Source organism: Talpa europaea (genome assembly GCF_964194135.1).
Source record: "Talpa europaea genome assembly, chromosome: 7".
NCBI lineage: Eukaryota > Metazoa > Chordata > Mammalia > Eulipotyphla > Talpidae > Talpa > Talpa europaea.
The window spans coordinates 90,687,900-90,739,670 of record NC_140074.1 but is presented as its reverse complement, the minus strand read 5'-3'; the positions used below and the strand labels follow the sequence as shown (position 1 = coordinate 90,739,670).

At 41.7% G+C, this 51,771-nt stretch overlaps 3 protein-coding genes across 5 annotated transcripts; 1 reads left to right on the top strand and 2 right to left on the bottom strand.

Moving 5' to 3' along the window:
- Positions 1-598: 598 nt before the first annotated feature.
- On the bottom strand, positions 599-34,576 carry NUP88 (nucleoporin 88; the record flags this gene model as incomplete). Its single annotated transcript, XM_084237204.1, has 17 exons — positions 34,184-34,576; positions 30,994-31,163; positions 30,170-30,295; positions 27,090-27,176; positions 23,166-23,342; positions 18,541-18,727; positions 17,605-17,752; positions 14,355-14,453; positions 7,963-8,053; positions 4,788-4,889; positions 2,677-2,835; positions 2,280-2,405; positions 2,108-2,173; positions 1,899-1,979; positions 1,482-1,608; positions 1,083-1,201; positions 599-662 (listed from the first exon to the last, which is right to left on the bottom strand). Exons 1-17 carry the CDS (start codon positions 34,484-34,486, stop codon positions 599-601), a joined length of 2,232 nt encoding a protein of 743 aa, XP_084093330.1. The 5' UTR covers positions 34,487-34,576.
- A 487-nt stretch (positions 34,577-35,063) lies between these two features.
- On the top strand, positions 35,064-43,636 carry RPAIN (RPA interacting protein; the record flags this gene model as incomplete). Of its 3 annotated transcripts, none has more annotated exons than XM_084236829.1 (7): positions 35,064-35,144; positions 36,646-36,816; positions 38,045-38,105; positions 39,992-40,103; positions 40,250-40,313; positions 41,400-41,540; positions 43,607-43,636. In XM_084236829.1, the coding sequence occupies 7 exons, from the start codon at positions 35,064-35,066 to the stop codon at positions 43,634-43,636; spliced, it is 660 nt and encodes a 219-aa protein (XP_084092955.1). The 3 variants fall into 3 exon arrangements, with proteins under 3 accessions (XP_084092955.1, XP_084092954.1, XP_084092956.1); XM_084236828.1 differs by having other exon boundaries at positions 41,400-41,564; XM_084236830.1 differs by lacking the exon at positions 41,400-41,540.
- Positions 43,637-44,061: 425 nt separating this feature from the next.
- C1QBP (complement C1q binding protein) lies at positions 44,062-49,318 on the bottom strand (the record flags this gene model as incomplete). Its single annotated transcript, XM_084239061.1, has 6 exons — positions 48,759-49,318; positions 48,038-48,188; positions 46,544-46,637; positions 44,624-44,719; positions 44,335-44,457; positions 44,062-44,211 (listed from the first exon to the last, which is right to left on the bottom strand). The coding sequence occupies exons 1-6, from the start codon at positions 48,988-48,990 to the stop codon at positions 44,062-44,064; spliced, it is 846 nt and encodes a 281-aa protein (XP_084095187.1). The 5' UTR covers positions 48,991-49,318.
- Positions 49,319-51,771: the final 2,453 nt, after the last annotated feature.

Here is a 51,771-nt window from a genome sequence, read left to right as displayed (position 1 = left end):
CAGGTATTGGAACATAGAGCACAGCCAAACCCAGCTCTGAAAGGTAATACTGCCTGTCAAGGAAGTGAGCTAGCAGTGGGCTTGCGATTGTGGATCTTGAGTTCGGCTCTGAGCGGACTGCAGGTGTTAACTGTTTGTACTGAAGGCGTGTCCTTAAGAAGAAAGTGTTCAAATTAAAAAAGCTGCTGCCTAGTATACTGTGTGGTCTTTTCCTTGGAATCCCGGGGTTATGTCCCTCTTCAGACTCATGTTTGTGGTGCTGCTACTTTAAAATGCAGCTCTTATTCTTGTGCAAATACAGAGAAAGCTCAATAGGAATGATCTGGTGGTGGCTGCAGCTGAATGTCTCGGGCTTTTTTTGTTTTCAATCCTAGGTCACTGCTGAGTACAAGCAGATTCAAACTTACATAGAAAGCACATTCCACTGTTTAAATATAAGCATTTATTCAATAATTATAAAACAAGTATAAAAATGAACAACCACACTAAGTTCTTCCCAAAATGCCTCTTTATAAATTAGATAATGCCACCTGTTTTACAGTATGAGTTTAAGCCTTCACTTGTGTTAACTTCAGTTGTGAGTTTGTTCCTGGTGTTGTCAGAAGTTCACATGGTTTCGGATATCATTGATTTGCTTCACCATTTCTCTTATGTGTTCACCCCTGTAAAATTGTAAAGTCGTTTACCTTTGGGAATACCACAAATGAATAAGCCATTATAACTGCTTCTGAAGAATGTCCACTGGCAATGAATGATCTTAGAAGTGCTGTGCTAAACTACCAGCTTATGGTTTTGGGTGGATAGTAATGGTCTTGACTCTTCACTGCAGGTGGCAATCGGCGCAACTGCTGGAAATATGTTTGAACAGATCGTAACCACATCAAATTGTATTACAGGAAAGTTATCAGTTTGATCCTCTCACATACTCATCTTAAGTCCACAGCTATCCTAAAGCTCCTGTCTCAGTAATACTAGACATGCAAATACCAAGTAATCTTATCTGGGCGGAAAAAGGTTGATTTTTTAATACTGCAGTGGAAATAAAGACACTGTCTCTGCGAGCTGACGGTAGTGTTACTTACTCCTCTTTCAGGATGGACTGAATGCACTTTCTCTGGTAGGCGCTGAGCGTTATGGTGGGTTTTTGAGGACTCAGAACCTTTTCCATCTTTCGTTGCTGATACTCTTTTTTCATAGTAACCTTAAGTATGAGACAACAGATATTTTTGGCTATGAATCATATGTTGTATGTACAACTTTGTTTTGTAACTGAGGAAACATCAGTTGATAATCCTGTGTAGGTTTCAAGATAAGTTTCTCATGGCGCTCACCAATACCTAGTCCCCACCTACCAACAACCGATTGCTGTACATCTTGGTAATGTCAGTTTTAGTCTATTCTCTTTGCATTAAAAAAAATTATCTATAGAACAGACTCTTGAAAAAATGCTGGATCTAGCTCCTCTGTTCATCCCTTCTTACCTGTTTAATGGCATTGCCCAGGTGTCGGAGTTGATCAGGTATCAGCTGTAGTTCTTTCTTCATGTCTCGCTCACTATCAGAAAGCACTGGCAGCTGAGAGTGGAAACTGTGAAGTACTTTCTTCATCCTTTAGAAAAGGTAAGCCAACATCGTAGCTGGAGATAGGCTACCGAGGAGAAACCCAGTCCTAACTTAAGTTTACAGGGGAATTCACGCCCCTGTAAAGGAGGCCGCTACAGGGTGGTCGGGGAAGCACTACTGTCTTCCCTGACAGACCTCTGGGGAGGGCTGGGGGGGTGATCCTGTCAGCAGGTGAGCACTCTTCTGAGGTGCTCAAAAACACTATTAGCACCCAAGGACTTAAGTGACTCTGCTAAGTAGCTGAACAGGGAAGAGAATGTTACACATCTCACTGACCTGTTCATGATATCTTCTTGTTTTTCCTTGGCTTCCTCACATTTTTCAGCTAAACGCTCAGCCATTTCCCGTAGACTTTTCCTAATGGTGTAAAAAACAAGCTCTTGGAGTCCACCTTGAGGTTGATGCCACATGATGTGACTCAGCATCTTGTGAAATACAGTTCTATTCTACTTACTATTTGTTTTCTCCCTATTTGTGGCACTTACCTCTCCTCTCGACAATATTTGAGATCTTCTTGTTGCTTCTCTTTTTGGTCACATAATAACTTGACCCTTCAAGAGCAAAAAGAAGTGAAATTTAATCCAAAGCCAGGTCCAGGCCATTACAGCGTCAGCTACTAGTCAGGGCCTGATGGTGTATGAACAAAAACCATCTTACCTCCGCTGAATCTCCTCCTTTGCCAGGTCCTGTTTAAGAATATACTGTTCTCTGAACACCTGGGTGGCTCTGCTGATGAGCTGAAGACATTCTTCAGGAGGAGGGGGTGTATCTTTTTCAGATGATCTTTTAAAAAAAAAGTTTATTTCTGTAACTGAGTAAAATAACTAAAAATATTCAAGTTATAGCTGCTTTTCTCCTTTTTTATACTCTTCCTGTCTATCATTCTCAAATGCCTCTGCCCATGTCTATTTTCGCCCTCTTCATTAGCTGATTAAACATGCCCCATGTTTCTGACAACTGTAACATAGTAATAGTGAGGGCAGAGTTTGAACAGTAATGATAAAAACAGAAAAGACAACCAGCTCTTAAAACCTATATGCCCCAAAGCTCATACTTCAAAAATGCTGGATTTGCAGTAGTACGTTGCAAAATGCTTTTAATATGCTTTTCAAAGGAATCTGGTGTTTCAGCTAGAATCCGGAGGGGAGACTCTGCCACTTCGACATCTTCTCGGGTACAAAGCAGCGGGGGAGAGGCTGGATGGACTGTGCTTCTGCAAAATAAAGTTCACAGTGGAGTGATTTACAGTACACCTGAGAGGAAAGCATAGTCACATTTCCAGAGCTTTGAGAATAGAAGAAACTATAAGCATTACTTTTGTAAATGCATTTTCTGCTTTGAAGAGGTCGTCTTAGGAGTGTATCCCCTTATTCAGCCAGTGCTGCTATTTGTCAAAGCATTTTGGACTCTTCACTTTCGATTTTTTTTTGAAGATGGAGGCAGCACAAACACAGACACTCATGGACTCTTTTGGCAAAAGACTTGAGAACCAGTTTAGAAGCCAGAGTTAGGAACAAATCACTCATTCTCTAGGTATAGTTTGGAGCCGATCAAAACCAACATTCAGCCAGACAACTACTGGACATATAGTTGGTCTATTTAACTTGATTTCTAAGAATCACATCTACTTAGATTACTATAAAAATTTACAGGCAGCAATCCCTCTGTCCACCTGTGAATATGCAGATGCTTCTTTTCACCAACTCTCTCCCTCTGCAGGGCAGTAGCCTCCCTGCCTGCCCGTGACCTGTACCTGCCGGGACTTCACTGACCTCCCTCAGCAGAGGACGCACTCCTAAAGGCTGCCCGCCTGCAGCCATGCAGACCTCTCTTAGCAAACCTGTTCCTTTCAGGGCAGCTCTTCCTACCTGCTGGTGTCTATGCAAGTGTCTTACTCTTCTGTCCCTTTCCCTAATAATAATAAACCTGCTCTTTAAATATAAAAAAAAAAAATTATAAAGACAATTTCAGAAAGAGCTTGGAAGACTGCAAACTTTGACAGCAAGGTAAGTGAGTGACTTTGAAAGCAGCAATTCAAATCTGGGAGTCTGTTAAATAATAATATAGACAGTTTGGACTTCGGGCAGATGGCAGAAACATAAGCTCTGCAGGTATCTCTATATCTTATATTTAGAAGTTCCCCCTCCTCCCCACCTTTTCAGATTCAGATTTTCATCCTCAAGTAACTTAGTGTGACTAGGCCCTATTTTACAAAGGTTAAGATAGGTTTTTAAAATACACGCTGAGGTTAACAGGCAAAAAGGCCATGTTTTTTCAGTGATTTTATTACTTCTGTTTAGTCTTACTAGAGTTTAGTATAAAAACTTTTAGTATAAAAGTGATAATTTTTCTTTAAATTGTAAAACTTATCAATATTCAAAGAGCACGGGAACTCCTCTAAGGGCAGGACATTGTATTTACTGTCAGTACTTTGAACTTAGGTTGAATGTCTTGAAGTGCTTGCTTTGAACTGACAGACTGGGAAGGTGGGTGTCTAGTATTCAACACCTGATGGCTCATTAGAGGCTTGTATTCCTGCGTTTATGAATCTCTGCATGACCTTCCAGGACTGCTGAGAAAGCAAAATGGTTCAATATGAGTTCCTTAAGGGGAGTGAAGATTTGAGTTTAGCAACACACTTCCTCTCTCCCAGAGTTTACATTTTGTACATCACCCTCAAGCTGACAGGGAAGTGGAAATTAAGTATTGGTACAGACTTTGGAATCAGAAAGGCCTACATGTGCAGCCAGCGATGTGCGTCGCCTATAACTTCAGCCTTTACTTCACACTTCTAGTCCTGTTGCCTATAAAGCGGGGTAACAGCACTCTCCTTACAGGATTGCTCTGATTACATGAGGCACTGCAGGGAACTGGCTTCTGAGCCTGGCACATAGTTAGAACTTGCTGGTCATCACGTCTAAATCATAATAATGAATTGCCACACTTCAAAGCAAAGCTCACAGAGCTGAAGTAGATGCCAGAAATCAAAACTAAATAAAATCTATTAGAGATGGCAAGAGCAAGAGAAATAGACACCCTTCCAACTGCCAAATTAGAAGCCAAAGCATAAACCGTGTATTTTCAACTGGTTGCTTGAGAGCATTTTTCCACTTTAGATTGCAGAATGGAATGAGAGCTGTGCTAGGAAAATAAAAAGGGACATACAATAAAGGTCTTATGAGGCATTCGTAGGTACTGGTGATGCAGATCATTGTGGGGCCCAGAATGTCCGGGACAATCCAGAATCCTTGAATGGGAGCTGGCTGCCTAGAAAGACAAGACACAGTTGAGTTGTAAAGTAGCAAACGCAATGGGAACAAGCACAAGGACATACGTGAGGTTAGTGGCCTTCTCACGAGTGAACTGTTAGCCTGAGCTAACAGTTGCTGTGTGGACATAGAATAATTTCGAAGGTGATGACTTGGAAACCTATATAAAGCCGATCTGACTGAGCTGCCACTCCACAGTCTAGGGTTGGGGAGGAACCCACTGCCGCCTGTGTGCTCACGTAACCTTAACAGTTGCCACGATGCACTGTAGTTTCTTTTAATTGAGGTAACAAGCACATAGTGAGTTTCAGGTGTTCATTTTTGAAAATCAACGTGTGTGTACACATGACACAAATCACTGTGAAAATGCCAGTTTATTCTTCACCATACCACGGTCCTTTTTTCCTGACTTACCTATTTTCTCTGCCCCTTCAGTTCTGGTAACATTAATTGTTCTCATAGTCTAAGAGTTTATTTTTGGCACTAGGACAGGCATATGAAGATAGGGTTTATATGCGAGCGGGGAAGACATGCTTCTTTGCTCTACACATCACATACAGACTCAAATCATGGCATCTATCTCCAACCATAATTCCATCTAGGTCCATCCATGTTGTTGCCAATGGTGGAATTTTTCCTTTTTTTATATTTCACTGTGTACATATACCACATCTCTATTCATTTGTCAAATGATGTGCAAATTAGTTCTTGTGTCTTTCTCCCCAGTTTACAGGTAAACCTGCTACCTTCATATGCCTATCCTGTTGCCAGCCCAGATTAACTGCTCAGAAACTGTTGACTGAATAGAATGTTAAAGTCAATTTCACATTAAAAATACAATGCAATGCAGGCCAGAGTCTTTTGTCACCGTGCACTTCCCTTTCAACCTTCGTTCCTATGTCTCTGAAGAAACCAAAAACTGGGACCTCAGACAGGAACTTCCTGGCCAACAGGCTACTCCACCTGCCCCCGCGCACACCCTCCCCATGTGCCATAGTACATTTCTGCCCCTGGAATGAAGAGGCCACCTCTGCTGAGGCTAGCTCTACCCACTCTGTAGTTTCACTATCTCCTCATTGTCTATTTACCTTCCGCTAATAAACAAGTTTGTTCACAACTTTTCCACTGGAGGTCCCGGTAAGGAGGATTTCAAGCTCCTTAACCTATTGTTTCTCCCTTCCTTTTAGACCCAACCAGAAGTCCTTCAGCAGCGTCTACAATACTATTTTTCCTCCCACATCTCTCGTTTACCCCTCTTTTGGGGGAAGAGTTGTGAGATGGAGTCTGGGAGTTTAAATTTTTTAATGTTATATCTTTAGTGTGACATCTACATATAGGAGAATACACATATACACTCCGTAGCCACAATCTGGATCAAGAATAAAACACTGCAGTGGCCTAAGACCTCCTATTCCACTCCCCGGAGAAGCAGTCACTTTTTATTACCTACTTTCCCTATTCACATTTCAACCTGATACAGTTTTCCATCCTCTCCCATCCCCCAAAGTATTTTCCTTATGATCCTTGATGAACCTCTGTGGTGCCAAATCTAGACTCTTAACTGCCATGCTGTGCTTATTTGATGCTGTTGCCCTCTGCCTCCTCTTTGAAACCTCTTCCTCCTTGGAATCCTTGACAGCATTTCCTCTCTAGTTTCCTTCCTGGCCTGGACTTCCCTTCCTCCACTAACTGCTTGTAAGAGTGTTGCTCAGGACTTTTCTCAATTCTCCTGTGCTCATTCTAGGTCTTTTCCTGAGCTACCTCCACCAATGCTAACAATATCAAACTCCAGACCTACAGGCCTAGTGAGGATCTTCACTTGGATGTTCTATAACAACAGAAAACTTGAGGGAAGGGACTGACATAGATCAAAAAGAGTTAGAGCAAAAGTAGTATTCAGAGTTACTCATAATTTACTAAGTCTAACCCTTAGCAGTCATGTCAGTACGCATGACGGAAACCAACCCGCCTACCGTTAGAGATTGGTGACACTGAGGAGTCTGAGAGCATTGACAAGGACCTGGAGAACCTTAAGAGACAAAAGGAAGATATGGGCGTGGTAGGGACAGTGACGGGGAAGGAGCTTTTGGGCTCAATAGTGAGCCGAGGAGTAGGGAACAAGCAATTCATGAATGAACTGGTAATAAACCCCAAACCAGTAATCTAATAATCTTAATCATCATTCATCTCAACTCTGGAAGTTTTGAATTTTCGAGGTGGATTATCTTACATGCGAGAGCCCTGGAATGGAATAAAATGATGGCTCAGGTACAAACAAGATTTAAAGAATTGGATGGTTGCAGTCAAGCAGAATGTTTTACCTCCTTCAGAGAAACGCTTCTGCATGAGGTTACTGATGCTTAACTTTCACTCTAAGCTACAATCCAAACTCATTTGTTTCTGAAAAAACTGACTGTAAAACTTGTCTGATTTTTGTTGTTAAAAATATGTTTTTGAAAAAACAGAAAACCTGAATGCTACCATTAACTCCTCTTCTGTCTTTCCAAATCCACCTTTTCTCCTATATCTCTATGCCTGAAGGGTGCCTCACATACCCAGGTTTCCCAGAGGCAAACCTGGCACTAGACACTCTGTCAGACACCGGGTGTACACACCTGAGGGGACAGTACACAGTATGAGACAAACAGACATGACGAGGGCAGAGGACCTCATCAAGCATACATATTCCAGTAGTGATGACAAACACTAATATTAATTGTAACGTGTTATAAAAGAGAATAAAAAAAAAAATCCCAAGTTAGAATCACAGAACTCCTTCTGAAGCACTAACATTAAGATCAGAAAGAAGATTAAGAATTAGCAAGTTAAAATAGGGGATAAGAATGGAGAAATCTATTCGAGAGAGAGGACACAGAGTGTGAAGTGGCTTTGAAGCAGGTGTGAGGTTTTGATGAACATCTGATGAACTGATACTCTTAGAGGTGAAGTATCATGAGTGCAACTTACTTTTCAGTGATTCAAATTCGAGTCGTGTTCATGTGAATGTAATGTATATACTGGTATCGGAATTACTGAAAACTCTTATCTGAGTATACAAGGGAGACTCTTACCTGCATGGCAATGGCTTTGTACAAAGGATGTGTTCTACAAAGCATTTTTGTTCTGTAGCAAGTTCCTGTAAACTATCTTTATCTTCTTCATCTACAAAGGAACACATAAAATTTAACTGATGCTTAGAAAAGTCACATTAAAATGCTGACAATGTTAAATACATTTCAGTTCTTATCTCAGACCACAGCTTCTGACATAGTAACCTCCTTCCCTCAGGGATCTAGATTTCTGTCCCCAGAAGGAAAACAGATTTTCTTTAGTCCAATTTCTAAATTAAGAAATGTTTCACTGAGACCAATTCCAGAAATTATTCACTTCCCATTTTCCTTCCAACGATCCCAGAAATCATTCCTCACCCACACCAAATTTTTATAACAGCTTTTTTTTTTAAAAAAAGATTTATTTATTTATTTATTTATACAAGCACTGGGTACAGTAAGAAGCGCGGGAAAGTGAGAGAATTCACCAGAGCCAGAGCGGGGAACAGAACAGGCAGATTGATGAAGAAATACACTGCTGAGGGGAGCAGCGGGAGCGGCAGGAGAGGTCTGTCGCTCCATGTGGGACCCTCGCCTAGGGCGGGGGATTGAACCGGCACTGCAGAGGCTGCGGGCACCTTCGTAGCCCACTCTCAACCGCTGCGCCACCAGGGGAGGCCCTATAACAGCTTTTTGAAATGTAATTCACACTACATAAAACTCACCCGTGTGTGACTCAATGAGTTTTAGTATGTTAAGAGAACTGTACTTCATCACCACAAAAAGTTTAAAATACTTTCATTACCAAAAAGAAACCCCTATACCTGCTAACAATCACCTCCTAATTTCTTCCAATCACCCCAGACCTAGGCAACAAACACTAATCTACTTTGTAAATCACTTGATTTACAAAATGTCTATCCCGGACATTTTAGACAACTGGAATTATAAAACATGCAGTTGCTTGTGACTGGTTTTTTTCATTTAGTATACTACAACCAAGGTTCATCCATGTAACATGTACCACTACTCATTCCTTTCTACTGCTGAGTAATATTTAATTTATGGATATACATTTTATATAATCATCTGTTAACAGACACTTGGCTATTTGACTTCTATGAATAAGGCTATTAAAATTCATAAATTTTTGTGTGCACATGTTTTTATTTCACTTCTCGAGGTCTCAGGAGTAGAAAAGTTGGGTCACATGGTAGATCTATTGAATCACTTGAGGAACTGCCAGACTATTTTCCAAAGCAGTAGCATTATTTTACGTTTTTATAAGTAGTGAATGAGAATACTTGTTTTTATAAGTAGTGAATGAGAATACTTGTTTCTCTATAGCCTTACCAACATTTTATTGTTCTGTCATTTTTGATTTTAGCCATTTTAGTGGATGTGATGTGGTATCTCATTTCTACAATGACTAATGCTGTTGAACATGTTTTCATGTGCTTAATGGCTATTTGCATGTCAATGGAAAAAGTCTAATCAAATCCTTTGTTCATTTTTGAAATTAGCTATTTATCTTTAGAATTCTAAGAGTTCTTTATGTTTTAGATATAAGGCGATTAAAATATTTTCATTACCAAAAGAAACTCCCATATCTGGTAACAATCACTCCCTAATTTCTTCCATTCGCCCCAGACCTAGGCAATAAACACTAATCTACTTTCTTTCACTTGATTTACAAAATGTCTATTCTGGACATTTTATACAACTGGAATCATACAACATGCAGTTGTATATATTATTTGCAATCAGATATATTTGCAAATATTTACTCTAAGAAGAATTCTTACAGTGATTTCATCAGATCTGCACATCAATCTGGGGGGTATGTTTTCTGATCTATTTGCATGAAATGTTTTTCATTTATTCAGGCATCGTTTCCTTCAACAATGTTTTGTAGTTTTAAAATACATTGTGTACTTCTTTTGCTAAATTTGTTCCTAAGTATTTATTCATTATGATGCCATTACAAATGAAATTATTGGGGCTCCCTGGTGGCGCAGGGGTTAAATTCTCAAGGCTATCCAGCTATCGCCAGCCACTGTGGCATGAGTTTGATCCCCAGCAGGGAGCCAACCCACATGGTGAAGCAGACCTCTCTTGTCTTGCCAGCTGCTCCACTCAGCAGTGTATTTCAGTCAATCCACCTGTTTTGCTTCCCTCTCTCTGGTGAATACTCTCAACACACCCTCCCCCCATCACACCTCTGGCCTACACCCCAGTTCTTGTAAGTGTAACAAAAAAAAAGAAATCTTTAAAAAAAAGAAATGAAATTATGTTGTTAATTACCTTCTGGACTCTTCATTGCTGTGCAACAGAAGTGATGTTTGTATACTGGTCTTATTGCCTGCAACCTTAGTGAACTCACTAGTTTTAGTTTTTTAGTGTGTTCCCTCTTATTTACTATATCAGAGATCATATAATAAGAGAACAGGCATAATTTTACTTCTTTCCTTTCCAATCTAAATGTCTTTTATTTCTTTTTTTTAAAGATTTATTTATTTATACAAGAACTGGGGTACAGTCAGAGGCGCGGGAGGGTGAGAGAATTCACCAAAGACAGAGCGGGGAGCAGAACAGACAGACGGGCCAAAGACACGGATGAGTAGCGGGTGTGGCAGGAGAGGTCTGCTGCGCCATGTGGGATTCTCCCTGGCCGGCTGGGATCAAACCCATGCTGCAGAGGCTGTGGGCAGCTTCATAGCGCGGCGCTCAACAGGCTGCACCACCAGAGAGGCCCCTATTTCATTTTCTTAATTATTTCCCTAGTTTAGAACCTCCATTGATGTTGAACAGAAGTTGCAATAGCAGACATCTTGTTCCTGTTCTTAGGCGGAAAGTGTAGAAGGTAGAACTTGTAAGTGGACATTTAACTGAGGAGATTTCCAGGTAAAACATGGATGTGGCCTAGATTATTCTTGTTGATTATGGGTAGAATGTAAGGGAAAGTAGAATTGAAGGAAGAACTTGTAAACAAAAGGCACAATGCCTTGACGATTTGGGAAATTCTCAGACTATCTAGATGGCAAAAAATGCAAAAATTGAGATTTATTGTCAAGAAAGCGTATCTTAGAGAAAAAGTCACTGGTGTGGATATCTAGTCTTTTTCTAATACTTTTGAAAGAAGGTCAGACTATTTAGTCATATAACACAGTTCTTTGAAGAGATTTAGTGTGACTAAGAGCCTGTAACCATCTCAGCAAAAGCCAAAACTGAGATGAGATTACGTAGGAAAGATCTATGGATGAACCTCTTGTCTACTAGAGTGAATCCTCATGATATGCACAAGAGACTCAACAGGTTCTCGAGAATTTTATACCTACGCCAACACTGCTGGCTTGTACTGAAAAGGTCATAGAAAGGATTAAAAAAGGCTATTCTACCGCTAAAATTCTATAGGCAGGAAACCGGCTGATAGAACCACTCAACTATGGACAAATGTTACCTTTCCTGAAAAATGAAGGATTACACAGAGAGCAGAGCAGCAAGCCAAGAGGATTATCCTTAGAATTTGAAACCCAAAAGAATTGGGATTTTGAAATTGAGACCTGTGCTTTCTTTTTTCTTTCCATTTCCTTTTGAACTGGAATGTATATAACCAATACCTATACCTGTTCCACCACTATGTTCGGGGAGCAGGTAACTTGTTTTCTCATTTCTAAGCCTACTGATACTTTTTTTTTTTTTTTTAAATATAGAGGCATGTTTTTATTTATTTATTTATTTATTTATTTATTTATTTATTTTTATTTGTTTGTTTGTTTTGTTTATACATGCACTGGGTACAGTCAGAAGCACGGGAGGGTGAGAGAATTCACCAGAGCCAGAGTGGGGAGCAGAGCAGGCAGAAGGACCGAAGTACACTGCTGAGGGGAGCAGCGGGTGGCAGGAGAGGTCTGCGCACCATGTGGGATCCTCCTCCGGTGGCCGGGGAGCAGCCGGGGATCGAACCGGCGCCGCAAAGGCCGCGGGCAGCTTCGCAACCCAGTGCTCAACCGCTGCGCCACCGGGGAGGCCCCTACTGATACTTTTGCATTGGGTAGATTATACTCAAGATTCCTACCTGATTTGGATGATGTATATGATACTGGGGACTTTAGAACTCAAGAGAGTTAGATGAGGTTTTGAACCCTGTGTTGCCATAATCATGCTAGGGGTAATACATTTTGCACATATATCGTTGGGGGTCATGGGTGGACTACAATAGACAGAATAATGGACTTCCAGATAAGTTTGCATCTCAATCCCCAAAATCTGTGAATATTAGGGTACAGGCCATGGAGAATATTGGTTGCAGATGGAATAAAGCTGTCCATCAGACATCTTTGAGATAGGGAGAGTATCCTGGATTAGCTGGGTAAACACAATGTCATCACAAGTTTCCTTAAAAGAGAGGGGAACAGCAAAGAAGCTGGGTGATACAAAGGGAGGACTCTACTTGTCCCACCATTGCTGATTTTTAAGATGAAAGAAAAGTGCTGCAAGCAAAGGAAGGCAGTAGAAACTGGAAAAGGTGAGGACATGGATTCTCTCTTAGAGTTTCTGGAAAGGAACTCTGTTCTGCCCAGTGGAATCATTCTAGAATTTCTAACCCAAAGAACTTTAAGACAGTAACTTAAAAAAAAAAAATTATTTGCTTATTTATGCATACCAGAGCTGGGGTACAGGCCAGAGGTGCGAGGGGTGACATGATTCACGAGAGACAAAGTGGGAAGCAGAACAGGCAGATGTACTGAGATATACTACTGAGGGAAGCAGCAGGTGAGGCAGGTGAGGTCTGCTGTGCCATGTGCTCCCTGGCCGGGGATCGAATTCATGTTGCAGTGGCTGGCAATAGCTTAACAGCACCAAGACTTTAACCCCTGCACCACCAGGGAGGCCCTAAGATAATAACTTTTTTAAGCCACTAAATTCCAGTGCTTTATTACAGCAGCATTAGAAAGCTAATACAGAAAGCACTCATCTTCCATCATTAAGTAGAGTGTCAGCTGCAGGTTTTTCAGAGACTCCCTCTAACAAGTAGAGGAAGTTCCATTTTATTGCTAGTTCATTGAGTGTATGGGATTTTCTTAAATGCTTTTTCAGTGTTTAGTGAGATGATCATGTAGTTTTATCCTTTATTCTACTGATAAGGTATAATACTTTAAGTGAATTCTCAATAAATCAAGCTTGCATCCCTGAGATAAATCCCATTTGACATAATGTATAATCCTTTTTATATGTTGCTGAATTTGCTAGTGTGTTGTTCAGAATATTTTACATCTATTTTTGTAAGAGAGATATGCAGTTTTCTTTTCTTCAACGTCTTTCTCTGGTTTTGGTATCAGGTAATACTGGCTTTATAGAGTGAGTTGGGAAGCGCTTTGTTGTCTTCTTTTTTTCCGAAAGAGCTGTGAAGATTTGGCATTAATTCTTTAAATGTGAAGACATCATGCCCTGAGCTTTTCCTTTTGGGTAATTTTTTGATTACTGATACAATATTGTTACTTGTTACAGATCTATTCAAGTTTCCTATTTCTTTTTGAGTCATTTAAGTTATGTGAGTGGCATACAGCTGTTGACAGTATTCCCTTACAACCTTTTTTTTTGCAAGGTCAGTAGTACTAGTCCTCCTTTCATTCCTAGTTACAGTAATCTGAATCTTTTTTATTTCTTGGTTAATCTAAGTTTTGTCAATTTTGTTGTTCTTTTCAGAGAATCAACTTCTGGTTTCACTGAGTTCTCCACTATTTTTTTTTCTTTTTTTCCAAGAAAGACTTATTTTAATTAATTTACTTATTTATTTTAAAGATATATTTATTTATTTATACAAGCACTGGGTACAGTCAGAAGCACAGGAGCATGAGAGAATTCACCAGAATCAGAGCGGGGAGCAGAGCAGGCAGACGGACCAAGTACACTGCTGAGAGGAGCAGCGGGCGGCAGGAGAGGTCTGCGTGCCATGTGGGACCCTCACCCGGTGGCCGGGGATCAAATCGGCGCTACAGAGGCTGCGGGCAGCTTCGCAACCCAGCGCTCAACCACTGCGAGGCCCTCCACTATTTTTCTATTCAAGCTACTTTTTTTTTTATAAAGGATTTATTTATTTATGCATACAAGAGCTGGGGTACAGGCCAGAGATGTGGGGGGTGAGAGGATTCACCAGAGCTAGAGTGGGGAGCAGAACAGGCAGACTGACTGTGAAACACACTGCTGAGGGCAGCAGTGGGCAAGTCAGGAAAGGACTGCTTCACCATGTGGGTTTCTCTCTGGCTGGCCGGGGATGGAACTCATGCTGCGGAGGCTATGAATTGCTTCATAGTGCGGAGCTTAACTCCTTGGGCCACCAGGGAGGCCTTCAAGCTACTTTTGGTAGCATTTATGAAACAACAAAAAGCTCAGAAAGTTAATAAACTCACCTGATCCAAGAAATTTGTGAAGTTTATGAATCCATGTGAGCCCAACACTATGGACACCAGCTTCGTGAGTGCAGTGGTACCTTGAGGGACACTTGGGATCTGCGAATGCAATATAAAGGGATTAGGAAAATGAAAGAATTCACCCCAGTAGCCCACAAACACATTTGTTGACTGAGGTAATAGAGAGTCTATAGGACATTTATATTGTAATCTGAAGTATAATTAATAAAACACAATCCAAAGACGTTAAAGTCTCAATATTTCTACAACAGTGTTCACCAAAATAAACACTTGCTGACAGATAGCTCATTTATGCCTCTCTGTCTACTTGTGTGCACTTACAGTTCTTCAAAATAAAATGGAAATTCAGCAAATTTGTAGCTCTGTAGTGAACCTACTGCTTGCATACAATCACTTACAGGAAATTGCTGACACAAGCACACGCCTATAGCACAGGCACTAAAAAGACTTCACCACAACTGCTCAGTGAATAATTCTGTCATCGAAAAGTCAGCCAGGGATGAAATGTGAAGTTCTACTTATCCTGATAGTTTTGTTTGACAATCGTGTGTATTTATACTAAGAAACAGGAGCAGTGTAACAATTTTAATGACAATTTCTGTACTTCCTTCCAAGATGAGTTTTTGAATACTTATTACTTATTTTATGACTCAGGATTTTTAAATCATTAAACAACTAAAATAGGAATAAACATTAAACAACTAAAACAATGTATAGGAGCAATGAAAACTGATTTAAGATGGCATCTGTCATCCATAAACTCCTAAATTAAAATTTTCTCTAATAGTCTCACTTTTTTATTGTTGACTATATAGTATATATAGTAAGTAAATGTTGTAAAGTGGATATTAGGTTTTTGCATTGGGGGTTTGCATAATGCATCCCTCTGAATAAACACTGAAAAACTTCATTTTTTTTTTAAAGGATTTTTTTTTTTTTTAAAAGATTTATTTATTTATACAAGCACTGGGTACAGTTAGAAGCACGGGCGGGTGAGAGAATTCACCAGAGCCAGAGCGGGGAGCAGAGCAGGCAGAAGGACCGAAGTACACTGCTGAGGGGAGCAGCGGGCGGCATGAGAGGTCTGTGGGCCTTGTGGGACCCTCCTGTGGTGGCAGGGGAGCAGCCGGGGATCGAACCGGCACTGCAAAGGCTGCAGGCAGCTTCGCAACACAGCGCTCAACCACTGCGCCACCGGGGAGGCCCTGAAAAACTTCATTTTTGATACTTGATAATTCAAGGCTCAAATCATGGTCTACTATAATTTAAAATGATCTTTCAAAATGTGTCTGTGGTGCTGAAGTCAACAGAAAAATACTAGCATTAGGATATAACAGAAATCTATCAAGAATGAGCCAATATAAGTAACTGAAGTAGGAAATTTGCTAGACCTCCCTCCCACCTCCATATCCATAAGGTAGCCATTTCACTTATGTCATTAAAAATATGGGTATGGTGGGCCTCTCTGGTGGTGCAGCGGGTTGCAAAGTACTGAGAAGCTGTCCGCAGCCTCTGCAGCGTGGGTTCCATTCCCAGCTGGCCAGGAGATATCTACATGGCGCGGCAGACCTCTCCTGTCTCACCTGCTGCTCCTCTCAGCAGTGTATTTCAGCCAACCTGCCTGTTCTGTGCCCCGCTCACTCTCACCCACCGCATCTCTGGCTTGTACCCCAGTTCTTGTATAAATAAAAATAAATCTTTAAAAAAAATATGCGTATGGAGCCTCCCTGGTGGCCCAAGGGGTTAAGTCTCAGCATTATCAAGCGATCAGCAGCCACTGCAGCATGAGTTTGATCCCTGGCCAGGGAGCTGACCCACATGGCACAGTGGGTCTTGCTCACTGCTCCCCTCAGCAGTGTATCTCAGTAGATCTGCCTATTCTGCTCCTCACTCTGTCTCTGGTGAATCCTTTCACCACACACACCTCTGGCCTACACCCTAGCTCTTGTATGCATAAATAAATAAATCTTTTAAAAAAATGGTTTGTTTCAGGGATTGTAATATATCTTATGTACAAATATGATTAAGTCAAACATTTTTTAGTTTCACATTGGAAAATATTAAATCTCATGAGAAGGCCCAATGTAAAAATGCCTATAATTAAGATTTCCCAAAGACAAATGTATCTTTATAGGAAATCAAATCATACCACTGAGATCATTTGGTCTCAATTTTCTCATCTATAAAGCAAAGTGCTGATACTTAATATCCAGATTATATCTCTTCAAACATTGTTTAGACATGACCAAATGGTTCTCCCTGTCAGTTTATTATGTAAGGACCACTATCTCTCTAAGTGTTCTGACTAGAGTATAGTAATAGAGTTGAAGCCATTGTTACCAGACCTACATAAACATGCAAATAAAAATGCAAGATTAGGTCAAGCTGCTACAAGGTCGAACTCTGTAGTGGATAGAGGAAAACTACTGAAGGTCCATCCAATTATTCCAGACTGAGTAAGCTTTTATTGCACATTCTTTACAGGGAAGAAGACAAGATCCTAGAGGAGACTTACAAAGGGTAGAGGGATTTTATAGGATTTCTGTGTTAGAAGGAATCTGAGAGAGTATCTAATGTTATCCCTCTTGTTTTCCGATGAGAAAATGGAAGACTAGGGAGGCTGAGAAAATGCCCATTACTACAGAGTAATAATAAAAGCTAGCACACTCCAGATTCCTAGTCACAAATTCCTTCCACTCATCTACTCTGGGTCTGGACAATGCATTCTTTCTTCTAGAAGCTTATCCAGAAGCTCTCTAGATGAGTAGAGATGAAAGATCTTCTACCAACCCAGATAAGACAAAATATAAAAAGGATGACATTCAAATTGGATGTGGGTACAACAACATAAGTGTGTACTCAAAAATAAAGAATTTTATACTTAATATGAATATAATTTGATTTTTAGTTATTTTAAAAGTTTATTAAAGCTTGTATCCATTTAAATATTTGAATCATAAATATTCGTTTGATAGGGCCAGAAAAAAATCACTATTATTAATCTGGATAATGTGGCTAATAGTCAAAGCCACTATTTTAAAACTTGAGATATTTGCTCAGTCTTTTCTGAACTTAAAATATAAATATAGTGACTAAAAGGCCAAAAGAACTGTTTAATGGCTGGAACTACAGAACAAATAACAAATAAATTATAAGGGATCAGTCTCTAAATCTATAATAGCATCAAGTATAAATGTGATGAAAAAACTAAATTTAATGAATACTTTACCTCTGTGAAGTTTGATTGGACAAGAAAAGTCAGAATCAAAGGGATCATCCTCTCTGCATGTCAACTTCAGGGCAAGCTCTAGCTCAACACACTCAAACACATACAGAGAAGGAATGAGGTCCACCCTTGAATCCCACGACTTTTCTGACTGTTAAAAAAAAAAAAAAAAAAAAAGCATTGTAATGTTGGCTTTTCATGTTCACTTGAAAATATACACAATTAAAGACAAAAGCAAAAAGCTGAATCAAAGAGTGCTTTCATATTCTTAATTCCACCCCTATTCTAACAATGCCTTGTTATGCTTAAAAGAGAAAAAAAGGTCTCCTTTTAGGAAGATGTGAATACACAAGAATAGAGAAGAGTCAATTCAGTGATTCAAAGGTTCTATCACCCAAGACTTCAATTTAGATTTTATTTTTTTTTTTTTTTTAATAGAGGCATGTTTTTATTTATTTGTTTGTTTGTTTGTTTTGTTTATACATGCACTGGGTACAGTCAGAAGCACAGGAGGGTGAGAGAATTCACCAGAGCCAGAGCGGGGAGCAGAGCAGGCAGAAGGACTGAAGTACACTGCTGAGGGGAGCAGCGGGCGGCAGGAGAGGTCTGCGCGCCATGTGGGATCCTCCTCCGGTGGCCGGGGAGCAGCCGGGGATCGAGCCGGCGCCGCAGAGGCCGTGGGCAGCTTTGCAACCCAGTGCTCAACCGCTGCGCCACCGGGGAGGCCCTCAATTTAGATTTTAAAAGGAAACAGGTAGTTGGTGGACTAAAGTAGCTGGGTACCTTCTAACTTCTTTCCATTTAAAGTGTTTCAATTAAATGTATAATTCCAAAATATACAGAAGTGTCAGAGATAAACTAAAATTCCTCATATACTAAGCATTCATGCTGGTCCAGGAACTACATTAGGTGTGGAGACATACACAGTACACTACTTACTGTTTGGTCATCTTCTTCTTCCCCTTCCAACACAACACAGTGATACAGCATTCCAGATTCAGTAGCAATTACTAAGATGTTGGGGACGCAGGGTAAGCAGAGTATGGCACAGGCATCATAACCATAGTTATCTTCAGCTGCAGGGTGCATAGGCAATGGACCTAACAGCTTTCCAATACTGCCAGAGCTAAAGAAAGAATCAAAACATATTTCGGAAATGTTGATAGGAAATAATTAAGCCCTTCACTTTAAACCCTTTTTTAAACTTCTTTCTCCTATCAAACCCTAATTAAAAATGCAATATATTCCCATGTCTCCACTTTTTCACTTTCCCACTCAATTTCCACTGCTTAGGGGTCTTTCAACAGGAGATAATTTGCCACTGAGAGGATAATGGCAATGCATAAAGCCATTTTTGGCTGTTACAACTCGGGGGTGGGGAGGTTATTGGCAGCTGGTGGATAGAAACCAGTGACACTGCTAAACATGTCCCCATAGGACAGTCCCTACAAAAATAACTATTCAGCTCAAATATCAATAATGCAGCAGTTGAAAAAAAAATCCCCTACAAATTCATTGTTTTTCATCACTCCACTGAAGTTACTCTCTGGCAAAGTCACCAAGATTGTAATTGCTATATGAAAAAGCCAATTAACTTGATCTTCTGCACCATTTATCACTGGTTAACATGATTGCCTCAACCCCCTTAACATCTGTTGTTATTTCTTGTAATTTCTCCTTCCTCCCTCTTTGAGGACACCTCACCAATGTCCTTTTCTGTTTTCTGACTTAAATATTGGCGCTCTCCAGGATTCTGATGTAAGCTCTCTCCTCTCACATGAGAGCATAATATGTTATGCCTGGGGGCCTCCCTGGTGGCGCAAGGGGTTAAGTCTCAGCACTATGAAGCTATCAACAGCCATTGCAGCATGAGTTCGATCCCTGGCCAGGGAGCTGACCCACATGGCACAGCAGACTTCTCCTGTCTTGCTCACTGCTCCCCTCAGCAGTGTATCTCAGTAGATCTGCCTGTTCTGCTCCCCAGTCTGTCTCTGGTGAATCTTCTCACCCCCTAAACCTCTGGCCTGCACCCCAGCTCTTGTATACATAAATAAATAAAATAAAGAAAAATTATGTTTGGCTTTTTGTAGTAATTATGTAATTACTACTATCAATATATTCTAATGACTCCCAAACCTTTCTTCTGAAATGTAGCTTATTTTCAGGGCTTAAACCCACATATTTAATTAGACAAAGAAGAACTGATGGATTAGTTGGGGGAGACATTTAGCTAGCATTAGTATACTGTGCAGTAAGTATAGCAAAAGAATAATTTGCCGGGTTCAAAAGAAAGCAGAAAGGTAGATATAAATTGAGGTAATAAAAGCACCAGAAGTAAATAAGATTAATGAATAAAGAATATAGTCTGGGAGGAATTATGAGTAGACAATGCAAGTTAGGGAGCAGCATATACAAAGTCCTAGAGACATGAAAGAAAAGCAAGGAGCAGGAAGGAAGATTTGCTTAGTATGATGGAAGTAAAGTTACAAAATCAAAACCAACAGAAAAGTAGCTACTCAAAGTGGCTCATGAAAAGTGTTATATGCTATGTTAAATGCTCGGAATCAATTTGCAAGGTGACTGTGTCACCAGAGGTTTAAATTGAGTTAAACTGAGTTACTAAGTTTCACTTTACTAATACTGATCTGAGGAAGATGACATGGAAGAAGTCAAAATGGGATTCAGGGAAATATATGAGAACAATCTAGGCAGAGGAGGATGAGGAGCTGACGTAAGGACAAGGGAATGGAGAGAAGAGAGTGGTATATATAAGAGACTTTCAAGGTTAAAAAAAAAAAATCAACAGAATTTTGGAAGTGTTTTGCATGTAAGATACAGAAGATGACTTTCATGTTGTGGATTAAGGTTACTAGGTGGATCACGGTGTGGACAAATGAAGGCCATGTGGTAGAGAGAGAAGGTATGTTACCAGAATAGCTACCCAAGGAAGATCATGTGTGAGAGGCAGAGAACCGTCTGGCAAGAAGAACACAATTGACAGTAATCCTTACGTTCTACAATCTGTCAAGACCTTTCATCTTTCTCATTGTGCATACCCTTTTTTTCCCTTTCCTGGAACCACCTCTGTTTTTGTTTCTGCCTACTGAATCCTTTTGGGCCAAGCTTTTTTACTATGGTCTTCTCAGTCTTTGAAGCCCAGGAGGCTGAAACATTTACTCTGTCCCACTCCCACAGTGCCCTATGATGCCTGTGCAAATCACACTGTGCTAGTTATTGGGTTTTTTGTTTGACTTTTCAGTATTCAAGGAATACCACATTGCAGATCCTGAATAAACATCAGTTATTTTATAAATCAATAAAGAACAGGGTCTCCCTGGCGGCACCAGGGGTTAAGTCTCAGCACTATGAAGCAATCCACAGCCACTGCAGCAAGAGTTCGATCCTGGCCAGGGAGCTACCCATATGGTGCAGATCTCTCCTGTCTCACCCGCTGCTCCCCTCAGCAGTGTATTTCAGTGGATCCGCCTGTTCTGCTCTCCATTCTGTCTCTGGTGAATCCTCTCACCCCCACCCCATACCGCTGGCCTATACCCCAGCCTTGCATGCATGCATAAATAAATAAATAAATAAAATCTTTAAAAAAAATCAATGAAGTATAATGTTCAGCTTTTGGCCTTATGCCTCTCTAGTTACAAACTAATTCGTCACTGACTCTTAACTCTCACTGTGACAAATGAATCTTTTTTCATTATTTTTATCTCCTCCATCTTCTCTCTAGTCCTGTATGTCCAACTATCTATGGATTATTTCCACTCCGTTGGTCCACTATTGTGTCAAATTCACCATTTGTAAAAACAAGTCATTGCTCCAAACTAGCTGCCCTTCGTAGCCTCAACTTTTTTTTTTTTTTTAAGATTTATCTATTTATACATACCAGAACTGGGGTACAGGCCAGAGATGTGGAGGGTGAGAGGATTCACCAGAGACAGAGTGGGGAACAGAACAGGTAGATTGACTGAAATACACTGCTGAAGGGAGCAGTGGGCGAGACAGGAGAGGTCTGCTTTGCCATGTGGGTCACCTCCCTGGCTGGCAGGGAATCGAACTCGCTACAGTGGCTAGCTGCAGCTTGATAGCGCTGTCTTTAACCCTTGAGCCACCAGGGAGGCCCCTCTCAATATTTTTGTTAATGGCTCATTCCTTTATCCAAACAACAACTCTTACTGATTCTTCCTTTGAAATATTATGTTCATTTCTTTTCCTGTATAACAATCACCGTAGTTTAAATTCTTGTAGGCCTCCTAATAAATTTCTTTATTTTTTTTTATTATTTTTTTAAAGATTTATTTATGTAAACATTGGGTACAGTCAGAAGCATGGGAGGGTGAAAGAATTCACCAGAGCCAGAGCGGGTAGCAGAATAGGCAGACTGACAAAGTACACTGCTGAGGGGAGCAGCGGGTGGCAGGAGAGGTCTGCGCGCCATGTGGGACCCTCGCTGGCGGCCGGGGATCGAACCGGCGCTGCAGAGGCTGCAGGCAGCTTCACAACCCAGCGCTCAACCACTGCATCACAGGGGAGTCCCAATAAATTTCTTTTTTTTTTTTTTTTTTTTCAGTGGTTAATTCTTTTTTTTTTTTTTTCAGATTTAATGATTTATACAAGAACCATGGTACAGACCAGATGCACAGAAGGATGAGAGGATTTACCAGAGACAGAGTGGGGAGCAGAACAGGCAGACTACCAAAACACACTGCTGAGGGGAGCAGCGGGTTAGACAGGAGAGGTCTGCTTCGCCATGTGAGATTCTCCCCGTCTGCCCCAGTCCCTTCCCTACCTACCTATTTTATCGTTTTCTTGCTTAGAAAACCATCATTGGCTCCCTATTACCTTATTCCTACAGAAAACATTCCACATTCCTTAACCATGTGCTTAACTGTACCAAATTATCCCCGAGGAGAAACTTTAAGCTTTATCATTCAATGTCTCCTACACGTATGCCCTGCTCTAGCCTCAAACAACTAATCATTGAGCCTTGTATGACACTTGTATTTCTTTCCACATTCTACTTCAAGCTGCCCTTGTGACTAAGTAGTCTTTTCCTCCCTTGATGTGTCATTTACTCCTGCATTAAACCTGTTAAGTCTCACATGATATCAGTCCTTCTCTATGAAAATTTCCTTTATTTCTTCAGTCAGAATGCTCTCTCCTTCCTCTGGTTCTTACTGACCGTAGCACTAATATGGTAGGGTTAGGTATCTTTTCATGCATATGTGAAAGATACCAGATTACCATGTCTAACTATCCTCATGGAACCTCGCTCATATATGACGAACAATACTTTCATAGTTGACTAGACTTTATGAAATTAAATGTAGTCTTATCTTCAGTGATTACCCAAGAATTCTAAAGAATTTCCCAACTCATATGAGGAAATGAAAGGTCAAATGATCTATACCAACTCTTTCTTCAAAATATTTAAGCTAAGCACTGAAAGGCTGCCTTGCTGTTGCAAACTCAAAAACATGGATCCCAACTCTAACTATGACAATCTAAAGTAGAAGTTGGGTTCTCATTTGAGGTGGGTTACCTCTTCAACTTACCTGTGTAATAGACTAACATATGTAAGGAAAGTCTCCCCATTCTCATATAAGATGTACAGTGGGTATGCGACTACTTCATCTTTGCCTTTTTGTCCAAATATATTCTTCGGGACTGCTGTCAGTGGTCCAAAGTCAAATGCAACTGCTGTTTCTCCCAGAGATGCAGTATATGCCCTCCTGGAAACAGATTTAAAAAACAATTTGTTGAAAACAAATACACAATGTCCAATTATAGGATGTAGGGATGAAATCTGTATTCAATGGAATGAGAAAAAAATTCAAGACAAAAAATGATTACGAAGAATGTTAAAACAAGAAAGTCTCATAGAATTAAGGGAAAGGTCATAAAATCATACAGCGCTACTTTAATTTTAAAATATACAAATCAGAAATGGTAATAATATACACATATAAACATAACCACACAAAAAAAAAGAACAGGAAGAAAATACATGAAAACATCAGCAGTTATCTCTGAGCAGTAGGATGCATTCATTCCACAAGTAGTTACTAAGGACCTACTCCAAGCCAGGCACTGTTAAAGGTTCTACAAATGTATCAATGAATTAAAGGGCAGCTAGTGAAAGAGACATGCATTAGAGAAAAAATAAACACGTAACATAAAGTCAGAAAATTGGGTCATAAAGAAAAATAAAGCAGGTAAGATGGCATTGGTACAGATGCTGTTTTAACTAGGTGGTCTGGGAAGGGCTCTGACAGGTGATATTTGAGCAAAGATCTGAAGGAAATAAGGGAGCAAGTAAATGGCTGTCTGGGAAGGAGCAGGCAAAGCAGAGGAAAGGACACATGAAAAGCTTTACAGTGGGAACACAGAAGCTGCTGCTTGAGGAATGCCACCAAGGCTGAAGCTCAGAGAGCCAGGGCACAGTGGGAAGAGAGAAGCTGGGGAGGGCGTCAGAGGACAGACCTATAAGTCCTTGCAAGCCACAGTAAAGACAAGGGGAAATCAATGGGGTGTGGCAAGCAGGAAGGCAGAACGATGCAGATTTATTTATTTTTAAATATTTATTTATTTTTATGCATACAAGAGCTGGGATGTAGGTCAGAGGTGTGGGGGGTGAGAGGATTCACCAGAGACAAGAGTGGGGAACAGAACCGGCAGACTGACCAAAGTACACCGCTGTGGGGAGCAGCAGGCGAGTCAGGAGAGGTCTGCTGCGCCATATGGGTTACTCCCTGGCCCGCTGGGGGATTGAACTCTTGCTGCATGCAGAAGCTGCGGACAGCCTCATAGGTTGTGTTCCAACCCCTTGCACCACCAGGGAGGCCCAGAACCATGCTGATTTATATCAAAAGTGTATCTCTGGCTGCCATATTGAGGACTGACGATAGGCGATTACAAAATATTTCATTTTCTTAATAATTTCCTATAATATACATTCCTTTTACAAATTGGAAAATAAATGATAGAACATATTGTTTTTATATTTTAAAATTTTGTATAACTGGTTATCCATTTTAAAATTCCATTTTAATACAAGTTTAATTAATATGGCTAAAATAAAATCGCAAATTCATATAGATGAGTCAACATTAAACAGGAGGAATCTCAAAGTCTGGAAAAGGGCCTCCCCGGTGGTGCAAAGGTTAAAACGCAACCTATGAAGCAATCTGCAGCCACTGCAGCACGAGTTCGATTCCCAGCCAGCCAGGGAGCAACCCACATGGCGCAGCAAACCTCTCCTGACTCGCTCGCTGCTCCCCTCAGCAGTGTACTTTGGTCAATCTGCCTGTTCCGTTTCCCACTCTGTCTCTGGTGAGTCCTCTCACTCCCCACACCTCTGGCCTGTACCCCAGCTCTTGTATGCATAAATAAATCTTTAAAAAAAAGTTTGGAAAAAAAGATCTGAGTTAAACTAAAAAAAAAAAAAAAATCCGGGGCCTCCCTGGTGGTGCAAGGGGTTAAGATGCAACCTATGAAGCTATCTATAGCCACTGCAGAACGAGTTTGATACCCGCACAGAGAGCTACCCACATGGCGCAGTAGACCTCTCCTGACTTGCCTGCTGCTTCCCTCAGCAGTATATTTCAGTCAGTCTGCCTGTTCTGTTCCACACTCTGTCTTTGGTGAATCCTCTCACTCACACCGCTGGCCTGGACCCCAGTTTTGTATGCATAAATAAGTAAATCTTTTAAAAAATCAATAAAATGAATGGGAATAAAACAATGCAGAAGTTAAGACACTTAAATGACTCCCAACCATCGAAATTTAACTTGAAAGTAATAAATATAGTAGTATTTCTAATAAATGAGTAGTTATCAATAATGATTATGCTGTGCCAAGATTTATACCAAATACTTCTTACGCATGATTTCATTTATTCTGTACAATAAACCTAATGAGCACTATTATTTTTTATAGCCATGGAATAGTCATGGAAACGAAGCTTAATGTAATCAAATAACAAGATGCCACACTGACAAGTGGCTGAGATTAGGACTTGATGTGTTGGTACCACAGACAAAAAGCTCTCATCTAGACAATGTGCCTATCAAAGAAGGTGGTAAATTACAGAAACACACTGAAGGGGAGAAAGTACCCTGATTCAAACACAGGGTCTATCAACTCCTAAAGACAGATATTTTCCCTTTGTTAAAATCACTTACTGAAACTTTCAGTCCTAAGATTATCACAAAAATCAAAGTGGTGGTCCCAGGTTGGTGGCAACCTCTGACTCCTAGCAGAAGCAAATGAAAATCCTCTCTGGAGGAACACCCTCATGCCTAACTTCCCATTCAGGCACTCAAAATTCCCAAACACTAAAAATTGAAATCAAGTAAACATAAGTTCATAATTAGAGACTGGCATTCACAGGAAGAAACCACCATGACTGGTAGATCAGTAGAGAGAATACAGATTTGACCTTTCTCCTTCCCATACCAAGAATTTCAGATATTAAAACTATTAAACACAGGGCCTCCCAGGTGGCACAAAAGTTAAGATGCAACCTATGAAGCTATCCACAACCTCTGCAGCATGAATTTGATCTACAGCCAGGGAGCTACCCACATGGCGCAGCAAACCTCTCCTGTCTCGCCCGCTGCTCCCCTCAGCAGTGTATTTCAGTCAATCTGCCTGTTCTGTTTGCCACTCTGTCTCTGGTGAATCCTCTCACCCCCCACACCTCTGGCCTATACCCCAGTTCTTGTATGCATACATAAATAAACCTTTAAAAAAAAAACTATTAAACACAGAATAGCTATATATAAAACATTCAAAGGAATAAAGATCAGAAAAACAAAGAAGCAAGACTAGAGACGACAAACCATGGAGACATGTAAAAAAACTAAATAAACTTCTGGAAATACTACTACTAAAAGCTTCACTCTATATGCACACACTAGGGGTCATCGATCATATGTGGTAATCACCAGAAAGACTGATCAGGAGGCCAGAGGGATGGGGGTTGTGAGTTCAAAGGGTGATTCTGTTCTGTTAGTGGTCAAAGTAGCCAGGAACTTGCCCCTGTAGTGGGTAAGAAAACATAAAAGAAGCCAGGGTCAAGGAGAATCAGAAGGGTTATCTAGAATTCACTCCAGGCTCTGGGACACTAGATGCTGGTCTGGGAGTTCATTAAACTCAATGAATAGCTGGTAGTCTCCAGCCCAATACTCTCACCTTCTCTATATTTTTGCAACATAACTGATTATCTTATTCAAGACACAACAGGGAATCAATTTCAGTAATTCACATTTTAGAGCATTCTTGAAAAAAGATCCTGCTAGCCATACGGTGACATTCAGATTTGTAATTTCTTGTTACACATTCACATTGCCTACTTCTGATAACTTCTCAAGTTACCAAAAGAATGCGAGTCACCTCTAGAAAACTTTTCCTCTGTTGAAATTGCATGTATAATCCCCATAAACTAAAAGAAAATCATTACACAAATAAAAACTTACCCTTTATTGAGTATTAGACTTTCCTCTTCTGCTTCTGAAAGTAAAATGATCTTAGTGGGTGTCTGGGGCTCACGTAGAGAGTAAATTCTAGCAATCAAGAGAAGAAAACCAGCAATTAAAATTCTTTCTCAGTTCCCCAATGCTCTTTTCTTGCCAGTTAATCAGTTCTTAGGAATTTTCCTACCAATTATCAAAACTTTTTTTTACCAAAGATCTTCCTGTTACTGACAAAGTAGCCTACTTCAATTGTTCTCTTAAGAACAAGGAAGGTTTTTTTTGAGGCCTAAAGAAATGTTTTCTATACTTACCAAATCCTTAATCAACCTATTCCATGACATTGTACCTGTTTCTTTTATCCTAAGTCCTTAGCCACACTCATCTCATCTAGTTGTGTCACTGTTTCTAAGTTTGCCAGCTTTCCTCCAATTACACCCATTTGCCTCTCTATTACATACAAAGCTCATTAGAGAAGAAAATTTATCTTACTCTTCTTTATATAGCAACCAGCAGGCAGAGCAAGGGGCATTTAGCTTGAAATCTATACATGTTTTGGTTATGTGATGACTTAATAGCATGTCATCCTATTTTTCAAGGGGAAATATGAAACTAAAAAACATTTTTTTAACCAAAATAATTTACATTTTTAAAATAACTTAAATTGGGCCTCCCTGGTGGCGCAGCAGTTGAACACTGGGTTACGAAGCTGCCCGCAGCCTCTGTAGCGCCGGTTCGATCCCCAGCTGCTCCTCGGCCACCGGAGGAGGGTCCTGCATGGCGCGCAGACCTCTCCTGCCGCCCGCTGCTCCCCTCAGCAGTGTACTTCGGTCCTTCTGCCAGCTCTGCTCCCTGCTCTGGCTCTGGCGAATTCTCTCACCCTCCCGCGCTTCTGACTGTACCCAGTGCTTGTATAAATAAATAAATAAACAAACAAAAAACCGAAAGAGTTCTCCTTTAAAAAAAAAATCCTTTAAAATAACTTAAATTTTCACAACATGAATGGCTACTGTTAAAAGGAAAATTCCCAAAAGGACAGTAATGCCATTATTAGAAATCCAATGTGCTTTATACAAAGTCTTTATCAAACTGATCACTTACGTGGTCTGATCCCATTAAGAATTTTTAAACTTAGTGTGTTCCATTATCAACAATATGCCAATATGGTATTCCTGGCTGCCTACAAGCATTACTGGATTCAAAATACATATGAGTACTATATAGTATACTGTAACAGGGAATTGTAAAAGAAAAAGTAAATGCAACATGGCACCGAGTGGCAATTTCTTTGTTGTCCCGAAATTGTCAACAGGGTCCAAAGTTCAGGAAGAAAAACAAATGTTAAATTACCCCATATTTCAAAAAGACCTTTCAGTAACTGAGGCCAGATACCTCCAAGAGGGTTTAATGGGAGGAAGACCTAGACCTACACTACTCCTCACCATCTCCAATGTACCTAAAAGGAAAACTAGGAGAACACATCAAGAGCCCTTAGGAATACAGTACCATGTTTGTAATGGGAGGGTATTTGCTTACTCTTTCTTTGTCCCAAACTCCAAAACTATTGGTGGGCAGAGAAGGCTCTCAGAGAAATTACTCAGTCAGATTTAGGGGTACTTGAGTAAAGGGAGATGGACATCTTCATTTCCTAGTAGAGTATCAGAAGTGTTGCAAAAAATCTGTATGTGACCAAGATGAGGGAATTCTTGGGTGAACATAACATGTCATGTATAGCATGCTGTCACTTAATGGCATGTTTCTTTTTTGAAGGAGGCAGGCTGGAGCACAGTAAGAAGGGACTGGTATAATACACATTCTCTGTGGTCTTTGAGGGTAGGGAAGGGAAAACTCTACCTTTATGGTAGAGACCATGGCTCCTTAAGAGAATGCAGGAGATATAAGTTTGGGGATAGTCTATCTTAAGAGAGGATTGGGGAAATGGACAGCTGACAGAGCCCATGGGAAACACACCTACTCAGTGATGGAGAGACTTGGAGGTTAAACACTCACCACCAAAAAACACACATACCAACTGTGCAGAGACTACCACATCATCAGAGGCCACTGACAGCAGAGGGAACTAAATTAAATCAGAATTAGGGATACATATCCACATCCATCTATTGCTGACAGCTAGTTATATGCCTCACCTATACCATTCTCCTAAGCCACTATCAAAGAGTTAGACCAAGAGGGAGGAGGAAGCAGTCACCAGCTCCCACCCCCCTTATTCTTACACTTATCCCCTACCTCAAGGTGGTAGGATAGAAAGAAGAGTCAAGAAGCAGACAAAGTCCTCCCCACTCATTTCAGATCCCTCAAGTCACATATCTGATCTGTGACAGGGCCAGGATATGGTTTTGAAATGAATTTGAGGTCAGAGTTTTAAAGTAGACAGACTAAGTTTTAATAACTAAAAGTAACCAGAGATCCATATAAAATGCCATTAAGGGAGCAATCATTTGGCATGGAGGAAAGATTTGATAGAGCAGTTAAAAGAAGTGGCTAGATGAAAAAACAAACTGAATATTTGCACCTCCACTAGTAGAGTCCCTCAATAAACTTTGTAATATAAGGTAGATCCATCTGGAAAGTTAGCTGATAACAGAAATGCTATAGGATTAGGACATTTAATCATAGAATATACAACATGGAAGGGGCTTTAGTATTTATCAAATCAAACCTGCAAATTTTACAAATAAGAAACTGAGGCTGCCCTAAACAGAACTTTGAGATCACAAAACAGCTGTGATATCAGGATAAGAATTCAAATTTATCAGTTCTCACTTATATTTTCTTTTCCCTAAGCTACATTACATCCCAAAGGGTGACATAATGAAAATGGTCTTGGAAAGATTATTCTAACAGTACTTGACTAGTATAGGAGAAATTGGAAGCAGGAAGGCCAGGGTATAGCAGCAATTAAGGGGTGTAAGTGAGGACAATGAGGCCATTCTTAGATGAGTACAAGAGCCATTAGACAAACCATTCCAACATCAACGACTCTTTTTGTGGTACCCTGAGCTGTTAACTGGCAAACAGAAGTAGAGTCACACAAAGTTACAAGAGATAAAAATAAAACTCACCTTATTACATTGTCTGATGTTAACAGTACGATGTGGGGATCCAGCATTTCACTTGGATACCAGGCAGCATGCTTTAGAGTCAGAGAGGTAGAACTGGTGAAAAATCTCTCAGCAATTGGAGTGGTACTAAAATAAAGACAACAATTTTCCAAAACATATTGTGTAGAACTTGGATGAAAAACCTTCTAAAGGAAAATCTATTTTAAAACACTGTTCTCCTTTCCTTCAAATCTCTTTCTCCTAAATCTTTCTAAGAGAGCATTCAAAGAATCTAGTCAGTGAACATCAAAAAGTAAAATAAAAATATTTTTTAAATTACAAAGTATTTTATACTAAACTTTATATGATTTTAATATCATATCTTATTTGATCCTGTCATAACCTAGCAAGGAAACTACAACAGCAGATACTATCATTATGATTGTGTACATGAGGAGATAGATATTTAGAAAGGAGATATTTTAAGGGGATCAAACCTGTAAGTAGTGGAGCTAATGATGGGTGTATATATATATATATATATCTTTTCAGACTAACTTTTCTATACTTGTTAAAAAAGAAAACAAAGCAAAAATAAAACAAGTTTTGGATCATAAATAACAGCTTTTAAAAAATCTTATTTCTACTTCTTGACAAAATGGCATGACTTGCAATGTGATCACTCACACAGGATACTGTCAGTATTAATATCACAAGACCATCTGGAGAACGCTAATGTTCAAACAGAAGCATAGTAAACATACCTTAAGAGCCAGAGATCTGGAATAATATTCTGCATGTATTACAAATTAAACAGATAAACACCAGATGGGAACATAACTTACCTACAATTCACTACTGATTTTCCACCTTCAAATTCAGAATTCTTCCCCCATCTTTTAGGTAATTCTAATACTGATAGTCCTTTTATTCCTATAAGTGCTATATGATGTTGTGTTGGACTTAATAAGACTTGATAGATTTCAAACAGAGGTGGATTTATGCAGAGCAATCTCTGGAAATGAAAGCAAACTGATCAAAATGGTTCATTTTAATAAAAATATATGGCAGTTGCTTAAAAAGCACAGTACGATTTTAGTTTTCTATAGTTACAATAGCTGATGAAATACTTTTAACCATTTAAATTGGAATGTTATGTAAAATACAAAAGCTTTTCCAACCTTGATAACTAAATGGTATATATAATTTCCCTTTTTTCTAAAAAAAAAAAAAAAAAAAAAGATTATTTATTTATGCATACAAGAACTGGGGTATAGACCAGAGGTGCAGGTTGTGAGAGAATTCACCAGAGAGAGTAGGAAGCAGAACAGGCAGATCTACAGAAACACACTGCTGTGCCATGTGGGTTGCTCCCTAGCTGGCCACACAGGGGATCAAACTCCTGCTGCACTGACAGGAGGTCGCTTGATAGCGCGGTCTTTAACCCCTGCGCCACCAGGGAGGCCCTATATAATTTCCCTTTTTATGATTAAGCTCCAGCTTACCATTTTAGTCTCAATTCACCATTTTCCACTTGTAATTTATACTCAGATTAATTTGTACTTCTGGGAAATAATTATGCTTTGTTATGCCTCTCTCTTTACACAACTGTTCCTCTTCCTACAATGTCCTCATTTTCCTTTTTCCCTTTGTTAACATATTCTTGGAGATTCACCGTCTACTTTCCTCCAGAGAAACTAACTCTGATTTTTTGGCCAGGAATAAGTTCATCTTTTCTGTATTCCTATAACACACTTGGATAATGCTATTATAGCTCTAATCACTTTGTATTCTATCCTCTTACTTGCTCATCTCACTCAAGTAATTATGAACTACTTGAAATCTGTGCTTTTCATCTCTGTATCCTTAGCAGAGTATATGGCTCTTAATATGCGAATTCTCCTATTCAAATGTAATATTCATGTAGACAAAGATGTCAGAAGCATTAATGAATGATATTTATTATATTTAGAAACAGTACAGTGAGAGAGAGATTGGCTTTAAGTGCTTCTGCAGCAAACAGAATGGTGCTTTACCTATGCAAGTTTAACATGGAACACCGATATTTTCAGGAGGTTCTGATAAGTTGTTTGTTTCAGCATCATATGCCCTCAAAAAAACTCGCTTCTATTGGTATTTCCTCTTCTCTCATAGCCATCTCAAATTCCCATTTACTTTTCTTCCTACTTTCAGTAACAAATCATGAGGCTGCAAATTGCTTACCCTTAAGTATGGAGAATAACCTTAAGCCAAAATCCTTTCAGAAAATATTACTCTGAATATAATGAAAGTTGTACTAATTGTTACTAATGTCTGTAAGTTTGTTTTTTTTGTTTGTTCTTTAGCTGCCCTAATCAAACTATTTTTTTTTTTCTGGTGAGTGGTTCTTCCCTGCCTTCTCAACCCACATCTTTCTGGCCCTAATCAAGTAATTATTTTCCTCTGGTGAGTGGTTCTTTCCTATCTTCTCAACCCACATCTTTCTGCTTGATTTTGACAGCCTATCTCAAATCAAACACAGGCCACTTTTCTTCTGTTACATATTGATACATTACAAAATCTATTCTCTTAGATCACTTATGATAATCACAGTGTTAGATGTGGCTTTGTTTTGAAAGTCATTGCTTTGTTAACACCAAAGCGATGTTGTGCATCTGAGTTTTTGAGATTCTGAAGGATTAATGGTCATTCAGAGAGTCACTAATTTTTACTGAGAGCTTGTTCATTCCAGGTGCTCTGTGTACTGGAGATAACAAATTAAGTAAAGCAGACACAGATGCTACTTTGGTGCTTACAGTCTATAAAAACAGATAGACAAAGATAATTCAATCATAACTGGGTCAAATGCTGCAGAGTTTTAGGGTGCTCTTACTGTGCATCTGAAAATTACTCTTTTTTAAAGATTTATTTATTTATTTACTTATACATACATACATACATACATACATACAAGCACTGGGTACAGTCAGAAGCGCAGGAGGGTGAGAGAATTCTCCAGAGCCAGAGCAGGGAACAGAAGAGACAGACTGACGAAATACACTGCTGAGGGGAGCAGAGGGGAGCAGCCGGCAGCGCAGGTGAGGTCTGCCCGCCATGTGCAACCCTGGCCCTGGATCGAACCGGCGTAGCTAGCAGAGGCTGCGGGCAGTGTCGCAACCCAGCGCGAAACCGCTGCGCCACCAGGGGAAGCCCTGAAAATTACTCTTATAAATGAAATTTTACTGCACGTAAAACTAGACTTTTTGACCAATAATCTAAACTGCAGAAACACTGCTGGCATCTTTGTTAATCATTTCTCATCAACAAGAATCAGATAATGGCACACAGACGCAGCATGGGTGCCAAACTTTTAATCTTTAAAGAGAATCAACTTATTATAAACAGTTCTGTAAAGCAATGTTTGAGCATAGTATGTCTAGAATACTTCTTAATCTGACCCAGTTTCACAGGCTGTTGGATTATCAAAAACAAACAAAAAAATCCTTCCCAATTTAGGGGACAGTTTAATTTTCTAAAAGGGAAAAGAATTCACCAGGGATTCTCCCCCCATGTCAGACACTAAAGTGCTTTAAGTCTATTACCTAACTTAACGCTCATACAATAACCCACAGCGAGTTAGGGTTATCCTTATTATTTCATAGGTTACTCACGACCAATTAACTGAAAATAGCAACTCTACCTACACTCTCAGTCCCCTAACCCCTGCCTTGTCTTTCTTCAGAGTACTTGCATTACTGGTATTTTACTGATTGGTCCTTCCCTTCCTCCAGGCGCCATGGATTTCAGTATCTTGAGAGTATTCTGAGAGCACGAATTCCTATAGCAGCGGGGCACGGTGTCGGAGTCGAGAGACATTAGTCAAAGTAATGAAACTGGGCAAGAGAGGCCATGCTAGAGCGTAATGAAAACACAGACTTTTCCACCTGAAGTGGGCCTGGAAGCACACCTACCAGACGACGAAAGACAGGATGGGAAGGGAATAAAACTAGCCGAGATCCCAGCCGAAGGTCACTGCCAAGGCCAGCATGACCGTACCTGGTACTGGGAGAGGGGCGATTCCTCTTCGTCGCCGCTAAGGCCCCGAAGGCGAACGACCAAGAAGGAGCTGCCTTCTTTCTCCCACAGAAAGAGCTCTCCGCCGAGGCCTAACACCAGGTTTCTCGTCAGCATCTGCGGCGGCAGTGGCGGCGACGAAGACAATGATGAAGAAACCGGTTTCTCAGTCTCCGCTGGGCTTTGGTTTTTCAGTCCTTCCCGAAGCCGCAAGAAGGCAATGTGGTCAGGAAGCCAGGTCTGCCACAGCTCCCCGTCACCAGCGAGTCCCTCGGCCGCCGCCATCTTGGCTCCTCTGTCCCTCTTACTCCAGTTGCTCTGCCCGCCCCTGAGCGCAGCCAATCCGCGGCCAGCAGTCCACTGCCTCGGCCAATCATCAAGTGGACACGCCGGAAGCACGCGGCTAGAGTTAGGGGCGGGGCGAAGACAAAGCCAGCCTATCATTTATTCAGAAGCCAAAGGGGGTGGGACAAAATGGTCGGCAGGGCGAGGCTTGTTTTGAGAATCCTGTGGTGCTATGGGAAGTGTAGTTCTCAGAGGAGAGCCCGCGGCTTGTGTAGCTAATTGCCTATTGGGGCCTCCACCTGGGTGAAATTAGACGTAGAAAACCTCTCCTCAGGACTTAACTCGCTCGATAATAAATAAATAATAAAACAAACAAGTCTTTCTCATTCACGTTGAATTGACTTCACAAATGTTACTACTTCAATCACTCCTTGAGTTGAGCAAATCCGCCTTCGCTGGTAGGCACTTCCCAGAATTCCCTGCAATCTAGTTAGCGTAACACCCAGAAACTACAGTTCCCAGAGTTCTGCGCGCTACAAGGAGGCGGGGCTTTCTGGCGCAACTCCCGCGAAAGGAGATGGCAGAGTCCTCGGGTTCTCCCCATCGCTTGCTGTACAAGCAGGTGGGCTCGCCACCTTGGAAAGAGGCTTTCAGACAAGTAAGTGTGAGGTTTAGGAAACCTTGCTGGGCTGTCGTTACTTCCCTAGCACGTTCCTGGAGTCATTCTCCCCCGTGCCTTCGCCTCAACCCTGCCGGGTGAGGCAGGTGTTGGGAGCCCCTGGCCGGTGAAAGTGGATCGATCCGGAATCCAGGCCTCCCCTTGGGCCTTGGCCACCGTCGTGCCGCCCCTCTTTCACTACCCCTTCCCCGCACGCCGGAGTTTTGACCCCTGGATTAGCCGGGGCCGTCCGGTCCCAGGAAACTTTGAGTATGGGTTTGTTTTAAATGCGATTGTGCTCATAACCGCCCGTCTGCACCTCTGCAACAGCACCTGTAGTTGTTGGTAGGTGGGCACCGAGGGAAGCACTCCGTGTACGTACCTCATACGAGAAGGAAATTAGTCATAGTCCTGGGGAATGTAACTGAGCCTCGGGTAAGCCTCGGTTGCTAAGTCTTAGAGCTGTGCTGTTACCTCAGTTCTGACCTATTCTGAACTCTGCATGGTGCCTGTAAGCAATATTGTCTACCTCGCTAGGAATCCCTGAAGTAGTGGGTATATCCCAGGAAAATAACACTAGAAATGACTATTTATTTATTTATTTATTTATTTTTTTAAATAGAGGCATGTTTTATTTATTTGTTTGTTTGTTTTTTGTTTATACATGCACTGGGTACAGTCAGAAGCGCGGGAGGGTGAGAGAATTCACCAGAGCCAGAGCGGGGAGCAGAGCAGGCAGAAGGACCGAAGTACACTGCTGAGGGGAGCAGCGGGCGGCAGGAGAGGTCTGCGCGCCATGTGGGACCCTCCTCTGGTGGCCGGGGAGCAGCCGGGGATCGAACCAGCGCCGCAGAGGCTGCGGGCAGCTTCGCAACCCAGCGCTCAACAGCTGCGCCACCGGGGAGGCCCTAGAAATGACTGTTTAATGCAGAGTTTCTCAGCTGTGGCTGTTGATATTTTGAGGGAGATAACACTTTGTTGTTGGGGTGCTGTTCTGTGCATTGTAGAATGTTTAGGAGCGTCCCTGATCTGTAACCCCTAGAAATCCTGCAACTAGAGTTGTTATTACCAAAAATGTCTTCAGGCATTATCAACTGTCCTTTGGGGGACAAAATCACCCCGAGTTGAGGACCATTGTTATACAGGGAAGCAACTACTGTAGCTATGTCTAGAGCAGCAAGTATTTCGAAGCTACTTAAATGTCCCATAACAACACAGTTGGGGTATTATCATTCAACCTTTAAGGAAGTTGGCATTGAAGATAGAATGTGAAATATGGTGATTTGGAAATACATGAGTAAACCATAATTTCACTTGTGTACATGTGAATAAATACTGGAGAGGAATATAAAAAAAAATACTATAGTTAAGCTTGTAGCTGAAATTTTGTTTATAAATTTTCTTTAATGTTTTAACAACTAATTTATGAGTTTTTTTTTAAATGGAATTGCCTTTTCTTAAAAAAATAAAAGTAAAAAACTCTTTTTCTCTTTTTTCCAAGGGATGCCTGGAGAGAATGAGAAACAGCCGGGACAGGGTCCTGAACAGATACCGCCAGACTGGAAGCAATGTGCCAGGGAGCATGCAGAAAACCCTTCTTGTGCAGGAAGTGATGGAAGAAGAGTGGAATGCTTTGCAGTTAATGGAGAGCTCTCCAGAGGCCTTGATTCAGGTCAGGCTGGAATATGTGTTTTCAGGAAGGGTGCCATAGCACCAAGAATGCCTGCTGTCTGTATATCTACTTATTTGTTTGTTTGTTTTTTGTTTATACATGCACTGGGTACAGTCTACTTACCCAAGTCTTCTAACCCCATCTACCCTCTAGTCCCCAATCAGGAGTCTAACTGTCTTTATCCCAGGTTCTCCTACTTTTAATGTTAGATTCTTCTAGATTATTGATTCCTAAATACCAGAGTGTTGACCTGCTATGTCATAATCACTTATGAAATTAAAAAGAAAGAGGTTTCATTTGTTGGATCAACCCCTGGAAATTTTGAGTTAGTAGGCATGGGCTAGGTCTCCAGAAAAATTTTTTTGTAAATATTTTTTATTGAGTTAATATTGGCTTATATCATTGTTTGCATTATAGAAAGGCTCCCCCTCTTCAGGTGTGGCTATAGTGCAGGCACCACCAAGGAACCCCTAGTCCACCATCATAGACCCTTGTGCCCTTTCCCTCTTTGTTCTCACCCCCTCTCCACTCCTTCCCTTTCCCTGGGAACTTTTTTTAAAAAGGTCTTCAGATATTTTCTGATTCTAATCTCAACCAGAGTTGGGAGCTGGATGTGGATAGGAAATCATTTACCATGTATCAAAAAGAGCACCAAAGTGGAAGTCAGGGTTCTGAAATTCTGATCCTGGTTTTGCTGTTGACTTTTCACTCCATTCTGCCACTTTGAGCTTTAGTTTTCACTAAAAAATCAAGGAGATACTATTAGTATTGTGAGGACTAAATAAGAAAACATGTGGGAACTACTTTGAATACACGCAGGCTATTTATACTGATGCCATGTTATTTGATGCTTTCTACTGGCTCTGTGGTATGCCAAATGTTGCGTTATATAATCACAAACAGTGCTCACAATAACACTCTGGGTAGGTTTTGTTCCTGCTTTACAGAGGCCCAAACTGAGGTTTATAGAAGTTAGCAACTTTCTAGTGGACACATAGTTTTGACAGAATTTATATTTAGCAGTTCTCCAAAATATAGTGCCATAATTTTATTACTGGGTAGTTTAATCATTTGTTGATGACTTCTCAGTATGACCACATTACCCCATTGTGTGCATAATTTGGACTGATTTCCTCAGGTAAACTTAGGCTCCAACTATGAATTATTGTGGGGCTTGTCAGCTGACTATATAACTTCAAACCTCTGATGACCGTACTTGCTCTTGCAGTTTGAGGAACCAATGGACCTGGCTGTGTTGGAAGAAATTCAGCAGGAGCTGATTGACCAAGGTGACCCTTAGCCTATATCTACTCTAATGCTCACCTTTTTTCTAATTAGGATTAGTTCGTAGCTCCCCTTTTTCTCTGTCCATCTTTGCTGACTTAGTTCTTATCATCTGTAAAATAGAAAAAATAGATTGGGCCTCCCCTGGCGGCATAGGCAGTTGAGCGCAGCGCTGTGAAGCTGTCCGCACCGCAGCCACTGCAGTGCTGGTTTGATCCTGGTCAGTAGGCGAGGGTCCGTCCCACATGGTACGGCAGACCTCTCCTGTCTCTCCTGCTGCTCCTCTCAGCAGTGTATTTCATCAGTCTGCCTGTTCTGTTCCCCACTCTGTCTCTAGTGACTCCTCTTATCCTCCTTGCGCATCTGGCCTGTACTCCAGTTGTATAAAATAAATAAATCTTTAAAAAAAAAAGAAAAAATAGATCTACCCTATAAGTTTGTTTGTAAGATAAATGATATATGAAGAAGACTTAGAGCAGTGCCTGGCATTAAAAAAGCTTTCAACAAACAATAGTTATTATCATGGCGCTATAAAAGCCAAACTGCTAAGATTCACTTCTTAGATTTACTAGTTTAATTTATATGACTCTGGGTAAAATACATAATCTCCCCAAGTCTCAGTTTCTTTACCTTTAATAAGAATAATCATAGTGAAGATATTAATATACACAAAGGACTAGCATTTGACACATAGTAAGTGCCATGTAAGTGTTAGTTGTAATGATTGGTATTATTGTTATTTGGAGGTAGGGGTTAAAAAACATTTTATGGGAGGTGATTGGATCACATCAGAATACTTGTGATTGACTGCAATTAAATTGTAAATTCTTGAGTTTATTTTATTTTTTTTGTTCTTCACCACTCATTGGTCTCACTAACTAAAAAATCTTGAAGTGATAGGATTTCCTGTGTTCTGCTATACTCAGTTATAGGGACCCTCTGAAGCAGAGGCTGGCAAACATTTCTGTGAAGGGCCAGATAATGAATATTTTAGATTCCATACTGTCTCTTTTGCAACTACTCAACTCTGTTGTTGTAGTGTTAAATCAGCCGCAGGTAATACATAGACAAATCAGCATGGCTATATTCCAATATACATTTTTTTTAAAGATTTATTTATTTATACAAGCACTGGGTACAGTCAGAAGCTCAGGAGGGTGAGAGAATTCACCAGAGCCAGAGTGGGGAACAGAACAGGCAGACTGATGAAATATACTGCTGAGGGGAGTAGCGGGCGCCGCAGGAAAGGTCTATGCGCCATGTGGGACCCTCGCCAGTGGCGGGAGATTGAACTGGCACTGAAGAGGCTGCGGGCAGCTTTGCAGCCCAGTGCTCAACCGCTGCGCCACCAGGGGAGGCCCTCCAATATACATTTATTTACAGAAACAGAAGGTGGGCTGGGTGTAACCTATGGGTTATGGTTTGCTGACCCCTCCTCTAACTAGAGCCTGGACAGTACATGAAGAGCAGAGACCAGTCTTTTTTATTTTTACATCTCTTGCCTACTTTTTTTATTTTTGTATCCCTAGATATTATTGTATCATGTTTGCTGCGTGAACACACAGGTTCTGAACAATGTAGACTTTTGAGTATACAGTTATTGGGGAACAGATTACTTTAAACTCAGCAGGGTAGGCCTCCTGTCAGAAGTTAAGTGTTCTTTTTCCTGCTGGCCCTGGAATCCCAGCACTCTACATTTCTCCTCCCGTGGCCTTCAGAGATGTGGGATGGGTGGCCAACAAGATGGAGCAGTAAATAATGATTTGAGCATGATTTTACCCCTATTTTTTCTCTTGTGTGAAGGAAGCCTTTGGAGGTGAAGCTTAGCATTAAAGGTATGGTCCTCTGAGTGAAGCACGGTAAAGTACTCCAGCTGTCCTTTGTCTTGCAGAACAGTCCATCATTAGTGAGTATGAGAAGAGCTTGCAGTTTGATGAGAAGTGTCTCAGCATCATGCTGGCTGAGTGGGAAGCAAACTCCCTCATCTGTCCTGTGTGTACAAAGTAAGAGTTTTCAAAACCTTTTCAGCATTATTGTTTCCCACCCCCCACTCCAAGGTGAGTGGGATTTCCCCCATATTTGTTGCCTGGAAAGATTTGGAGATCCAGGTCTGCTGGCCATGACTCTGGGATCCCAATTCTGCTTCTAGGTACAACCTGAGAATAGCAAGTGGTGTGGTCATGTGTCAGTGTGGCCTGTACATCCCCTCACATGTAAGTGTTCCACACAGATTCTGTGTTCCCTCTTCCCACCACCGTCTACTTCCTTAACCTTCAGTGGTGTGTGGAGCCAGTTGTGTGTGTCTCTTCCCAGCTTCATGTTATGTTCACACCCGTGGCTTGAAATCAGCTGTGGTGAGACTATAACCAACATGGAAATTGGCAAGTGCTACACATTTGTTGTAATTCCTTGCCTTTTCCCCCAGAGCCATTGTTGAACACCTGTTCATGTAGCATTGCTTAATATCTTCAAAGGCAGCCCAGTTTAGAATTGGAAACACATGTTTCTGATTTCCCATAAAATTATCCCTATGTCTAGTCACATGGATATTCAGAATTTCAACTTTAGTTGAACACAGAATGAATGAGGCTTCTTACCTGACATGATGGGTAGTGGAAGTTTGCTAGTTGGTTAGTTGCAAATTATAAAAAATGAAACATAGTAAGTTTCAAACATGTAAATTTGTTTGCCAGTCTTTTAGCAGGGCTCTGCTAAAGTCTATTTTTTTTTTGTTTGTTTGTTTCAGAAGTTCTGTTACTGTATCAGAAATGCTGGGTGCACACCTTTAGGCTTTTTTCTCCCCACCTTTTACCTAATTCAGCAACCCTTTTTTAAGCAACCCAGCTTTTTGAGTATTTCCTAAACATCCCATTTATATAAAAATAATCTTTTATTTTCATTGGCCTACATATTATGTAGTTACATTACATTAGCAAATTCAATGACCACAAACAGATCTGGGCCTAAACAGTGCTGGTTCTTGGTAAGGATACACTCAGCACATGGCAGCTGAGCGTAAGGGAGGCCAAAAGGTGACCTACTACTAGCTCTGGGTGTTTCCGGTGTGATGAGTGAGTGAGTCAGTGTTTCATCGTGGGAGTGGAGAGCGTTGGTTGATCTGGAGAGGCAGTTACAGGGAGCTCATCTTCTCAGCACCGTCAGGAGCCCATTTCTAAAGGTCCTTGGAATCAAGCCACCACAGTTAGCCAGTTGCACAGGGTTATTAGTTGGCATTAGGAATCAGAATTGTCAACCTATTGACTATGATTAGGTTGTGGTGTAACTTTCTTATTTTTCAGTCTCCACAGCTGACAGAGCAGAAACTCCGTGCCTGTTTAGAGGACAATGTGAATGAGCACAGTGTACACTGTCCCCACACACCTCAGTTTTCACTCACTGAAGGGACAGAAGAAAAGGCCAGTCTCCTCATGAGCTGTCTGGTAAGCCTCCCTTGGGGCCCTGTGGTGTGAATGTTTCAGTGGCTGGTTTTATTCCCACCTTGTTAGAAATGATAGCTTAGAAACAGGCAAATGTTTAAATATACAGTTTAGTCTCTGATCATCTAGAACTGCTTGCAGATCTGGAATATACAAGTGCTCTCAGGCTTCCATGTGATTCAGTCTGGAGTGCCTTTGGCTTTTCCCACTCAGCTCAAGGATCATTTGTACAGATATTGGGTACTGCAATATACTAGATAATCAAATCTGCCCCTCACATAGAATGGTCCAGGATCTCCTTGGGTTTCCACTGTTCCCTATTCCTGTAACGTTGCTGCAGTTGGTGTCTTTGTCTGTGAGGACAACAACTATATCTTTATCTTTACTCCCAATCCTTGGCATGTAGGAGGTGCAGAACATGTGTAGAAATGAGTTAAGGTGGAGGGGAGAGAGTAGAAGCCTCACAGGTCAGATGGCTTTTGCTTCCGCCTTCTCTGTGAGATGAACAAATGAGGCATCTGCAGTGTAGTGGGGCAGAGCTGGAGTACAGAGCTCCTTGAGTGTGAACGTTTCAGCCCAAGTGCTGGAGGGAAAGGGGAGGGCAATTGAAGAGGAGGCCAAGGCTTACCTAGGTGCCGAGTGTGCATCTGCAGCCACAGTGCAGTTGTTGTGGACCCCAGTTGTCCACTCACCAGACCAGCAGCACACAGGAGCTCAGATCAGAGCAGCAGCAAAGCCAGTTGGGAGAGATTTGGAAGGAGAGTGCTTCCAGCGGCTATAGGGACATGATTGACAGTGCTGGCTCCAGAGGGGTCAGGGAGACCATTATTGGGTATGTGTGTGTGGAGGGTTCATCATGTGAAAGATGAGAAACGAAAGGACAAAATTGTATTTATTCGGCTATCCCAGAGTTCAGCATTTTGAAAAGTAGTTTATTTGAAATGCTGTAGAGTCCCACTGTGCCAGTCAAGTACTGGTTTCTCATAAGGGGAAATCAAGGACCCATGGGTTCGAGGTCCAGTGCGATGGCTATAGGGTAATTCAGTGTGAGGTAAAAAATAGGTATGGGTTAAAGATGGTAATATGTATTTCACAAGTATTTGGAACATTTGATATGAGAGGGACAGTGGATTAAGGGTGAGTGTGGGAATGGAATATGCCAGACCACCAGAAAGCCACATATATTACCGATGGCTGCAAAAATAAGCAAGATTGTAGACAGCATTCTTTGTCCTGGTGGTGGGACTGAGCTGTCAAGATACCAGGGACCAGTTTTTATACTCAGTAGCTAATGGGGGACCAAGGTATGTTAGAAATAATGGACCTCCAAGTTCTAATTCTGCTTGCAGTAGGCAAACTTGGTTTGTACCTCCTTGTGACACATTCCTTTTTCAATCTTGCTTTAAGTAGAAGACATTTCACCTCCCCGCTGGGCCATAAAAGCTCCCAGCTGTCAGAAGTTTGAATTATCTTTCTGGTCACCAATTTCCTGAATGTGAGGGCATTTGATTAGTTCATCTTTACAATTTGATTGGAAGAGACTGCTTCCCATGGCTTCAAAGGCAGTAGTTCTAATACTACGGGCCAGGTTCAGAGAAGCCCAAGAGCAAGGGTTGGCAGTGGCCTCTTTGACACAGCTGAATTATCACATAATATAAAATATTGCAAATGCCTCAGCATCATCTCACCTGTAGGAATTCTAATTGTATGTTAAATACCATTACCGACTACAACTTTTAACCATACACCGAGGGGCCTCCCTGGTGGCCTACTGGTTAAATCTCAGTGCTGCCACGCTATCAGCTGGGGCTTGCGTTTGATCCCATCCAGAGAGCTAACCCACATTACACGGCAGATCTCTCCTGTCTCTCCCGCTGCTCCCCTCAGCAGTGTATTTCAGTGGATCCACCTTTCTGCTCCCTACTCTCTGGAGAATCCTCTCACCCCGGTACACCTCTGGCCTACACCCCAGTTCTTCTATGCATAAATAAATAAATCTTTAACCATATATTGAGATAACTTTCATGATGGCATGCAACTTAAGCTGACTTCTTTCTATTTAAATCCAGGCTTGTGATACTTGGGCTGTGATCCTCTAGCACCAGTTTTGACTCATCGTTCTACTGGGTTGGAAACAACTGGTTCCATCTGCGAAGGGGGCCTTGTAAATACAAACCTTTTATTTATAATTTATTTTGTATTAAAACTTCTCATGTCTCTGTTTTTGGTGGTTTGTTATATAGATTTCAGGGGAGGGACTAGAAATAGAAAAGATAAATCACCTTGGAGGAGATAAACCAATTTTATTGTCCATCATTGTTATACAAAAAACTAGAAATAATAGATCTGTAGAGAAGAAACAAATGAATAGTAAATAAGAGGTCAGAAATAATTTATATTTGAATTACTTTCCATGATATTAGGATGAAAACCATTTCAAAGTACACCTGTCTGGCTTCAGAGTAGATATTATTCACTGGCCAAAGTCTGCCATAAAATTAAGGTGTTCAGCATCGTGTCTCCTCTATTGGCTCTTGACAAAACCTTTGAGGTCCTCAAGGAAAGAAATGTACTCCTGGTGCTCCAGTGCCGTGCTGAGCTCCACCAACTCATCTGCAAAAGTGTTGTCCACCCCTCGATCCGCAAGGAAATCCATTAGGTGGTCATACAAAGCCTAACGAGAGAAATGATGGTGACTAGTTTAAGAGAAAAATACTTCTTCTGTAATAATTAATATGTTGCTTTGTCTCTTTCTGGGTCAGGACCAGGAACACCCCCATCTTTATCAAACACTCACCCAGTCCAGGGAATCTGTGTTGAGAGTGTAATTTGTGTCCTTCCATTCAGACTCGCCAGTGGACTGAAAGCTCACTTCCCGGATGGAGAAAATGTCACTCTCCTCCTCCTCTTCTTGTCCAACCTAATAGTATTCGGGGAAACAAAGGTTTTGCTCCCTCATTCCTCACCTCTTCCTCTGGTCTGAGTCAGAAAATGTTAGTATCTGCTAAAAAGGACCATGAAGGTAGCAGGAAGCACTCGCTTTCCCCAGGTGTTCAGGGGGCTAGCATGCCCCACCACCTACATACCTCATCCTCTGGGTAGTGACAGTCCAGCACAAGGGCCTTCTTGCCGTCATTCTTTATAACTTCAACCACGAAGTTCGGAGTGGATGTTAATTCAGGCTGGGGGAATAGAACGAGTCATTATAGGCTACTGTCCACAGGGATCTCAAACAGTTCAGGGGGTCTGATGACCACCACTATGAGGATATTATTTAGTCATTTAACAGTCTCATGCTATAGTGCTCCCAAATAAGCAGCCTAGATGCTTTCACACACAGTGTAACAGCTTATTCAGAACTCTTCTTGTTGATTCTTTCTAGAGTTGTAGATGGTTTTTGGAGGCAGAATATCATGTATTTAGTATAGTGTTTTCACTTCTGGTGCACCTCACTACTTGAAAGAACACACTAGGCTTTGAATTAAGCCCAGTGTGTGCTAATTAACTGAGCTCCAGACTGGTTCTGTTAGGGGGAAAAGGATGTCCTAAAGCTAATCCCATACAGGCTTTGTGAACTCCACCCCCGCCCCAGGCCAAAGCCAAAGACACTGGGAACTCCAAATCCCATCACCACCAAAGGGAAGGTGGCTGGGACCTGTTAACAGCCGCCAGCTGTTATAGGACAGCCCCGATATTGAACGCGTTGCCTGGCTGTGGGTACTCACCTGCACGCTTAAAAGGGACTAATTAATACTCCACTACAGGCACACACAAAAGGTTAATAAAAGGTTTATTTACAAAGGAAAAGGAAATAAGGAAAATGTACAACTCAGGGAGAAAACAGGGAATAAAGTCTTTAATGCGTCCTACCCGATCCGCCGACCTGGAAACCCAAAGTCACTCTCAGAGCTGGCCAGACGCTGCGAGCTGGCGGAGAGCCAAAATGGGGGACCCGCCCAAAGCCCACGTGTCTGGCTTTATACCAACCTGGCTGCTTAACCCCACCCTCAGGTCCCAGCCACCTTCCCTTTGGTGGTGATGGGATTTGGAGTTCCCAATGTCTTTGGCTTTGGCCTGGGGTGGGGGTGGAGTCCACAAAGCCTGTATGGAATTAGCTTTAGGACATCCTTTTCACCCTAACAGTTCTTCAGTCCTCCCAGGTCTGTTATTCTATCTACACACTGAGCTGACTTAACCAAGATCTCCTCTTTCCAGCTGTTTTAAAAATCTCCCTTTATTATGGTCCAGGATCAAAGGCAGTGCTTCTGGCCAACTGGCCATCCTAATGGCTGAATAATATCCCTTGATGGTGAACTGTTCAATGTCAGGGACAGCCTAGTCAGCATGGCTGAGAGACATACCAAGAAGTTCAGTGTTATGTCATGAGAATACCAATGCCTGCTTACTCGGAAAGTCTAGGGACCTGGTGGCCATCATTCCAGCTGGTTTCTAGATCTGGCACAGTACTTTTCTAAAATACCTGAGGACCAGGTTCAATCAAAATGGCCTACAACCTAAAAAAAAGATCTCTCCTTGCCAAAATCACTGCTGTTAAAAGTTCTTGCAACCTTGGGCTGAACAGCTAGTGTCTATTGCGTGTTAGGGCCATCTGCCACTTGGAAACACTCCAAACATCAAACATCTTGCCATCAGGGGAAGGGGCAAGACAGTTTCAATCCTTTCCATGTAGAGAGCCCAGGCCAATATAAAGCCTAAGCCTGCAGATAGCAATTTACTTAGTTCCTAGGAGAGAAAAGGGGCCACAAAGTACTGGTACTGAAGGTGGCCAGAAACTGCTCTTCAAAAGCACTTCACAAGTAAAGTCCTAAGGATGGTTGTCCTTTGCCTTCTCTCTCCTGGAAGCATTACAGGAATGAAAACAAAAAAAAAAAAAAAAAAAAGAAAGAAAGAAAGAAAGAAAGAAAGAAAATGCTCCTCTAAGCCCCTGGAGTAAGGAGCCTGCCAGTATTCTGAAGTAAAGGCTGGTTACGGTGTTACAAGCTTACCTCTTGTTCTTCAACCTTCTGCCCTTGGGACTGCTCTTCCTCCCCATCAAAAGATGGTGGGATGCTATTGTTAATGTTGAAAGTGACAGTGATCCTACAAAGACAAAAGGGAACAGTATAATTTTACCTGAGTAAATACTGAGGGCTCGCCCCCCAAAAAAATTCTGGAAAGAGCATGTGTTTATATTTTTATTGTATAATCTTACTGTTTTACTACTTAACCTTAATCATGCAAATAAAGTATTGGTAAAATAGTTTAAAAAATATATATATATATAGAGAGAGGCCGCTACAGTTTAAAATACTTGTTGAAACAATGTCTCTGTCGTAGCTGGCTGTACATCTGAATTATTTACAGAAGCAAGAGTAGCCCTGGCCTCAGGAAGGGAAGGCCTCATAAACAGCAATATGTTGCAGTACAGATTCACTCTTTATACAGTATTTGTGGGAAGTGTTATAATCAAAAGCAGCCCAGAGATATCAACTACTTACAATTTTAAGGTGTAAGAACCCTCACCTGACAAATCATATTCCAAGGTTTGAGTCAAAATTCCAGTGACGTAAGGCCTGGAACTAGCACTGCAGGGCCACCCACCTCCAAGCACAACAACTGCACACAACTGTGCACTGTAACTGCTGCCCCTGAAGCTATGGTAATTGGCTGCCTTGCCAGGAAGCCACTCCCATACAAAAAAATGGTGGTTTGAGGTTCAGGCACACAATTTGTCTAATTTGCAATAGTGCTGACCAAATTGACCCCCTGGCCACAGAAATGTAGTTATATTCATTAGAACATTATTGATAATGACCCAGAACTGGCTATGACTTATCCTAGGAGAATGGTATAATCGAAGTTGCAGGATATACAACTGACCTACGTATGGGGAAAAAACACTCCCCCAAAACCACACAACAGAACCCCACAGCATAAAATATACATAAGTTCGCTCAAAATGGATCCAAGACCTCTAAACTAGGCCCCCAACTCCCCACCTTTCTAATGGCAGTCCTCACTATACTATAACCCAATCTTGTTACATGTGAACTACCGAGCTTGCATTTTCACCGACCATAAACATCAGCCAGCAGAGCAGGGGAGTTTTACTCCGCCAGAGCCTGTAGTGAGTCAGCATGTCAACTAGAGCTCAAGCTGATTCTGTCTACACTGAAAAGGTTTTAGGAAGGGGAAGGATTCCCTGCACCACTATGGCTCATCGAATGAAGCTTCTTCAGTTCTAATAGGTGTTGGGATACAAACCTTTATGCTAATTCCTTACTAGCTAAGGAATTACTGACACTCACTGACTCTTCAGTAACCACCTCAGTCATATTGTGTCTGGAGCCTATGAAGTTATCCAAATGAATCCTGTCTCTTGGGAACCATGCCAAAGCACCCACTATAACACAAGGCTGTTCTGGGGATGACCTAGGGCAGGTCCTGCAAGGTCACAGATTAATCCCCTGGTGTCCCCAGGTCCCCAGCCGAGAACTTACTTCTCTCCAGCAACTTTCCGTACTAATTTAGCTTCTGTCCCATTCACCTCCAGCTCCCAACCTCCAGACATCTTGGGGAGGGACTTATGTTTCTGTATCTTCTTTTCCTCCTTAATTTCATCATTCAGGAATTCAACAAAAGCTTTGTCCCCTACAGTGAAAATCGAAATGATACAGAAAAAGAAAAGTCAATCAGTTTAAAACCTAAAAATGACCCATGTACTGCAGCACTTGGACGGTTCCTACTAGCTGTTCTTGGGACAGGCCTTAGTTTCTTCATCTGTAAAAACACTGGTTAACACTCAGTGGAAAGCCGAGCTCTTTCTGGAAAAGTGATTTCAAATAAATCGGCTCATCACCAACGGTCACTATAAAAGCAAATTCCCAGTTACCAAGTTTTATCCTTGCCAAAAGACATAAAAGCACACTACTTTTAACCATGCCCTCAGCCTTCCCAAACTTCTATTTTCCAGAGAGCAAGGATAAAATAGGCCTCCAGGGTTGTTGTATTTCTCCCACAATGAAACTCTCGGAGGCAGGGAGGTGGGAAAAGGGCTAACAGTAGGAATTAACCCGCTGCTCGCCAATCAGTGGGGAAGAATCAGGAAGTCCAGACTTGGGGGGCTGCTCTGGACGATCCGCTGTCCCACCCTGGGGTCCCACCTCTGGGGTCCCCTCGCCCATCTAGGAATCGCTTCCACCCCTCGCGCGCCACCCTCACCTTCCGTGTGCAGCGCGCCGCAGCCGCAGCCGCAGGCGCAGGGGCCGCGAGGCCGCAGGAGGCCGGGCCGCCGCACCGACCCCGCGCGCACGCTGAGCAGCCCGAAGGGCCGGGCGCACGGACGCGGCGGCGGCTGCAGCAGCTGCCGGAGCGGCGGGGAGGGCGCGGCGGCGCGAAGGCCGGCGACTGCGGAGCCCAAAGCCCGGGGCACGCAGCGAAGCAGAGGCAGCATCGCGGCGGCGGACACGTGCGGGTGGGAAGGACGACCCGGGCCAAAACGCCCCCTGACCGCGCGCGCCCGCGGAAGTCCCGCCCCCCCAGGAAGTGCTTCCGCCCGGCCGCCGGGGCGCGCTACTGGGCGGGGCGCGCGCTGCGCCCTCTGCTGGGCGCTCCGGGGCAGCCTCCCGGGAGGTTCAGAAACTCGACTAGCGTCCTTAGCCAAGCGGGCGGGAGTCTCTTGTGTTAAGCCTTTTTTATTTTTATTTTTTTAATTTTAAATTTGGCCACATCAGTTCTCTCTCCGGCAGCTTACATTCTCCAAATTCACAGCCGCTTCTCTGGCTTCGTGGAATGCCCTCTTGCAGGCCCCAACTCCCAAAATACCAGCCGCCAAGGTCATGTGCCTTGAGACCTCCCTGGAGCCCTCTCTTGCAAGAAACGGATGGTACTCAGGCCTGAGTGGGCCAGCCCCTGTGCTTCATTCTTCCCTCAACAGAAGCCTCTTGGCACTGCAGGTTTACCTGGCGGCCTCTCTCTACCCACGCCCTGAACAGCAGATTAATTAACTCTTTCTCACCTCCAACCTTGCACCCTGGTTTTGATGGGGCACTGTTCTGCAACAATAAGCAGTGGATCACAACAGGTTTTGGTTAAGATTGCTCTACCTTTCCAGGACACAGGATATATAAGGTAACAAGAAAGTCTTCCCAAATTATCAATAGCAGCAAAGACTAATACTATATACTAAGCAGCGTTCTGTGAAGAAGGGAAAGGAGACGCGGGAAAGAAGCCACACACATCATGTACAAGATTCACTTTTTTTTTTTTTTTTTTTTTTTTTTTTTATAGAGGCATGCTTTATTTATTTGTTTGCTGGTTTGTTTGTTTGTTTTGTTTATACATGCACTGGGTACAGTCAGAAGCACGGGAGGGTGAGAGAATTCACCAGAGCCAGAGAGGGGAGCAGAGCAGGCAGAAGGACCGAAGTACACTGCTGAGGGGAGCAGCGGGCGGCAGGAGAGGTCTGCACGCCATGTGGGACCCTCCTCCGGTGGCCGGGGAGCAGCCGGGGATCGAACCGGCGCCACAGAGGCCGTGCGCAGCCTCGCAACCCAGCGCTCAACCGCTGCGCCACCGGGGAGGCCCTACAAGATTCACTTTTAATGGTTTTGATAGTCATGTGCAAATCTGAGCATTATATATACATATATACAAGAGCTGATGTTTCTATAGAGCTATGTCTGTCTGAATACGAACAGACTAAAAATATAACCTTTATCAACTTGATCTTTTTCTTTTCCCGCAAGTTATGATATTCTGATCATACAAAATATATAATAAAGTCCTTCCTTCCCCATTAGCATAGTGTCTTCCTTATATGCTCAAGGTATATCCTCCATGCTTGGCCCTAGTTCCCGATCACTCAATTAACTGTATGTGTCACAGCCATCATCACTTTTACTCAGAGCAAAAACACGTCTCCTTCCTGGCATCTCTTTTACAACCAGCAGAGCGGCAATATGAAGGGTTCTTACCAAGGCTCAAGTGTAGGCAGTTCTCTCCCTGCAATGGAATCTGTGTTGCTCTGGATCTTTCACCCCTGTAATTACTAGAAGACAAACTCCTGCGGCATGCTAACGGCCTGGGGTGCTATGACACAAAGCTGCTCATGGGAGCCAGTCATTCACCCAGATGTGAATTTCACAGGTTGGAAAAAAGGTGTCACACCCTTAGAGGTTTTACCAATTGACAAAGTTGCTCAAGATTACACTGTAGCATCATCATGAAACACAACTTTCTTAAGAAAGTTTAAAGTTTATGTACCGGCAGCTCAAAATACCCAGTAGTAATATGTGGAGTCAGAATGAGGTTTCCAATCTGATTTAATCCCTGAGCAGCTATGTTAAAAATGAACTCTTTAAAAAGCCCAATAAAAAACTAACATTAAAACTCTACCAGAATATTACAGTGATAAACATATTTCTGTACAGAAACATTAAAGCTAAGAAGTTACTTATATTTACTTAGAAGTTGTTTACCCCTTACTCGTGCTCAGAAAATACACATTTCCAGAAGCTTCAGGTACTTAAACTGGACATAAATTACTCTCAAGTTAAGTTTTACTTGACCCATAAAAAGTCTCTAGATAGAGAATTTGCTGAAGAAGATAAAACGCACCCCTGCTCCCCATTTCTTGCCAGTATGATGACTGTTTTATTAAAAGTATATTTTCTTTTACCAATTCAGATTAAACATCCTAGGCCTCCATTAAATAAATGAGAAAAATATACTTAAATTTTCTGAAAAACTTCAGAAAGTGAGCAATGGTAAAAACAAGTCAATTTGAGGAAAGTCAGGTGAAGTCTAACAATTCAGTAAGATAGGATACACAATATTTGTCTATTCTCTTTGGCCTAATTTAACTACTACTAACAGAAATAAAGCTCTCACCCTGAACACTGGGTAAAAGCTTGACTGCTCAGGCCACACACAGCTAGTGTTGGAAAGCCAAGAGCACAGACAAATGAGCCTTGGATTGGGGGTGCTTTGGCTTGGAGAGTTCACTGGACCTAGAGTAAAGAGAACATCCACTGCCTTGAGAGTCTTTTGGGCAATCTGGCCCCCAATTTATAACTTGCATGATTTATTGTGTAAGTAATAACCAAATACTGCACACATGTGTTTAGCCCAATTAATAAGCACAATGAAAAGATCAAATCGTGCCTTTTTCTAGGGCAGAAGATTCTCTGGGGAAAGATGATATACTTTTGATAATTAAATAGCTAAGAACCTT